A 72,089-nucleotide genomic window follows, 5' to 3' on the forward strand; every position below is an offset into this window, starting at 1 on the left:
AACCCTGCTGGAGATCGCCGATGAGGGATATGGTGAGCCTGACCCCGACGCTCCCGTGACCCACGTCGCGCAGCCCTCCATGGCCGATGTCATCACGATAGATGACACCGGGATGGGAAAAGTACCGGCCCCATTACCGATTTCCTCTCGCTCCACTGGGAGCGATGAGGCACTACTCCCTGGTGAGAAGAAGAGATCCCACAGGCATCGGCATCGGGCTGATAAGGAGGTGACGTACACTGGCCGGGATGTCCAAGGTACTGGTGCTCAGAGGCAGAAGAAAGATCACCCGGGACCAGAGTCGTCTCCTTCTCTTGGCCTGTTATCTCCCGCCATTCCGGTAATCCCCAAGAAGCCCATCAAGCAGCTGCTGAGTGAGTACGGGGTTGCCGATGAAAAGTTCGTGCGGTCCATGCTTGGGGATCTGAAGGATATTGACCTCGACCGGGTTCGGGCCAAGGATAACACTCCCCAGGAGAATCGCCGTCTTGCCCGGGAATCAATGATGCGAGTAAGTCTTGTATTTTCTCCGGTGCCTTTTTTTTTGTTATATACGCACTAATCGGTGTATCTGCAGGCACTCTTCAATGTGTACGCCATTGACGCCAACGAGGAAGATACTCATCCGAAGGAGGAGGTTAGCAATCTCTCCGGGCAGGTGAGGTATCTTCATGGCGAGAAGGCCAAGCTGGAGAAGGAGCGGGACTCAATGAGGACTGAGATGGCCGCCGCTAAGCAGCGGATCGCGGAGCTTGAGGGTGAGGTCGCTGAGGCGCGGGAAGAGTTAAAAAACTCCCGGGACTCTGAGAAAAAGGCTGCAGAGTCTACCGTCTCATGGAAGGAGAAGGCAGACCACCTGGAGGATCGTCTTCCCGCGGAGAGGCACGAGGCCGTGGAGGAGTACAAGTCCTCGGAAGAGCTCATCTCTATGCTAGCTGCTGCCCAAGATAAGGCTGTCATTATGAAGTTCAAGGAGTGGGTGGCGGCTGGATACCTAGATGAAGCCAAATTCAAGCGGGGTCTCCTGGAGAGGAAGAAGAAAGATCGGGAGGCGGCTGCCAAGTCTGGTGCCGGTGGGTCCCAGAGTACCGGTGGAGATTGGTTGTAAAAAAAAAATTTATTTTATTTCATTTTGAACAATTATCTTATTGTGTGGTAGTCCAGGCCTTTTGTGAATGGAAACATCTGGACTTTGAATGGGAATTGGAAAGGAATTAAAATTTCTGGGATTTTCGTTACCGTAAGCATTTGTTTGCATCACTTATTACCGGAATAGAGTAACTGACAATAGCTATGTCCGGGAATGTCCGGGGTAGGTAAAAAAAATGCCAGAGATGGTCTGAATAATTCATTTTTCCATTCAAATACCACACGGTGGTTAAATACAGAATGAGTACCCGATGGGTAGCTTGCCATAGCTGTATGTTCAAAAAGCAAAAGCTAGGACAAGATGCTCCCGGAGCTACTTATAGTAATACCGTAGGCGCTGGGTATTCCATGGATGCCTGGAAACTACCCCGTTCATGTCCCGGATGAAAAAGGTTGCGGGACCTACCTCTTCAATGATCTCATAAGGGCCTGTCCAGGATGGATCAAGTCCCCGGGGCTCTGGGTAGACTTGCTTCATGACCCAGTCCCCCAATTTTAATGTCCGGGACTGTACCTTGGCATCGTAGTAACGAGCTATCCTCTGTTTGTTTGCCAAGTTATGTCGTTCCTCGAGTAAATCGGCATCGAGGTGTAGGCCCTGTGAGTTGGTACCCGCATCGAAGTATTCGATCCGGGGACTCTGGATTTGTGTTTCAATAGGGAGTACTGCTTCTGATCCGAAAGCCATGCAGAAAGGGGTCTCCCCGGTAGCCTCCGTTGCCGTGGTCCTGATAGTCCACAACACCTCCGGGAGTTTAGCAGCCCAAAGACCCTTTGCTTCGTCAAGCTTCTTTTTCAGTATTTTCTTGAGTATCTTGTTGACAGCTTCGACCTGACCGTTGGTCTGGGGGTGAGCCGGGGAGGCATAGAGGATCCTTGTGCCTAGATTTTGTGTGTAAGCCCTCAACTCATTATTGTCAAACTGGGTACCATTGTCCGTGACTATGGTATCCGGGACTCCAAACCTGCAGTAAATGTTCTTCCATAGAAAGCTTTTGACCTTTTCCGTGGTGATGGCGACGAGAGGTTCAGCCTCAACCCACTTTGTTTGGTAGTCCACGGCAACAATGGCGTATTTGAACTGTCCTACTGCTGTGGGAAGTTTACCAATCAGGTCCAAACCCCACTGACAGAACGGCCATGGTGCCAGGAGGATGGAAAGGGTGATGGGCGGTGCCCTTGGGATATTTGCATACATTTGGCATTTGTGGCAAGAACTGGATATTGTTTGGGCCAGAGCCGACATGGTTGGCCAGAAATATCCTGCCCTTAGGGTCTTGTGCGCAAGAGATCGGGCTCCGGCATGGTTACCACATACACCAGCGTGAATGTCCTTCATTATTTTGTGACCTTCCTCCGGCGTTACACACTTCAGGTTGGGAAAGCAATGCCCCCTTCTGTACAGTTTGCCATTCATGATCGTGTACCGAGCTGACCTTAGCTGTAGTCTTCTGGCCTCGACCTTATCATCCGGTGCTAGGCCGTCGATCATGTATCTCAAAATTGGGTCCATCCATGAAGCTGTGTGATCCACGGCAAATATTTCTGACACCGTCTTAGAAGTGCTAGGTCCTGCTAGTATTTCGACCTTGGTGGCTCCATAGGTAAAGTTTGGAGAAGTTGATGCGAGCTTTGCAAGGGCGTCTGCCTTGTCGTTTTCTGCCCTCGGTATTTGGGTAAAAATGTAGGAGTTAAACCTCTGAACTAATGCCCGGGCCAAGGACTGGTAGGAGGACATGTGGGGCTCCTTTGCCTCAAAGTTACCGCTGACCTGGTTTACGACTAACTGAGAATCACTGAAGATACCAAGGTGCTGCACCCCTAGTTCCCGAGCGATCTGCAGACCTGCTATAAGTGCCTCGTACTCGGCGGCATTGTTGGATGCTTTGAAGGCAAACTTGAGGGCGTACTCGTAGACTTGCTCGTCCGGGCTAATTAGCAGGATGCCGGCTCTGCTGGTTTTCTTGTTGGATGCTCCATCAACGTATAATCGCCAAGTGCTTGGCGGAGGTGGATCTGCTGAGGCCCCGGTACCCGATGATTCCCGGTTTGGGTTATGGGAGGGGATTGATTCTGAAATAAAATCTGCCGTTGCCTGGCCTTTGATGGCTGTCCGGGGCTGGTACTTGATATCGAACTCCCCCAATTCGATGGCCCATTTAATTAACCTGCCCGATACTTCTGGTTTCTGTAAAACCTGCCTCAATGGGTGATTAGTGAAAACGGTGATCGAGTGTGCCTGGAAGTAATGTCTGAGCTTTCGGGCTGATACCAGGAGAGCCAGTGCCACTCTTTCAATGTCCGGGTACCTGGATTCTGCCCCGGTGTAACCTTTTCCAGCGTAATACACTGGGTATTCACAATCGGAGTCCTTTCTAATCAGGACTGAGCTCACAGCCGTTGACGATGCCGCCAGATATACGTAAAGCATCTCTCCGGGAACAGGTTTGTAGAGTAGAGGTACCTCTGACAAGTATGACTTCAAACCAAGGAAACCAGCCTCGTGCTCCGCTGTCCAGGCTATCATTTCGACGTGCTGGGTTTTTAGCAATTTGAAGAAAGGAGTACACTTGTCCGTCAGCCTGGAGATGAATCTTGACAGGGCGGCCACCTTGCCTACTAGAGATTGGACCTCGTTCCTGTAGGTTGGGGACACCATGTCTAATATAGCCTGCACCTTCTCTGGATTGGCCTCAATTCCCCTGTGGCTAATGATGTACCTGAGAAACTTTCCTACCTCGACCCCGAAGATGCACTTCTGTGGGTTAAGCCGCATCACATTGCGCAATATGATGATGAAGACGATTGACAAGTTGGCTACATGATCCTCCGGAGTTAGACTCTTCACCAGCATGTCGTCCACGTAGACCTCCATGATAGTACTGATAACCTCCGCAAACATGGAGTTGACAAGTCGCTGATAAGTGGCACCTGCATTCTTTAACCCGAAAGGCATGACCTGGTAGCAATAGAGACCTTTGTCTGTGGTAAAGGCAGTGTGCTCCTCATCTGCCAGGTTCATTCGAATTTGGTTGTACCCACTGAACGCATCCATGAAACTGAGTAATCGGTACCCAGCAGTGGAGTCGATTAATTGATTAATTCGCGGGAGCGGGAAGCTATCCTTAGGGCATGCTCGATTGAGGCTTGTGTAGTCCACACACATGCGCCACGATCCCGGGGATTTCTTTGGTACCATTACCACGTTGGCTAACCACCGGGGGTATGTTACTTCCCTGATAAAGTTGATGGCGATCAGCTTCTTTACCTCAACCTGGATAGCCCGGTACTTCTCGTGTGTGAAGGCCCTTCGTTTTTGTCTTACCGGTGTTGAGTAAGGAACAATACTAAGATTGTGCGTGGCTATCTCTAGCGGTATACCGGGCATGTCCTCATAGGACCAGGCGAATGCAGTTGTGTTAGATCGAAGAAACGAGATCAATCCTTCCCTAACAACCGGAGACAACCTTGTACCAATCCTAACAGTCCTGTCCGGGAACTGCTCTGATAGGACCACCTCTTCAATGTCTTCCACGGCACCAGGCCGTTCTTCGTCGGAGTCGGTATCTGCCCTGGGATCCTCGTACCTGTCCAACAGAGGGTTAGTAGCTACGTGCAACATTTCAGACTTTCCCTTACCGCGTGATACAGTTAGAGAATAGCACTTCCTCGCGGCTGCCTGATCACCCCTGATCGTAGCAGTGCCGGCCGAGGTTGGTACTTTCATCATCAACATGTGACCTGCTATAAAGGTTTTCAGACGCCAGAGTGCCGGCCGGCCCAAGATAGCATTGTAGGATGAGACGCAGTCCACGACAATGAACTCTGTTTTGATGGTTGAACAATTCGGGCTTTCGCCTATCGTGATTGATAGGTAATCTGATCCTAGTGGTTGGACGATATCTCCTGAAAAACTAATTAGGGGCTCGTTATCCTGTGACAGCTTGGACCTTCCCCTGTTCAAAGCGTTGTAAGCATAGCGAAATAATACGCTAACTGAGGCCCCAGTGTCCACGAGCACCCGGGACATTATATAATGGTCCATTTGGAGCGTGATTAGGAAGGGATCATCATGGGGCATCCTTAGGTCGGCCTCCTCCTCCTGCAGGAATGTCACCGATGTCCATTCGGTGCCACCGTCTTGCTGCGGAGCCTTGTGGAAGTTGAAAACTTCCGGACGACCGAAACTAGAATTTCGTTTCCTCCCCTGGGGGGGGTAACTCTTTCGGGCCCCCACCGTGGATCGTGAAGATCTGGCCGTACACGTCTACAGCTCCTATCTCCTTAGCAGGTAGGTATCGTTGAAGCTTGCCCCTCTGGATGAGGGACTCGATTGTATTTTTTAAAGCAACGCAGAGATTGGTATTATGTCCGGCATCTTCATGATAAGTGTAGAACCTTCTGGTATCCTGCTGGGTAAGTTTACTCTTCGGGAATTTCCTTGGGGGTGGTCCCGGTATCTCATCCTTGTTTTCGTTCCAAATAGTCTCGTATGAAGCGTTGAGGATTGTGAACACCTCATACCGGGGTGGTGGTGGTGTCCGTGGGGCCTGCTGTGCCCTCGGCTCCCGGTGAGGGTGGGTGGTCCCATAACTGTTTGACCTGGACGAGGACTCTTTGCCTCTTTTGTTCGAGGTATGGGGTGACCTATCATGGCTATGGACCCACTCCATCTTTCGTGTTTCATCCCTGACAGTCGAGGTCTGTGAGGAGAATCTTAGCTCCGGTCTGGGGTTGTCCCCGTAAGTCTCGAATTCGGCCTGGGCGTGTCTGATGGCAGTGGCCATCAGCTCGTCGTAGCTAGCTGGAGCATTATGGTTGATCCCGTAGAGAAATTCTCCGCGCCTTAAGCCCCTCCTGAAAGCCAGCTCAGCCAGTTCCTTATTAAGGTCCCGGCACTTAGCGGTAGCCGCCTGCCATCGATTTACAAAAGACTTCAAAGTTTCATCTTCCCCCTGCTGGACTTTTAACAGGCCCTTTGGTGTGTGTATCCCATCGGTGCGTAAGATGAATCGAGCGACAAATTTGTCAGCTAGCTCCTTAAAATTCCCTACAGAACCGACCGGCAGTTCGTAGAACCAACTCAAAGCCTCCCCTGACAAGGTCTCCTGGAACATATTACAACACACTTCATCCGTATATCCCTTGGCGCTTGTTTGTGATCGGAAAGCCTGGAGATGCTGATAGGGGTCTCCAACTCCCGTATAATCAATCTTCAATGGTTTTGATGTATTCGCTCGAATGGCTCCTCTAACCTGTTGGGTGAAAGGCCCCGGGCGGTCCTCGTAACTGTTCATAGCTCTCCAAGTGTCTCTATTTTCTGTGGCCTGTACCCTTGCCTGCAGGGCATGTAAGGAGTTGCTCATTTGTACGAGTAAAGCCGTGTTTGCGTCGGTTACCGGTGGGATATTGTGAACTGGCTGCGGTAACGGTGGTGGTGGTAGATGCCTCAAGCTTTCCGGGAATAAGTCTACCGGTACCTGGATTATCCGATGGCCGCCCTCCGCAGAAGGTGCTGGAGCGGTGCTAGGGCCTCCTGTTGTCGGTGTAGTATTCACACCTGTTGCTAGCGAGGATGCTCTAGCCAGGGCCTGGGTGAGTGCCTCGTTGTGCTGGTGCCTCCTGTCCAGTGCTCGGGCCAGCGCTGTGTTTTCATCTTCCAAATCCTGCATTCTCTGTTGTGCAAGGCGGTTCGTTTCCCTATCGGTACTCCTTTGTTCCCGATCGATCCGGGATTGTTCCCTGAAGGCTGCGATCTCAGCTCGCATAGAATCCATCTCCGATATCAGAGTCACTTCTTCCGGGACTATGGGGTCTAAGGATCCGAGACCATTCATTTCTCCTGGAACACTGGGCGCTTCTGCTGAAGAAGTTCCCGGTGTGAATATCAGTGCCCGAGCGACACTTCTAACTTCTCCTGCCGCTTCTGGCTCATCCATTCTAAATGATCCACGATCGAGCCCCTACCTGGCGCGCCAATGTTTCTGGTGGCTTTCTCCGGGTACCTCACACAGAATGCTATACCTTCTGGGGCACCGATCAACTCCTGAATCCTGTATCAAGAACACAACGTCAGAGGGATAAACCGTACCGGACGGTTTATACCTCTCCGATGTCTGAGTGAGAAACTAATAGATGTAGAGATCAAACTGTGTATATAGGAGTTCTTACCCGTGAAAGGTGGTTGTGCTAATGTCTTTATACTCAAGCGTGGGAAGGGAGTCTCCCCTATCCTCGATGTGGGACACAGGTTGCTCCTCTGATGTCATATCAGCTCTCTTGTTGCGTAAATAGATGGGCTGTGCTGGCCTTGCCCCGGGCCCTGGGTGCCCAGGGTGGCATCCCATGTGAGGCCCGCCATGGTGGGTCGTGAACCCGGCCCATGGCGTAGTACCTGGGAGTACCGAGGGGGCTCAGAGGCTAGTGCCAAACCTAGTTGACTCCCCAGTATGTACATATATATATATAGGAAAAGGAAGATGTATATATATATATATATGATTATACATGTGCGATAACAATTTAGTTTAGTGCAGTGCATTCATATAATGGGTTGGCAAAACCTCTGTGCATATATTTGTGCAGATTGGTGCTTCTTTAACAAGATGATAGTAATTACAATCATAAATTGCATCAGGAAAAGGAAACGGCATGCTTGATCCCTGTTAAGCTTTTCACCAAAGACTCAAGAAATCAACACTTCCAGTAATCATACCATTTACTGGAATCCATATCTCTCACTGTGAGACCAAAACATTGCAATGGCTTCATATATATATATATATATATATATATATATATTATATATATATCAGGAAGCTATTCAGTAAACCAAGTTTAGCAATAGAAAAACAAACACCAGTTAAGGTAAAGATCACTTACAGGTAATGTAGGCCAAGCATCCCCCTTGAATCCCTACCAACCTTCTCAGCCTAAGACAATTATATGAATTCCAGGTATACTTAGTGTCATCTCCCATAATTCATCACTAAAATATCCAAATTTGGATTTCGTTGAAAGACCTTAAAATGATGGGAATTCCATAAATCCAAACCTAGAATTAATCAAACGCATCTAAAAATACATAATGAAGCCTTACTAAGGGAATTAGAGCACGAATATACCTTGGGCATCCAAACTTGAAGTTCCTCTTCTTTCCCCCAATTCTCTAACTTCGTCCTCCATATCTATCAAAACGCAACGGTGAAATATGAAAAGCACGACAACAACAAACCCTCCTACCTAGTGGCCAAATACCAAAAAGCCCTTAAACAAAACCCTTTTTAATCTTTTTTTTTTTCCTTTTTTTCTCGGTTGCTACATTATGAATGCAGCTACATCAGCAACTGCCTGAAGGCTAGATCAACATTGCATGTTGACGCTTCTGATGGGAACTATATCTAGATAAAACAGATGGACTATAAACTTCTGACTATAGATAAAACTGAATATAAGGTGCCCCTTTAAATACCATGTACAATTAAAGACTTACCAGGAAAACCAACATAAAATGCTGCCATCCTGCACTCAATTGCTCTAAGTGAGCCAGTAGCGAGAACTGTGCCAACCACTATATCCCCTACTTCACTCGGGTTCAAATTTTTTCTCTCTATAACTGCCTTCATAACAAGTACATCACAGATAAATTGGCCCTATAGACCTAAGATGAAACATACAAATCCCGAGACTCGACATTCTTTCCCACGAAAATTCAACTGTACATTTATCTTACCTTCAAAATCGGTGCCAGCAAATCATCAGCTAAAGTATCCTTAAAACCGACTCGCTTTGCTTTGTAAATGGCAGTTCGGTAGGCCTTGTTTAACATGATTTTCAAGGCAATATTAAGCACAGGGAAGGTATAAACATTATCAAAAGACATAGATTGCAAAAGAGTAAACAAATTTCTCATTTCAGTCAATTACTCACGCCACAATCACTATATCCTTCCCAACAAATCCTTTTGTAGCACCAAGTTTCCCTATCAAGGCCAACAAAATAGAAGAAACATGTTACAAAACAGAAGACCTATTATCCAAACTCAAAACCCCAAAACCCAAATGAGTTTTAATTGAAAGAAGAAAGAGTTCTTGTCAAACAACATGGAAAATAAAACCCCAACACATAAATCCATTTCAATCGAAGGAAAACCACAGCACTAAATCGAAGAGAAACCCCCAAGACAAAACCCCAATATAGCTATATCCATTTCAATCACCCCATCCCCAAATAGAAGAAAAACCTAATCGAAATCAACTAAAATCGAAATTTTGGATAATAAGCAAACCTAAAATTTGCAGATAAAACCCTAAATCGATCTAGGATTAAACCCAGTCAAAACCCTAAACTAAAAAACGATTGAAACCCTAAATTGCTTACCAATATCAGAATTAAAAAAAGCTCTACTTGTTGCTGGGGAGGTCCACTAATCCGGTTGCGAAAGATGAAGTAGAGGCTAAGAAGAAGAAGGAGAGACCAAGAAGAATTGAGAGAGTAAGAAGATGAAGGAGAGAGGAGAGAGTGAGAATCGAGATCTGAGAGAGCTGATTGAGAAGGAGAGAGGCTGGTGTTCGAGTTTTCCAGTTTCGCTGGTTCTAGGTCGAGTTGAGTGAGCAAGAGAGAGCACGCGGGCTGGTGTTGGAGTGAGAAGGACAAAAAATGATTTAATTGCGAGGGATCTATGTAAAAAAGCACAAGTCAAAATAACTTCGAAAATTTTAAAACAAGCTCTACACTCAGACGACATTTAAATGTTGTCTAAATGTCCCAACATTTTCTAGTCAACTAGAGTTCGGCTATTTGAGAGAGAAAAGTACCTGATCAAATTTTGGATATCTCTCCACATTTGAGATAGGAAATCATCATCTTTTACAACAACAGAAATGTGTTATCTGAATGCTGACCATTTTTTCAAATTGAACGAGTATGGTTTTAGTCTATATTCAGACAACACAAAAAAAAATTATGTCGTCTGAAAAACTCAGACGACAGAAAACAATTCTTATGTCGTCTGAAGTGTGTCGTCTGAAGCACATTTTGGCGTAGTGTAGTGGTAATAGGGTTTTAATTAGAGAGAATCTCGGAGAATATCTTAGAGATATGCATTCATTATATGATTACCTTTCCTTGTACAATTCAGATTCTATGCATTGTAATCCTATATATAAAGAGGCCCCTATTATCAATGAGAACACACAACAATTCTCTCTCAAATATCGTTTCTCTAAAACATTATCCTTTTTTTTTTGGGTTGAAAATTAGTTTTAATTATCCTTGATATCTAATAAAGTGGTTCTAATTGGACCTCCAAATTTGATATTATTAATAGACTATGTCAAGTCATATGAAAAGACATATAAGGATAATGAGTGAAAAATGGAAGAAAAAATATAGGGCTAAATACAAATTACTACCCTGTGGTTTAGGTCCAAAATCAATTCAGTCCCTGAACTTCTAATTTCATCAAAAACACCCCTGCACTTTCAATTTTGATCTAATAGGTCCAATTTGTTAGTTTTCCAACAATTGAGTTATTTAACTTGTTAATGTGGCTCATATATGGCCTATATTTTATGATGTGGTGTCGAGGTGGTCTGCATAGTCAATTTAGGAGTGAGTCCTACTATTAAAAATAAATAGTTTTTCAACAAATAATCCAACTATAACTTGAACCCATAATAGAATATTAACGAATTGGACATATTAGATCAAAATTGAAAGTGCAGGGGTGTTTTTGATGAAATTAGAAGTTCAAGGACTGAATTGATTTTGGACCTAAACCACAGGGTACTAACTAGTATTTAGCCCAAAAATATATATACTCTTCATACCTCCCACAAATGTAACATTCAATTAATTTTTTTATATATTACCTATATTGTTTTATAATTTACCTAAAACAATTAGGTAAAAATAATAATTTCTATACATGACCCATCATTTAATACAAAAGTAAATTAAAAACAATCTGATTTTGAATTTCCTTAACTAAATTCATTGAATATTATAATTGTTCAAGTAAATCCCTATTTGTGTGTCTGGCCCAAACCCTAGGTTACTTGACCTAGTGGTAATAAGGTTAAATTAGAAGGATTTAGATTCCTATTCAATGTATGATTACATTTCCTTGTTAATTTGATTCGAATTCTATGCATTGTAATCCTCTATATAAAGAGACCCCTATTATCAATGAGAACACACAACAATTCTTTCTCAAATATCGTTTCCCTAAAATACGTTATCAGCACGAAGCCCTAACCTTGAAACAAATAACCAAACCTTGATTCAAGAAGCTAAAGACCTTGAATCCGAATACAAAACCTTGAAGCCTTTTCTGCCTCCACCTCACACCTTGAAGCACTCGATCCCAGGAGCCCAGAACCGGTGGTGCCACCTCGAGAACCTGCCAGAAACCTACCAAACCGGCCACCGGAAGCTCCATACAACCCACAACAAAATTTCCACCGGTTCACCATCTTCCGGACATCCAATTTCCACCAAATTTTGTCAGCAGACACCTCTCAATCTGAAGATTCAGGAACCAGATGAAAACATACAAAAACAGGTCTATAAGTTACTGAACCGGCAGCCAAAATTTGCGGCAGAAAACCGGCAAAAAAGATAAGAAAAGGAAAAAGAAAAAAAAAAGGGAGAGGCAGCCCAAGCCCAACTCAAGAAGCCCAGAAGCCCACAGTCAACTCGGCCCACTGACCAACAGCCTCTAACATGTCACCCCTGCCACATCAGCAGCTACGTAAGCACTAGGGGCCCACTTCCACGTCAGCAGCAGGGGGCCCACTGCAAGTCAACACCTGGGACCCACTGCCATGTTAGCAACAGGGACCCACTGCCACGTCAGCTCGGTCAACGACCGCAGGCTAGTTTTCCTGCTACTTTTTCGGGCACTTTTCAGACCATTTTCAGGCGATTTTTTCGGTCAAATTTCCGGCGACCTATTTTGAGGTATTTTTTTCTAAAAGTTCCCGTTTTTAGAGTTTTTAAATTCAATTTCTCTTCTTTTTCAGGGACTTGCAAACTTCCTTCTTCTACCCCCCTTTCTTTATCATAGGGGAGACCTAATTAAGACGAACTGTGGGGGTTCGTGCTCACTTCAAGCTTGGAGCTTGTTGAGATCTCCAAACTCAGAGTTTGTAGAGAATTTATGATCGACCACCTACGTCATTGTTTCGATCTAATCCAATACCTCTTGGAATTGAATTTCTTGGAAGCGATTACGCTCAAAAATTCCTAATTTCTTGGGAGCAACCACGCTCAGAAATATTATATGTTTTCGTAGTAGCCTTTTACGCTCCGAAACTAACCCTAAATTCTTGTTCTCTTTTAGGATGAGTAACCTGAACAAATTGGACTTTGCTCCATTGGGAACAACTGGCTCTGAATATCACAGGTGGGTTCGTGATGTCCGCCAGCATCTCAAGGCCGATGGAATCCTGGATACGATTCTCGAGCCTAGTCAGGAAGTGCTAACTGTTGAGCAAGCTCAAGCTTTGGAAGCAAATAGAGCAGCCTTAGAGGCAAATAAGGCGAAAACTATCATCCTAATGACTCGTCATATGGATGATTCGCTCTAGTACGAGTGTATGAATGAAGAAGACCCCAGAAGGCTGTGGGTCTTACTCGAAGAAAGATTTGGCAATGTCCGTGACTCCCTGCTTCCTGACCAAGAAGTGAGATGGCATAGCCTCCGCTTCTGTGATTTCAAGTCAGTTCTTGACTACAACTCAGAAGCACTTCGCATTAAATCCTTAATGGAATTCTGTGGTAAAGAGATCACAAATGCGATGTTGATTGAGAAGACTCTCTCTCCCTTCCCCGTCTCTGCATTGATGGTTGCTAAGAACTATCGAATCAATGTTACTGCAAGATGGACTACAAGGTTTCATGAGCTCATTGGAGCTATGAATGTCACTGAAAAGCAAGACAACATCCTTGTGAAGAACTATAATTCGAGATCCGTAGGAACAGAGCATATTCTGGAATCCAATTATAGTCGCGCCCCAAAGAGAGGGTGCCAAGAGCGAAATCATAATCTTAGGGATACATTTGGACGTTCTGGTCCATATAATCGCTCTACTTGGGAAGGTAACCGCCAAAATAGGCGAACACAGAACCGAAAAGGTCACTGTGGAAAGAGAGAGGGAGGCAACGCCTCTGGCCATGTTGGTGGCGCCACCAACACTAAGAGTCATCTAAATGATGCTTTCAAAGCACCTCAATCAATGGAGTCTGAGCAAAGAGATATATGTTCTCGATGTGGAGTATCCGGTCATTAGGCACACATTTGTAGAGCTTGTGAAGAAATTGTCACCGCCTACAAAGCATATTGTGAAGCAAGAGAAGCTCACTATGTGGAACAAGAAGATCAAGAAGATGATCTAGAGTGAAGGGTTGAAGACTACAAATTTGGCTTGGATCAATAAATCGCCAATTCTGTTTAAGTCTTTATATTTCCAAGAGATGTAATAGGCAATTGCCATATACTTTGTAGTAAATGTCATTGGTTTAGTTTTTCTTCACATAGGCTCATCCAAAATAAGTATGATGTCTAGGAAGGTTTTGAGATAAGTGGTACTTAAGCGAGCTTTGCTCCACCGACATCTCTCTACTCACCTGGTCATATTTATTTTGGAGTTACTGAAAGAAGTCAAACGACTACCTTTGTTTTGCATTAGCTTGCATTTGGATTAGATTCTCCTAATGGTTAAGAGACAATGATGTACTCCGTTGGCTGATGAATAAAATTTTGAGTTCTTTTCATTATGACTCTATTTTGATTATGAGCATAGGACTTTGTGACTACAATGGCTGGGCCATCAGTATTAATTCAAGGACATGGAATAGCCCAAGTTTCCCTTGCCAAATGGCATCTTGATTACTATCACAGAAACTCTCTACGCTCGTAGGGCAAATCGCACCTATGAATAGCCAACAGATTCCATGCGAAAACGCGTGTAGAGAACTGAAATGAGTCATTTGCAATACCTCTAACGATTGTGAACAAATGCGCATCTTAGAGAAGTTTATGTGTCTCTCTAGGGAACTCTATGTCACTATTCGAGATATTAAATCCAATGAAGTTATGAGAGAAGATCTCTTGGATTTAGACACATATTGGCTTTGTCACGACAGGATAGGTCATCCTGGTCATGATATGATGATCCGCCTACTAAAGACTTCACGTGGACATCCTTTCTCTCGAGCGAAATGAAGCATGAATCAAAAGTTGATTCCTGGACTAAGTGTGACCGACACTACTGCCTAGGGCACCGCCTCCATCCACCACTAGCCTAGGGCTGGCGTAATCCCTATCCATGACGCCATGGATGGCATCCATCATGGTGATGACGCCCCAGGTAATGTTGCAATCGCCAACTTTGCTTCAAATAGCGTTTCAGACGCTTAGGCCCAACCAAAATCCTCATTGGTTGCTTCTAAAGCCTTTCGCTCGTTTTACAAAGCTCTTTTCTTAGGGAAATTAGGACTGAGACCGTCCTATGCAAATGATATAAAAATACTCATTCTGTTCTTACATAGAATCCATAGGGATTCTGTTGACTAGTTCAACCAACTTGCGGACGTTTAAATATCTCATGATGTTGGTTGACACGCAAACACGCTAGTCACGTGTTGTGCCATTGTCCACCTGTAAATGCTGCTCATACTATACTCCTAGCACATATCATATAACAACGGGCTCACTCCCCGGATCATCCTATTCAGTCAATTGGATTTGATATTGCTAGAGAGTTTACATCGAAAACTTTCGATGGTTATTGCATTGGGACTAATGTTGGACATTATATTCCCATGAACACACCTAACTGGTCTCGCGAAAACGACTACGATGGTAGTTCGGACATTGGTAATGCGCACCAATCTCCTTATATCCGCTTGGGGTGATGCAATATCGCATGCAGCAATGCTAATTCGTCTACGACCCACCGCTACTCAATGTACCTCTGCGTTACAGCTAGTGACTGGGTACCAGTATCGTACTTAAGCATATTTGAGTGAGTCATTTATGTGCCAATTGCGCCACCACAGCGCTCTATGATGGGTCCTTACAAACGAATGGGCAACTATGTTGGATTTGAGACTCCAACAATCGTCCACCACTTAATGCCCTTACATGGCGATCTCCTTACCGCTAGATTTGAGAGTTGTCACTTTGATGAGACAGTCTTCCCGTCGTTAGGGGGAGAGAAGAACACGGATGTTCAGCGGAAACGACAGAAATTTTCGTGGCCTGTCCCCACTATGTCGCATCTCGATCCCCGTTAAAGTGATGAGATCACACAAATATGCTGCAAACAAGCCTGCAAGGAAGGACGTCCCTATGAGAGGACGTAGCGCCACCCTACACGGAGGTAGGCATGGCGCCAATGCCAAAGAGAGTAGCACTCTGGCATTATGGGTATGGCCCCAGCTAGGATGTGTGGGAGGCCCGTGAGTTCGAAGGATACTTTGGCACATTCCAATCTTTTGATCATCGACACTCAAAATCCATCTAATGAGAATCTTCCGGGTTATGGTTATCGTTAGGGAACGCCTCAACGTCAAAACTTATTCCTGAGAATATAGAGCTCTTTGAAAATTATACTAGTGTACATGAGACGTGGGATAGAAACTCCATCATAATTGATGATGTATTTGCGCATTTCATTGTGCATGAGTTTGTTTGAGTCCGATGATATCGAACCACGCTCTGTTGATGAATGAATGCCAACGTAGAGAGATTTGGCCTAAATGGAAAGATGCGATCTAGGTTAAGTTGGATTCTCTAACGAAGAGGAAAGTTTTTGAGCCAGTGATGCCAACACCTCCTAACATAAAACCTGTTGACTAATGGGTCTTCGTTAGAAAGCGTGATGTGGTGGTGGTCAATTAATTTGACCATGCAATCAAGGCAATTAAAGAAAAGTAATGGCAGCAGTAAGTGTGACAGTTAAGGTAGCCGTAAATGCGACAGTTAATGCGCCATTTAGTGTGGCCATCATGGCCGCCAATAAGTGACGGTTATTACTGGAGTAAGTGCGGACTTAATGGCAACTTGACATCCAAGTTATCGGTAGCTTGTCATTTTAGTTTACTTGCAGCCCAAGTTGTAAGTCGCCTATAAAAGGAAAGCAGAACCTCCAGGTACGGAGGGAACTCTAATTGAGACTTCTATACTTGACTCAGAAAAATAACTGACTTAGGCATCGGAGGGTCTTTTGCAGGTACCCCCTCCTCCTCTCTCACACCGACGACAAAGAGGAGACTCCGCTTCTTCGTTAAAACCAAGAAGCGGAGAGAGATTATGGAGAGGAGCTACGGAGGGAGCTCGCGTAGGGAAGCTACAGAGGGAGCTCGCGTAGGGAGGTTACGGAGGGAGCTCACATAGGGAGGTTACGGAGGGAGCTCACATAGGGAGGTTACGGAGGGAGCTCGCATAAGGAGGCTACGGTGAGAGGTTACGGAGTGGAGAAGAATCGTGGAGCAGAGATAAGTTACAAAGCCAAAAGGAGTCTTTGCTTCGTCAACATAAAGTCAACAATGAATATAAACCTCTCGATTATCCCCGGTTCAGCTTCCGCTCCAGTCCGCATTAATTGTTGGGTCAAGTTCCTAATCGGAATTTTTCACCTCCAACATGTGATGAGAAAAAGATATGACAATCTCGCCTTATGGCGCAAGGCTTCTCACAAAACGCCCTAGAATCGACTACGATGAGACATGTTCTCTCATAATGGATTTCATTGCACTCCACTACCCTGTCAGTTTGGTAGTTTCCGAATAACTAAACATGCAGCTTACAAATGTGGTCACTACGTATCTCTATAGGGATCTAGATACGGAATATGCATGAAGGTTCATGGTGGACTTCATTTACCCAGGTCAGGTGGCTCTAGACCACGGAGTGCGTTTCCATAACAAGTTTCGGATTCTATCGCTCGGTCCATGTTGGACATGATCTTCGTAGGAAGCCTTTAAAGAGTTAAGGGAAACCACTGAACACTTTAAATCCAAATTTGAGATAAAGAATTTTGGGAGAACACGACTATGTCTCGATTTAGAACTTGAGTATCGTGTTGATAGATGCTTAGGCATTTTGACAAGGTCAAGCCTTCAAGCAGCCCCATATCGTTCGTAGTCTTGATCTTGAAAAGGATCCTCTTCGTCTAAAGGATGATGACGAAGATGTGCTAGAGGCAGAAGTGCCTTACTTGAGTACAATAGGCACATTATTGTACTTAGCTCAATGCACAAGACCGTACATCTCATTTGCAGTGAACTTGTTAGCTAAGGTATAGCTCTGCGCCAATGCGACGCCATTTGATTGGTGTAAAAGATATCTTTCGGTACTTGAGATGTACGATTGATATGGGCTCGTTCTATCCCTATAGAGAGATGATGGATTCAGACCCATCACACACCAGGAACGCCGCCAACACTGGTCTGCGTCCACTATCCCCATCCCAAAACGACATAAGTGTTTTAGAAGGTTTTGCTGATGTTGGGTATCTCTCTGACCTATACAAAGGTCATTCCCAAACTGGTTAAGTGTTCACCATGGGAAAAGACTGTGATATCTTGGAGGTCTACAGAACAGACCTTAGTCTCTATATCTTAGAATAATGCAGAGATTCTTGCTCTTCATGAAGTTATTTGTGAATGTATATGGATTGGATCCATAATTACGCATGTTCGAACAATTGTGGTTTGAAGTCTACCACATATGAGCCTACGAGCATTTAGGATAATGCTGCTTGCTTTAAACAAATGAAGCAAAGGCTACATCAAAAGCGACAACAACAAGGATAATCAGCAACAACAGACTCTCCTCAAGATCAATTTGAACTAGATTCAATCTGAGGATAGTGTGACAGACTTGCTCACTAAGTCATTGCCTAAATTCCACTTTCGAGAAACATGTTGGTAGCATCGTTTGCGGAAGTTATCCGAACTCCCATGACCGTTGTCATCAGGGGGAGATGCAGACATCAGGGGGAGATGTCTTTATGTATGGTCTCGAAACGTGAATGGTGTGTTGTGCTCTTTTTCCCCTTCAACCGAGGTTATTTTTGTCCCACATGGTTTTTGTTACTCGGCAAGGTTTTTAATGAGGCAACGAGAGGAGCACCACGTTTGGGCGACATAAGGGGGAGTGTTCAAGTAAATCCCTATTTGTGTGTCTGGCCCAAACCCTAGGTTACTTGACCTAGTGGTAATAAGGTTAAATTAGAAGGATCTAGATTCCTATTCAATGTATGATTTACCTTTCCTTGTTTGATTCAGATTCTATGCATTGTAATCCTCTATATAAAGAGGTCTCTATTATTAATGAGAACACACAACAATTCTCTCTCAAATATCATTTCCCTAAAACAATAATATAGTTATTACTCAATCTTCCAACCCAAAACCCTTGAAATCCTTCTTTTAGCAAATTCAAAGGAATTCCAGGAACATGTCAAGATTGAGAAATAACCTTTGATTAATTTTGGTGGATGAGAGACCTACTCATAAGAGAGCAATATCATGTCATTTTGATTCATTCTTCTTCTCGTGGTTGAAGATAGAAATAAAAAGTAGAGTAACATATTGTTGTATCTCATGTTTAAGGGTGTTTTGGTAAAAATAAGGAGGTCTACTTAACTTTTTAATTATTCTAAAAAGTAAATTAGAGGTGTGCTAAGTATAGGAGGTCCAAATAGCAAATTTGGAGGTCTAACTAGAACCACCCTATCTAATAATATCAATTCCTATTAAAAAAAATTCTTCTCCCTTTCTTTTTTCAGTTATTACATTTTCTGTTAATATTTCTTTAAAATTTAGACTCAAAATTCTTGGAAGCATTATTGACAAAAAAAAAAAATCTTATAAAGCAAGCTTTAGTACCCACCCCAAATTGCATCCTGGATCCGCCACTAGCTACAAGCAAATGAAGAATATCTTTTATTTGGGGACTCTCGTCTTATGATTTTTTCTTTTTAAAGAAATTGGATTAATGCAACAAAACAAAAAATTAAATCCACTTTTGAATGGGAAAAATATAATAAAGGGCTTTTGTCCGTTTACCCCATTTCTAGAGATTTTTTTTTCCCACTCACTCTATTAAGTTTTTTTAATTTCTCCTTACGCAAAATACTCTAAGAGAGTCTTCCGTAATACCCCATAAAGTTTTTCCTTTTTTAATACCATTTTACCCTCACCCATATGTTACTTAGAGAGAAAATGGAAGAGAGAGCAACCATAGGAGACTTCGCCGGAGCCCCGTGACCAGTCGCCGGATTCTGGCCAACTTTCCTCAGAATCCGGTCACCGGTTGCTAGCCGCCGCATACTGAACTTTTCTGAAAACCTCGTCGGAGATCCCTAAAGAGGTCGTCGGAGATTTCATAGGTCACCGGAAAGGTTTATTGCCCCAATAGACGTCTATCACCCCCTAATAGATATCTATTGCCCCTCTAGGGGCAATAAACCTCTTTTGCCCCCCAATAGACGTCTATTGCCCCCAAATAGAACTTTTGGTAGCTGGAATGAGAACTAATCATCTTAGAATTAGACAAATAAAACTTTGATTAAAGAAAAAAAATGAAGAGATTATATCAATTCAAAACGTCTATTGCCTTCCAATAAAAGTCTATTGCCCCCTAATAAACATTCAATTTTTTTTTTCTTTCCTTCTGTCCCATTACTTAAAAAATAATAATAATAATAATAATAATAATGATTAGGACACCCAAGTCAACAGCCGACCAAAAATCACTGGATTGAATCGCCGCCGACATCTCTCAGCTCTCTGAGCCTCCAGTCCTTGTTGGAATCGCCACTAGCAGCGGAATTTCAGATTTGATCGAGTGGCAGCGGGATTCGTCAGAGCTTCCATTGCCGACGATCTCCTCCGTCACTAGCCACGCCTCCGCCGCCGGTTGGCTGAGCTTGACCGTCTGTGAAAGTTGTGGATTGGCCAGTCGATCTGGTACGATTAGATTAGAGCTCCAGTTCCGGAGCTGCCATGGCACAGAGAGAGGGAGAGAGAGAGAGAGATGTCGTCGGTCTGCAGAGAGAGAAGGAGAGGAGAGAGAGAGAGAGAGAGAGAGAGAGAGAGGAAAATGATGAGTAGCACATGGTAGTTTTTTAATTAGGTAGAGGGTAGTATCGTCATTTTATTTTAAATCGGGTTAGTGGGAATAAAAATCTCTTGCTGGAGTAAGTGAGATGATTTTTGCTTATTTTGGTGCTTTGGGTCAAGGACCCTATAAACCCTAACAAAAGGAGTCCAACGGAGGTGTCCTCCTTGGCTAGCCTTGGATTATGTTTTGTTAAGTCAAGGCGAGCTTATCTTTCCTTTGAGGATCTCGCACATTAGCTTCAAGATAGTTTTGCTTGGATCTAAGATCTTGAGAGGTCGTTGGGAGTTGGGAAGCCTTTGATTTTCGATCTGCTGCTTTTGGTTACCTTAATCTCGCTCTCATGAGACATAGCTTTGGAAAACTCATTGTTCACTCAGGTTGTGTTGCATTTTCAATTTGCATGAGTGGTTTAGCTTTGCTTCACAATGTTGTAGCGTTGCATTGTTCTGGCAGTTAATCAGCTTCGTTCACCAACAATGGTGAGTTTTGTGGTGTAGGCACGATCCTTTTTAACAGGTGGGGTGCTAGGTTAACAGAATGGTCCAAGTAATTCGGCTTAGGGTTGGCCCTACTTTGGAGTTTTTGATTTGTCAACAAATGTGATAGTTTGGAGTTTGGACAAATCATAGTCAACAACAACAAAGATTGTGCCCTTTATTGCTAGGCATTTAAAAAGTATCAAATCACATGTAAGGACTACTCAGCACATCAATAATAAGAACATACTAATAATAATACAATTAGGCTATGTTTGTTACATGGGACTGGACTGGATTGGAGTAACTTATATAAGAAAATAAGACTCATCCCACGTTTGGCACACATGAGGACTCAATTAAATGAGATTAGAGAGTCCCCGCATCAGCTCCCGACCTTCTTACATAGAACCCCCAAAACTCATCGGACTGTGGAAGCACGGGCTTCAACAACGCATTAGTCTCTCCTTCCCTTTTGCGCGCTTCAACCTCGTCTCTCCTTCTCTTTTGTGCTTCAGCCTCGTCTCTCCACTCTCGATCGCGCATCATCCTCCTTGAACTTCTATGTTCAATTTCTTTTCTATGTCATGCTCCTTTTGCTTTGATTCTGATTCCCTCTTCCCTTCAACCCTGTCTAGCTTCTTCTTCTCATGTATCTACTGTGATTTGTTAAATTAAAGACTATGGATTGATTTTCTATTAACAATTGTTTATGGGTTGTAACAATTGGTGTCTGGGTAGCTTGATTTGCTAAGAATTGATCAATTTCAAGATTGGGTTTTTTTTTTCTTTTAACAATGTCTGTGTTTTTATCTTCTTCTTTGGTTGGTTGTTTTCATTGATTTTGAATGTTGATCAATTCTGGGTTTTTCTTTCTTTTAACAACGTCTGTGTTTTTATCTTCTTATTTGGCTGTTTGTTTTCATTGATTTTGGATGTTGATCAATTTTGGGTCAAGTAACTGTAACTAGTCATGTAACTGGTCACGTAACTGAACATGTCACTGACCAAGTAACTGACCATGTCACTGGTCAAGTAACTGACCATGTCACTGACCAAGTAACTGACCATGTCACTGACCAAGTAACTGACCATGTCACTGACCAAGTATCTGTAACTGGTCAAGTAACTGACCATGTCACTGACCAAGTAACTGACCATGTCACTGACCAAGTAACTGACTGACCATGTCACTGACCAAGTAACTGACCATGTCACTGACCAAGTAACTGACCATGTCACTGACCAAGTATCTGTAACTGGTCAAGTAACTGACCATGTCACTGACCAAGTAACTGACCATGTCACTGACCAAGTAACTGACCATGTCACTGACCAAGTAACTGTAACTGGTCACGTAAGGGATACAATTTCTGGATTTGTCTTCAGCTTTCTCATTCCAATTTTCCTTTCTTCTCACAAACTCATAAAATTGTTCATGTCTCTACAAATTACCAACTTTTAGTCCAATACACAAACAAACATGAGATAGGACTATTTTGACTATTCTGCTCTTTAGTCCTAAGCAGTACCAAACATGGGTCATGTATTAACATAGCATATCCCAGGTTAGAAGAGTCCTAGACTATTATAGGAAATAAGGTGGGGGATAATAGTCCCACGTAACAAACACCACCTTAGTTCTAAAGAGTAACACCATGACCATGCCTTTGCAATAAAACAAACCTTGACTTGGTTAAGCAAAACCAAACCAAAACCCTAGGAAAAATTTAAAAAAACAACAAGCCGCCATAATACGCTTTCCGAAAAGCTTATTGTGGTGACTTGTTTTCATAGCACACATGTTCTAGCTTGTCAAAAATAGTCAAAATAAATATCGTGCAGCGATTAACCGATCGCCTTATACTAATCACAAAACTACCGTCAATGAGAGAAGCTAGTCCCAACCCTTGAAAACCAAAAAAGATCCCCAAAAAAAAAAAAAAAAAATTCTTCTTTTAAATTTTATTTAAGAAACAAATTTCGGAAAATAAATGACAGAGTAGAATTTGAAAAAGAAGAATGGAGGCTAGAAGACGAAACCCATGAGGTGGAATTCGATGGCGGCAGGTACCAAGAACTAGACGCCAGCACTCAAGCTTTGACTACCTCCCCAAATACCCTTTGCTTTTACCTAATCAAATTGCACAGTACCATTATTCAAATGCTTCCAATAAATGGATGACATTGACCCGTCTCCATAGACTAGTAAGAACCCAAATCGTCTTGTTTGTTTCAGCTCCCCATGGAAAACTGAAGAACAAGAAGAAGAAGACACTGAGAGATAGACGGAGAGAAAAAGAGAGATGAGTACTCGGAAAGCTGCGGCTGAGGCGGAGGCTGCGATAAAATCGATTGGGTTGGGATACGATCTCACCGTTGACTTGAAGCTCAAGTACTGCAAGCGCCAGTCTTCCGGTGTTGACTCGCGCTTGATCGCCGTCGACGACGATCAAGTCCGGGATATCGCTATTCCCGGCGGGATTTGCATACCCACTGTCCCCAAGTCCATCAAATGCGATAAGGGCGAGCGCATGAGGTTCGGCTCCGAGGTTCTTTCATTTCAACAGGTACCCACTTTCCCCCTCTGATCTCATTTCTGGTTTTGATCATTACTGATTTCATTTTCGGTACAAAAATTAATAATTTCGACTTGCAGATGTCAGAGCAGTTTAACCAGGAACTGGCTCTGTCCGGAAAAATTCCCACCGGACATTTCAACACTGCGTTTGAGTTTACTGGAGGATGGCAGAAGGATGCTGCCAACACAAAGACTCTTGCTTTCGACGGGGTTTCGATCACCCTCTACAGCGTTGCTCTTGACAAATCTCAGGTAGCCTTGCGTGATGATGTCAAACAAGCTGTTCCTTCTTCCTGGGATCCTGCAGCATTGGCAAGGTCTTATTTTCCATCCTCTATTTGCATGAATTTTAGTCTGTTTATATAGTCGTACATTTTTATATCAAATGGTCTGGTTTGTTTAAAGTTAGAAGCTGATTGCAGTTATAACTTCTTGTTTGATTACAGGTTTATTGAGAAGTACGGAACTCATGTTATAGTTGGGGTGAAGATGGGGGGAAAGGATACGATATACGCCAAGCAGATGCACTCTTCACCTGTCCAACCTGCTGATGTGCAGAAAAAATTGAAGGACATGGCAGACAAAATGTATATAGATGGAACTGGAACTGGTCACGAAAGAGACAAGGTTTGAAGCATTACATCCTTCTTAATACTTCAAAACATTGATGTTTGTTTTGCTAGATGAACTTTTCTGAGTCTTAACTATGTTATGGAAATTTATTTTACAAGTGAGTGCAGATGTTGACTATGGTAATATCAATCTCAGTGGTACAAAGTTTAGTAGCACTTTTTAGGATTTAGGAGCACATGGAAAATTTCATCACAAACCAAGTGCGTCTTACCATAAACTAGGAAGAATTCCTTAACCCCAAATAACACTTTTAGCTTTTATATGCCATGAAAAGATTACTATTTCCAAAGCACTCCCAAATACACCCTTAATCTTCTAAGATTTAAGCCCTCAATGGATGTTAGACATCAAGGCATCTAGAGATTTTAGTGTAGCTGCTAAGGCTAAAAGATACTAAATTTAAAGCACATTTTATATGGTACAGACGAAAGATTGGATAATATTATCAACTTCTATAATTGATTTGGAATTTTGAACTGCCCATGTGTTAGGTTGTGGTTGAGCACAGTGTCCATGATAGACACTATTTCTTCAATGATTGGGATGGGCTATGCTATGGGCATATTGTAGAGCCACCGTAACCTCTGTTATGATTTTGTTTCAGTTCGCCAAGGAGCATGGGCAGGGTATTATGAACACGATTCCATCCAGTTCTTACGCATCTGTTGAGGTACATGTGAAACCCGAAATCTCTATTTCATTTATAACTTTGTTATATGAAAGTTGAAACAAATAGACTCGATCGCTACCACAATCATAATTGGTTTTTTTACTTGAGTTCCATGTCACCCACATGTTTTTCTTTTTTCTTCTCTTTTTCATGTAGACTTTTCTTCTTATCTTGCTTGTACTTCAAGTTGATAAAATTTTAAGTACAACAAAGCCATTTAATTTAACTATAGATAATAGGATATGAGACTGGAATTTAAGTCTTTGGACTTTTATGAAGTTGAACCTACTTTGAACATCTTATGGTATTTTACTTTGCCTGGTATCGTAATATTTTGGTAGATGGTCTTCTAACCTCTTGGGTCTCCTGTGTTCAAATTTCTTCAGTCATGAAACTGTAATATTGGAAGCTGATATCTATTTTGTAATGCAGTCACAGGATATTAAATTTGTGTGCAAGAGAAAGGGTGGAAGCTTACAAAAAAATCTACGCCACAGTGAGTGGTCTCAAACAGTTCAGCTTGAACCTGATGTGATCTCAATGTCATTGGTACCTATCACATCGTTACTGAGTGGAGTTCATGGGAGTGGATTTTTGAGCCATGCCATTAACCTCTATCTTCGTTGTAAGATGAATTTTTCTCCTCCTTATCAAATCAATTTACTCAAATTACATGAATAGGGCAGTATCATCCTTTGAAGTATCCAATAGTTTTCCTGATATGTTGGGTTTTTTCTTTCTTTTCTTTTCCTTTTTCTTTATTTTTTTATTTTTCTCATTGTCTGTTCAAATAGTTAATAACATTCAATATGACAACATGCTTAGTGTCTATCAGGTGTGAGTTTATACTCACAATAAGGTGAAGTGTTAGTATGTCTTGCTGTGTTGTAAACTTGATAAACACCATTGGGTTTGCCTCCTCACAGCTTTGGGAGCAGCGATAAAGGAACAGCTGTTCTTATGTGTAGATACCATGATCTGCACAAGCCTATCTAATATAAATACACTTTTCCACAGTTTACTCTACACAGAAGTCATCTGAACTTTTGCAGTATGTGTTTGTGTGGGTTCATATACCGTATCGGATTTATTAGTCATCTTTTCTTCCAGTTGTCATCAAATCAAAACCTCTCTATTTTGATTATGGAACTTTAGCCTTAACATATGGTGTTAAGTTCATGTGTAAAACATATTTACAACTTGATTTTTTTCAAGAATGAGTCAACCTACCATGAAAACCTCAAATTGGATGTAGAACTTCGGTAATTAGTTTTTGGTTAAGATGAACTTCAATTGATACCATTTGGCTACGCCACCCTCATCAAATTCAGCTGACTACATTGTAGCAATAGTTTTATACATTCATAACTCTGTAGAAACACTAATGAAAGTGTGATTTAATGAGGGTTTGTTGGCTTGTGAGTTCTTATTTACAGTTCATATGCTCTTTTTCTGTGTCATCAGATGCATGATATATATGGATTCTCTCATACAATACATCCGTATTGTCTTGCTTTGCTTTTAAATTCCGAGTCTATGCAGATGCAGTAATGTGTTAGGGAACTAGTTGTATAAATCATGTTGGTCATGAGCTTGATTCTTCTCCCACTGTATATGTGTGTGTGTGTGTGCACGCGCGCGCGCGCGCTCTTTTTCTTTTTGGTTCTTGGCGGCTGAAATGCTTCTCCCACTCTTGATATAACATTTCTTATTTCTTTTCGGGTCCCACGGGGTGTCACTGTGTTCTTATGTAATGTATTTGTATAACATATTCATTATTCTACCACTGAAATTTGTAGAGATATTTATTCCAAACTGCATGGCTTTTAGATGGTCTCCTTTAGGTATATAACATTATAACTATAAACAATTCCAATAACAAAAGTTTTGTTCATCAAATATGATTTCTTCCTGCACATTTGCTGCCATAATTAGGGATAGTCAGGGTATTAAGTAATGGATCTTCAGCTTCATAGAGGAGTGATTTCCCTAAGTCTTTTCTGTGTAAAATATAAATAAATGATACTGACGTCTTCTAAGATTAATAAACATCCAACTCTGTCAAGGTAGATTCTTATATGTAATATTTTCCCTATGCAGACAAACCCCCAATTGAAGAACTACATCAATTTTTGGAATTTCAGCTTCCAAGGCAATGGGCACCGGTGTTTGGTGAGCTTGCTCTTGGTCCTCAGAAGAAGCAACAAAGTGGTGCATCTTTACAGTTTAGCTTCATGGGCCCTAAGCTTTACGTTAACACAAATCCGGTAATGCTATTATTATTGTGTTCTCTTTAGATATGTCATTCATGGCTGATGGAGAGGGTTGCACTATTGGCCATTAGTTAAACTTGAACTCAAATGAAGCTTGAAAACAGAAGTGTGGCTTATTTTATTCTAAGTAGTAAATTGCCATGTGCTACTCATCTGAGGGTTAAATCAATAGATTAAGCTGAACTGTTGCAAAACAATCTAGAATGTCCGTTCAGTTTTATTGCTTTGATTAAGATAGTAATCAGTGATTATTCCCAAGTTGTTTACTGGTATAGTGGTATTTAATAGGCATATCAATGCTTGCATAGTTTGAGTATCAACCTCTCCTCCTTTATTATCTATTGAGTTTGCTGCGAATCTGGGGAGTATTTGTATGAGCAAGGTGTTCAGGTGAGATTAGGGTTTGAATGAGATTAGGAGGGAGGTTTTCAGGTGAGATTTAAAAATAAAAACATTAAACAAAAAAAATAAGTATCACCTTCTGGAGGAAACCACATCTGCTCTCATGTACCCATAATTGTATCTATAAATATCCAGATTCATTTATTATTATCTATGATCTTGGAAGCCCTGCCGTGGCTGTCCTCTTTGGTACTCAAGTAAAACAACTTGGAGACCTATAATCATGGTCTCTTGGGAGCTTCAGCTAGAAGCCAAGAGTAAGGGGAAAGTTCCCCTCTCTATTCCCTTTATTTCTTATCCCAAAGACTTCTTGGGTATGATATATGATACTTTGATTAATTAATTTTTACAGAAATGACACTTATTATTATTTTTTTTGGGCATCTTTATGGGTGTTTTGTTCAACATGTATTTTTGTTTGCTTTTTCACTTTTTATTTCATCTTAGGAGGTTACTTATGGTTGCAGTAAAAATATGCCTATATTAGCATGTGATAATTTTATGATGAACTACATGATAGGTTGATGTGGGGAAGAAACCAGTGACGGGTCTCCGACTGTATTTGGAGGGAAAAAAGAGCAATTGCTTAGCAATCCACCTGCAGCATCTTTCAACGCTGCCAAAGACTTTCCAACTCCAGGATCATTTGCATATCTCTCATCCCTCATCTGACCGCAGATATTATGAGAAGGTTCAGTGGAAGAGCTTCTCTCATGTCTGCACAGCTCCTATTGAGGCTAATGATGATTTCTCTGTTGTCACTGGGGCTCACTTCGAAATTGGAGAGTCGGGGATGAAAAAAGTATTATTTTTACGACTTCATTTCTCTAAAGTCAGTGGTGCAACCAATGTTAGACAATCTGAGTGGGACGGTTCCCCAGCCTTGACACAGAAATCGGGTATTATTTCAACCATTATTAGCACTCGTTTCTCGTCTGCTGCCCAAAACCAGCCCCCTAATCCTGCTGATGTGAACATAAATTCGGCTTTGTATCCTGGAGGCCCCCCGGTACCCACACAGACACCTAAACTAATGAGGTTTGTCGACACAACAGAATTGACTAGAGGACCGCAGGATTCACCTGGATATTGGGTTGTGTCTGGTGCAAGGCTGCTTGTTGAGAAGGCTAAAATATCTTTACGAGTCAAGTATTCTCTCCTGACCATGATTTTACCTGACGAAGAAGAGATGCCAGATGGCTATTGAAATGCGATGGATAAGAACATGAGATGAGAGACATTGATAGTAGAAAGGAGTTGCAATGGATTTGTGGGGCATCCTCAGTGTTCCATCTTCATCACAGATAAGACTTTCTGCTGGAATATGCGGTGGGTTGGTTGTATATAACTTTTGCATACGTTTCTATGTAAATTTTTCTTTATTTATTGTAGATTATCCTTCCTGGCGCTGATTTTTAATATTTGAATTGGACAACTCTTTTTATTCATCATTTTTTTTTTCTCTGGAATTGAATATGACTTGAGTTCTTTGACGGAGTTCATTGTTCTAGAAAATCGCTTTGGTTTGTGCTATTCAACAGCCTGCTAGCCATGCAATTTCCAAGTGGCTAGTCAAAGATGATGAAATTTCAGACAATTAGCAATTTTGGGGTACTGTCTCAGAAGAGCTCGTCCCACTTGAGACCTGTTATTCTTTCTATTCATAGCATCTGGTCACCACTGTTGTAAATTTTCAAAGACCTCAAAAGCCTTGAAATGGCTGGTTGGCTGCTCATATACGCTGCACAAGTACAATGGCTTACGATCTCTAGTGCTGCAGTAATGGAGGAATAAGCAGGTTTTTGATTCCAACTTCTTTACGCCTTTGTCCCCTAAGAAAGATATTTTTGAGGCTGCAAATGGATGGAGAGTTGCTCACTTTTAGCCTAGTTTTGTTGATCACTGTCGCTTTTATTTGTTGGCTTGGAATAAACCTTCTCATGGTTTCAATTTCAGCCTACAAAATTTCTGCTCAAAAGAAGTAAAAATAACTTGCAAATTGAATATAAACTCAACTTGTTGCAAGTAAAGGAAGATGAAAGCCTCTATCCAACATTTTTTGTGTGTAAATTCTCTGCATCGTAATTCAGTACCAAGTAGATCAACAGCATGTCAACATTCTATGTGAAACATTTCTTAATCTAGTAAGGTAAGCAATCAGATCTGTGATTAATGGAGGTTTTAGTCACTACAATATTGGGACGGCCACACTTTACTACCAGTCACAATATTTATATTGGAAATATCAATCAAGAGAAAAAAAAATTACAAAATAAGCCTGGCATCATCAAAATTTGTGGCATTATCAAAAGGACTTATAAAAATTACAGAAAAAATCACCTAGTTTCTGACCAGAATAAGAAAAGAAGAAACCACCTAGTTAACTTACTTCCTCCAACCAGACCAACAAAAATCACCCGTCGTAAACTGTAGACAGTAACAAAATCAGGTGAAGAACACCCCCAACATTCACTACTCTGCCAGCCAGACTAGTCTTCCTGACAAGGGGGCATAGCCTACAACCAATCCTTGCTAAAACATAGACCTAAATGTAAATAGGTAAAGCAAAAGGGTGAGTTCCATTATGTCCTGCAATATCTCTATTAAACATCTGCTCACTTGGTCTTCTTCGCTTCTTGCTTAACTTCAGTGTCGTCTGTACCATCAGTGACCTGTTCAATGACCTGATCGGTGACCTGATCGGCGACCTGATCGGCTTCACCACTGAAACCAAATTCATTTACACGTTTTTTGTCCACTGGATAGACCCATCTCTGGTATATGTATATCAGAAATATGATATCTGCCAAGCAAGAGGAATGAAAATCAGAAATCAATCGAGGAAAATGAAATTTGGAGCTCAATAGTCTGAAAAGGGAGAGACATGACAAAAACAAAATAGCCTTCAAATGAACAAAATTCACACCCTTCCAATTATCATAACTAACTAGGAGATTATCTAGTGTTTGAGCCACCAGAGACTGTGCCCAGGTGGTGAATTACTATAGTTATGGGTAAAAGTATTATCATAAAAAAGGAAAGTGAACACGATTTTACATGACCACTGTGATTCATCAACTAATTCAATCGATTTGGACAAGGTCACACTTTAAAACCCAAATCCATTCATATTTATGGTGTAAGGACAGTAAAATAAACAAACTAAATAACTAACTAAACTTTAAATTATATCTCACCATCACGGAACACAGAAAGGCGATGCAACATTGGCATTTTTATGACAAAAGCAAATAGATCATCGATGATGGTGTTGAGGAACTTGTAAGTCATCTGTCTCCAGGGTAGATGAGCTACCGACTTCAGCTTATAGTTAATGAACAATTGAGGGCACATCATAATAAAACCTGCAATGGCAATATTCAAAACAAAGGACAAATATCACCAAACCTTCACTGGAGATAAGATTAACAAAGATTATAACCCAATATATATCATATAGAATGATTCACATTTACAATTGTGAACTTCTTGTCAGACTTTGAGAAAATCTACTACATGAAAGATAAAAGGACAACAAAGCATTGTATAGAAAAATAGCAACAGCATGTCAAATAGGCATAGTTTTTCAATATGTACCCAGAGTACAAGGAGCAGTGAGCAGAACTAAGAGCTTACCGAACATGTAGACACAGCTCGTGAATGAAGAGAGAATCCAAGAATACCAGCTCTTGTGCTGCTCGTACTTGAGTGAATAAATAGAGGAGCATGCGACAAGGAACAAGAGCACATACGTCAAATATTTCATTGCGATATCATCATATTCCTTTGTCTTATTCCCTGCATATGACTCACGATCTCGGAATCTCAACATTGGTATCTTCCCACTTCTATCAATCTGGAGATTGAAAAGGAGACAAATATGACCAGCTTGTAAAACAGAGATCAAAATCAATTTATGAATAACTGTCATCTTTGTGAACTCAAATATGCCGAGTTATAACCATAAGCAGTTAATGGCACTGTGCTGTTGATATGGTATGTGGCAAAACCAATCAAAGGGATGTACAGAGTAACTATGGAAACATACACTGGTCACATTAAACCTTTTTCTAGCAGAGATACTTTGTTTGTCTATTAAATAAGCACTCCTCAAAAAGTGGTTTACACCCAAAAGATTTGTTACTTGTATACATATTAACAGACAGCTTGAAAGACCAGCGAAAAAAGGGAGATTATGAAAGGCCGACTGATTGATAGGTGTGTGCAAAAATATTCAGATCAATCAGCAGCTGTTAATCACATTTGGAGTTTAGAAATTAGCTCCAGGGTTTTAGTGGTAGACTACACCCTAAACCCTCAATTTTAAATGGCGAATATATCCTAAATAACCAACCTTGTGGGAATGGAATTGGAAAGTGAGAAAACAGATAAAGCTCTTATGCTGATTAATATGGGACGTTATAATTTCAAAATACCAATCTATTAGGTGATCTTTCCTATCATTATCACATCCTCAAATGAAACTAAATCGTTCAATTCTCCAATATCCTAGAACCTTAATAGGCAATCTAAAAGTGACAGGAAATATTAGGAAGGCTACCCATGATCTCCATGAAACTATACTCCTCGGATGACATCCTTTCTTCCAGCATCTATGCTGCTACTTATTCTTTCTTTGAACATATAACTCCCAAAGAGATGTTATTAAGTCGAGATAAGAGATTAACAAATTTGTAGAAATTTGTTTAGCATAATCTTTTAATTTGAAAATCAGTTATTTGACGCCTTATGAGACAGTATGCAAGCTTGATCTGATACCTCTATGTGCATGGCCTTCCCAATTTTCCAAAATTCAATGCAGCAGCCAACTCCAGAGCTTGCAAGTATCATCCATGAAGTGTCATTGTCAAGTAGATAGAGGAAGATAATGAACTGGCTTATGAAGCTCACGACAACAGACTTTGCAGACAGCCCTTCCATAGACTTATTTTTGTTCCAAAACTGAATATCTGTAGGGGACAAATTAGACTAATAAGACATCAATATCCAAATATGTTCTACAAATAATAGATCAAGCTACAATGATCGCTCACCGTTTTTGAATGCCAAGAAGTCAAACACTGAATGAAGTACAGAAACAGCCATAGTGATTGCCAGGAGGTAAGGATTTCCTTCCAAGAATACTCTCTGAAAAACATTATAGAGCAATTAGCATTAGATAGAATAAAGGGAACATATCAAAACAATGATTATTAATTAGCACATATAGGGCTCTCCAAGCAGCAAGAAGCATGTTAAACACAAAACTCTATTAACTACATTAAGATAGCACCCTAAAGACTTTACAAATCATCTAAACAGAATTTTAAAATCACTTGAAGAAGACATAAATGCACTGGTCTTCAAATCCTCAACTTCGATCAAGATTCTCAAAAATGCAACTTCGCAGAAAATGCATTATCAGTCTATGCAGATTCACTTTCAATGAACATAGGAACTTATGAGCAGGGAATAACTGCATAAAATTAACAAATGATTAAGTCCACCTATTATCTATTTTATTTTATTTTCGAAAAGAAACAGAATTTATCAATGAAAGAGACAGGTTACGACCTTTAACAGAATGAATTTCTGCCATGTAACTTTGCATTTGATGATTGGTCATTCAGCCATTGTAGAATGCTTTAAATATAATTACCCGAACTCTAAGCACACGGCAAGCATGTGGTGATAGAAGGTACTGCAAAGAATAAAGTGGGCGGTAACCATGAAAATGGGATTGTGAGAGTATCTGTTTTCATTAATTAGTTTGACATAATCGCCCTGATGATGGAATTGTTTTTTAAAGTATACAATGTGTAAGGGTCATTTATGGCATGTTTAACTTAATTGTAGAATAGATCACATCTTATTTTTATTTTAGACTCCCCAAAATGGTAAAAGTAGTTCTTAATCACACTCACTGAAATTAGATTGAATATCAGCACTGTAGGAAGTATAGCAAAACAGGAAAAAAAAAAAAAATTATCATATGCAAATTGAAGAAAATATCCCAAGTAAAAGAAATAAGCAATACCTTCAGTTCATCAGCCTCACCCTCGAGCATGCTTCCATAACTACGGTGAATTTGGAAAGACTGATCAATCTGTAGGAATAGTTGCCACTTAGTCATGCTTATGGGACCTACTTCCAGATTCAGCTGCAATTCTTTCACTGTTTCATTAATTGGTATCAACTTATCTCGAAGTAACCAAAATTCATTGAAGAAAATGGTTGGAAAGTAATTGCCAGAATTAGGCTCCACATTCAAGTCTGCAGAGCTAAAGTTAAGAAACCCAAAGCTACAGATAAGCATGTAATACCACAGATATATCCATACTTTTGTACATTTGCTTATATATGAGGGAAAGAAGACAAGATCTAAGATAGGTAATAAACGGTTGTATGTGTTCTGTGTGCATGTGCAATGCACAAATTGTGAACATTAAATAATTATAACTACAGTAACCGCCGGGGGGGGTTGGGTGTGTGTGTTATATGCATGTAGACATTTCTGTACAAATTATGTAATATCTAATCATTGCACAGATGTTCCAATTGTATATGCTCCTTTCTCTGTTTTAGGGAGAAGTCGAAGCAAATAACAAGTGCAAGTATCCAAACTAGTTCTTTGTGTATCAGACTAGTCACAGTTGGAAATTTCACAAAAACAAAAATCCATCCAAGCTGATTCAGTATGCTCTGGATATAAATAAAATTATGTCAGATATATTTTGCATGAAGAGATACCAATGTATTTCAGGAAACAATAGTACTTTCCAAGAAAACATGTATAATCAATATTGCAACCACCCAGCAGACTGCTTAGAAGACCAGACAAGAATGGCAGATCCCATTACAACCAGATCAGGGATGGTAAAATTAGAAGGATACAAGGAGCAACATTGGGTGGAACAGCATTATGAGGATATCTGCGGGGAAAAACAAAAAGCAAAAATTAGAAATTTCTTCGGAAAATGGGATATGAAAATGCTGGTAAATAAGCTTTTCTTTTTTTGGTCTTTGCAATCCACTTAAACGAGTTTCCTGAACAAAGAATTTGCATGAACTTTATCTATTGCACCAATAAAAAGAAAAAACAATTTTTTGTCAACTTTCCATGGTGCCATTTACCATTGACAATTAAATGCTTTGCATAGGGCCTATCAGCAAGACAATATAAGCTTCCAAAGTCCAAACTCAACAAACATAATCTTATACTTTTCTTATCATATTGGTCCAATTCAGACATGCCAATACTTGTTAATGAAACACTTCTCTAAAAAAAACTTGCTCCCTATCCTTAAAGTTTAGTGCTGATACTGCTGTTATCCCTATAATTTGACTGTAGTTATAGTTGAATGACTCGTGTTCTATTAAAGTGTCCATCTTTTTAACAAAACTGACAGACTCCTTAATTTGGGCCAATATAACGTAGTTTTTTTTTTTTTGGGAAACAATATGACATGGTTTGAAAGCTGTAAAGGTAATTTGTTGAGTTTTGACCCTAAAAAAGAGCACTAAAGGGGAACTGGCATTACAAGGATAAATCGTGTATTTTGACCTTTTGAAAAAAATTTCACATAAAAAATAAATAATAAAATAGAACACCTGAACTTGCAATACTAAGGGATCCAAAACTCTCATATTAAAGAAAAAATTGAGAACTTATCTTAAATCCTGAAATTTGATGGAAGCAAAAATATTGATGTAAAAAGCCACACACTCAATGACACAAGTTATACACATTTATACATAAAAGATACAAGTATGGCTATCACTCCTACAAATATAAAACAAATTGCGTAGTCCATAAGCACACTCAGTCAAATTCTATAAGGGTAAATTCTATTTACAATGAAGATCAAAATTATCACTGATATAGGAGCTTTGGCAAAATACAACATATAGAAAACACATTAAACTAGGTTATTTTAACTCTTTAATTTCAGAAGCAAGTTCCTAACCACTAAACAAAATATTATGCCAAGTACTTGCAAAACCCAATACTTCACTTCCAGAAAACATACCGGGTAAAATCATCAACCAAATTGACAGTAACATTTGGTTTAAAGTATGATACCCACTCCTCAGGACCATTATCCTCAGAATCACCTTGAGTATCATCAACCACCTGAGGCAACAAACATGACTTCATTAGGACCTGAGAACATTGCACTGTGGAAAAGAATACGGAGGACATTGATCGGAAGATAAATAATGTTCCATTATAGACCTACTGAAAGGAGCAGGATGGTAATCCATGTGCTATCAATAAGGATGAAATTTGGCATCCCAGTAAATGTCGTTTAAAGCAAGAAACTTAAGGTAATATTACCAATCATTGATATCTAAATTTTGAACTAATAAACGTCATAAATAATCTATGGTAAATACATGTATGGGGAATACCAAACGAACCGTCGGTTGGTATTATTCAAACTTTTTGACCATATATACACATTGATTGTATCTACTTTCAACAAACATTTTAAACCAAATATAGTGAGATTCCTCATTTAATGCACTAGCTATATTGAATCCCATCAAAGCACCGCATAGACTTCTCTCTCTGTCTCTACTTGACCAACTGAGCCATATTCCCAAGTATTTTCCCCCAAACTGTCATCTTTAATTATCCCCTTCAGAAGATCCAACACAAACACCACCAAGTATAGCTGCTACCCAAAGAATTCCACGGTTGCCGTTTTACTTTCACCAGTGTAATTCAGCTTACAAATGAACTTCTCGAAAGTTTAATTCCACAACTAAGCATAAGCCAATGCCCAAACATGTCCCACACTAGCTATGAGTCACTTCTAATTATATTAATAGTTCAGTGTATATATAAATGAGGGATTGTTGTATACTTCTTTTCCTTCTTTTTAAACGAGTACTTGCACTTATTGTCTAGTAAATGACTCATGTCCTACATACCAGCACTCCAGCAATCCTAAAGCAATGAAAAAAAAAAAAACTACTTTGTTCCCCAGAGGATTTCGCACTGTCCAAGTTGGGAATGAAACCGACAGTCATGGTATCCAACCAAGGGTACAGAGATGAGATTCTAGAAAACAACATAAAAAGAACACTGAAAGAATAATCATAACCCAATTTACGAAAATAGAAAGTAAAGAGAAACATGCCTCAGCAATTTTTACATCCTCTTCAGTGTCTTTTGAGGCCCCCAGCAAACTCCTCTTTTTACCAGCTTTCGACTTGGGCAAGTGTGTCACAATGACTGGGATAAACATACGATTAGATCTCTATAAATGTTCGTATTTATTACCAAACGAAGAATTCGGTAATTTGATTTTTTCTTAAAAGAACTAAAAAGTTGTCAATGAACTTAAAAAAGGAAAATCCGTAAATGTACTCGGGTGGGCTACCATCTTACCATGCGTCTTTCCAAACGCAGCTAGAGGCAGATACTCTGGATCATTTGGGTCCGCAGGGTAACCAGAGCGGGCAAAGAAAACATGAGCATAGAGACTCCCATTGTGCTTTAATGCCTGAAAGAAAAAATATATGCATATCTTCATAATGTTTGAACTTATTAACCTACTGCAAATTAACCAACGGATTATATTTGACTATAAGTGATACCTCAGATGGATAGTACTTCATAGACAGAGTCCTGGTACTCTCCGGCCCATAGGTAGCGTAGGGGATATTAGTTTCATGCCATACAAGCGCACTTTCACTCCCGAATTCATTGAACTTCTCATGTTCAGTAACATAGAACCACATATCCTGAGACGAACAATCACAAATTAGATCAATTCGCTCTAACAAAAGCAAAGCCTTATATATATTATGTGAAAACGGAAACCAAAATCGGGAAACTTCAATTAGGTCTAGGGCAAAAGTAAGAGTTAAAAAGCAGAGAAACTCGGGAGTTACCAGTGGTTCACCCTTGGGGAAGATATTGGAGCTTAGCTGAGAAGGATCAGAAGGCTTTTTGGAGGAGGAAAAGAATTTGGAAGCGAAGTACCAAATCACAGCCATCCGTATGATTCCACCGATGCTCTGACCAATCCCTCCTTGCTGCCGTCCGCCTTGGACTTGCCCATCTGCTGCGGCGACGGGCGCTGGCGGCGCCATCTTCTTCTTCTGCTGGTTCTAATTCTCAGCGGTGGCTCTGTGCCCTCTCTCAGAGTTGCTGAGATTTGGTGTTGGGGAGAGAGAGAGGTAGCGATGAGATCGAAGTGTGAGAAAGGAGATATTTGTATTGTTTATTGGTTTTGCTTTTGTGAAGATCACACCCTAAAACTCAACTCAACTCCAAGTGGGAGACTTGGTGTTTACAAGAATCTCTCCTCTACTGTTCTGCTGACGCCAGAGGCCTAATATTTAGGAGCAAATTATCTTTTCCTTTTCTTTTCTTTTTTTGTTATTATTATTATTATTTTAGAGAAAAACGATTGTGCTTATGTCAATATTAGAGTAAAAGACTAAACCAACCTCGATGTTCTCGTAATTTTTCATTTTTTTTACAAGCATTGATATTAATTTTCACAACTTTTATCCAAAATATCCATTGATATCTGATATTTTTTGAAATTTCATGGATTGTTAGATTGCTTTTCTTATTGTCTCACATGCTAGTAGATTTTTTTTTTCCTCTCTTTTGGTTTTCTGCTTCATGGTTCTTCTTCATAATAAGTATTCTCTATATCCATTGATATCTATTCCTAAATGATTTTTGTATTTGTTTTGACCTCATTTTCATGTTTGTATGATTCTGCTAGTTTTTTTTTTTTTCCTCCTTTAATTGTTATTCTTGCTTGGTTTCATCCCTCCATTTTTTTTTTATAGGCAGTTCAGTTTTTTTCTTTCTCAATATTTCATTTGTAAAAGAATAACAGCACACTTTTGAGAAGTAAGGTTGATTTGCGTGTACTTCTGCTGGTTTTTCATGGGGCCATAGTGTCATTTTCAATGTTTGTTCTTTGGTAACCAAAGGATGGTTTTAAAGTTATAGTACTTGTTTTGCAGAGTTAGATCGCAATGTTCTTAATGTCTAAATTGTGAGATTCTTATGAATATGTGCTACTATTGACCACTTGATTGTGGGACTCACAAGCTTGTGGAATTCATTTTGATCTAAATTAGTTGCAATCTGTCATCCATGAATAAGGAATTTGATATTAATGTTTATCTTTTATCTAATTACTTGCAATATTGTATAATTTGTTATAAATGTTGCGTTATTGGCTGGTATCTCAATGCTAAACAAATTTATTTATTTATTTTGTCTGAAGAGACTATTGAAGAGATGGAGATAAATGAAGGAGATAGTTCGGGAATACGAGAAATAGAGGCGTTAGAAAATACAATTACTCAAAGTTGAATGAATGTGTCTATATAACGTTACAAATTAGAATTGACTTTAACATATTTTGATGTTTGGATGGAACTACATCAAAACTCTTACCTAGTGTACAAGGGCAAGAGTGGTTAAGTCTTGTCCTAGTGGATGAGTTAAGTCCTTAAGTTGTGTAATCGAGTGTGGAACTCTTCCCTATGTCGTGTAGGGTTTAATGAGGCAACTATATACTCCTTGATGTAGTTCTTCATATATGAATGAATTTCTCATAATAAAAAATAAAAATAAAAAAGTCTACAAGGGCAATACATGAGAAATTTTTTCAATTTTTTTTTTTTTTTGATAAAAAGAACTTTCATTGAGTTAGCGATGAGTATCGCTTAAGATGGCATCCCTTATAAATTCGGGTGCATACAAGAACCAAGAATGAGATAGCTCTGAATGAAGAGCCGTATGAGCAAGACTATGAGCCACATTGTTGGCTCGACGATCGATTAACATGATCTAAAGACTACATAGAATAATTTCTAAACATCACTCTAACTTCATCCACAATATGACCACAAATTGAAGCATCTTCATCATCACCATTGATAATTTGGACGAGCTGTAGACAGTCAATTTCAAACTGTACCTGTTCATGGTGCAACGATATAGCAAACTGGACTGCAGCTTTATAAGCTAGGAGCTCAACTTGAAAAGCAGAAGCTGCATTATGCACCACCTTCGTCAAAGCCTGAAAGGCTCCATGATGGTCTCGGAGAACACATTCAACTTCACCCTAACTCTGATGATAACTATGACTTCCATCAATGTTACATTTCAAAACATGTTCAGTTGGTCTGGTCCACTGTTGAATCACCTTCATTCCTGGAATTGAAGAAGCATGAACTAGCTTATATTCATTGAACCAACTCATAGTAGCAATTGCTATATCTGCTGGCAATCTTGGTTTCTCCTCCCACAGCATTTCTATTATTCCACAAAGCCCACAAGAACATCATGAACTTTTCAAATTGCTCCAAAGCCACTCGGTTAACACATTCCAACATCCACTCCTTAAAAAAAGACTGGTGTCACCAGACAAGTGATCTGCAAATAGACCTCACCCAACAATTCCCAAGCAGTCTGACAATCTGCTAGAACATGTCTTACTGACTCCAGAGAGCAATCACACAACAAGCAATTTGTTTCACCCTCGATCATAACCTTTTGTTAATAACCTTTCTTGGGTAGGGAGGATATTTTGGCATGCTCTCCAAACTCCAATTGCTACTTTTTTGGGGACTTTGGCCTTCCATATTGTCTTCCATAACGCTTGAAACTCATCCACTGGTACTGGGGGATAATTGACCCGATTATGAGCAATATCTCGAGCTTCATTATAAGCTGAGTTTGTAGTAAAAATTTATCTCTTATCTAGATGCCATGCCACGTTATCTCTAGGTAGATGGATGCTTAGAGGAATGGATTTAATAAGTAGAGCTTCTGGAGGAGAAAATAGCTCATCAATTAGTCTATCATTCCATGTACCTATCTCTCGATCAATAAGCTCCGAAACAAATACTGGTCCATGCAGGGGAGGCTGTGACCAAGGTCTAATTGCATATCTATCTACTGGCAACCATCTATGCTCCCATATTTGAATGTCTTCCCAATTACTAACCATCCACCTTGTACCAACTTGTAACACTGAACGAGCTTCAACAATGCTTCGCCATGGAAAAGAAGGCTGCTCGCCTAGCTCTGCATCCCAAAACATACCTTCTGGAAAGTACAATGCCTTATAAAGTTGAGCAATAAGTGAAGTGGGATTTTTGAGTATTCTCCACCCTTGTTTGGCAAGCATTGCCAAATTAAACAGATGTAAATCCTTAAACCCCATGCCACCTTCATTCTTTGGGGTACACAATCTCTCCCAAGACTGCCAATGTATCTTCTTTTATGAATCAGTATCGCCCCACCAAAATTGAGCACGCAACTAATGTAGAACATAGCACATAATTTATGGAAGCAAATAACAATTCATAACGTACATGGGAACTGCCTGTGCCACTGCTTTTATCAGAATCTCTTTGCCAACTCCACTCAACAGCTTGATATGCCAACTCATTACTTTCTTGGAAAACTTCTCTTTCAAACACTCGAAGGCTTCATTCTTTGATCTTCCCACATGAGTTGGGAGACCTAGATATCTTTCATGCTTGTCCACTCGTGCCACTCCGAACACACTAGCTAATTGTTCTTGCTCTTGCATTTTGACATTCTTTGAGAAAGCCACACTACTCTTATTCAAATTTTCCTTTTGGCCCGAAGCTACTTCATAGGTGTGCAATACATTTCAGACTTATTGACACTCCTCCATGGTAGCCATACCAAATAGGAAGGAGTCATATGCAAACAGCAAATGATGTAGCCTAAGTGCCATGGGGGCTAGTAGCACACCTTGCAACCAATTCTGTTGCACAAAATGTGAAATCAAAGAAGAAAGCCCTTCTGCGCATAGGATAAACAAATATCGGGAGAGAGAATCTCCTTGTCTGATGCCCCGAGAGGGCACCCCATATCCCTGAGGTTCCCCATTAAAATTAAATGAGTACCTGACTGTAGTAAGACATGACATGATCAAATCCACCCACCTACTATCAAAACCCAATTTGAGCGGCATTAACCTGAGAAAATCTCATTCCAAACAATCATATGCTTTGCTAATATCTAGTTTCAAAGCAAAAGTACCATCACCTGCCCTTTGATTGACATGCATTTGATGTGCCACTTCATTTGCGACCAAAGTGTTGCTAGATATTAACCTCTCGGTACAAAAGCATTATGCAAAGGTGAAACAACTGTTAAAGATACTCAATCTTCCTCAATCACTAGCCATTGATATAGCTATAATGTTGTGCATTAATCTAGGATCAGTTTTGATATTGTTATAAATATAGATAGATGTAGCATATATTGTTGTGCATCAATCTAGGATCAGTTTTGATATTGTTATGAATTTAGTTATTACAGCATTGCAAAACTGATGCTCCTTCTCCTATATATTGTAAACATTGTAAATGCACAAATCAATGAAATACAATTTCAACATGGTATCAGAGCTGTTTGCCAATACTTTCTTCAACCTGTTTGCCAATACTTTGGAACAAATTCGATAAATGACATTACATAAAGCAATGGGCCTCAACTGTGTCATATCCATTGGATTTTCAACCTTTTGCATAAGTGTAACATCTGTATAGTTAATCTCGCACAGCACTGACCCAGACTTTAGAGCCTTCTTGATTGCAAGGCACACATCTGGGCCTACTGTTTGCCAATAGTGCTGATAAAAGAAATGTGACATCCCATCTAGGGCAGGTGCCTTGGATGGATGCATCTGAAAAACTGCTTTATGAATTTCTTCATCTGTATACTGTGCTAACAATATCCGATTCATTGAGTCTATTACCTTGGAGGAGACGTATCCAAAATGATACCCATAACAGCTTCATTCACCCCTTGTGAAGTAAATAGAATATTATAACAACTTGTAATAACTTCCTCAACTTCATGTGGACTAGTCACCCATTGCCCGGACTCAGTATGTCCCTGGATAGTGTTATGATGCTTCTTGTTGGAAGCTTGTTGATAGAAATAAGCGGTGTTCCTATCCTTGAGCCAATCAACTGTCTCCAGTAAGTAACTTCCATAGTTTGCAGCTCTTGAAACCTTGCATTAAGAGCTTTCTTCTCTTCCACTTGTGCCACTGAGAATGGGGCACTAATTAACGATTGCAACCTCTGCTGGATGGCATGTAACTCTTCTCTACAGTGGCGAAACACTCCATGTGACGTCCCGAACCCGAATTCACCGGTTTACTAGTCATTTGGACGGTAAACAACTTTTACTTTCACTTTTACTGTCATTTCAATGCTTTTAGGGGGCCCTAAAAGTTGACTTTTTGTTCGGGTCAAAATTTGAGAAAATTTCCTTCATGAAAGTTGTAGAGGACGTTAAACCGAGCGCGTGCATATGTGGTACGTAAAAATCGGAGTTCGTATGCAAAAGTTATAAGCGAAATGGTAAAGTTACTGTTCATGGTAAGTTTCTATAAATAGGACGAGTTACTGTGGTAAGTTTCCATTTTCGGAAACTTACCGAGCCGTCTCCTTTCTCTCTCCCCGACTCTCTCTTCCTCTCCGACCTCGTCACCTTCTTCCGGCCATAACTCCTCCATCCGGCGACGGATTTTGACGTGTAAGATGTCGTTGGAAAGCTCTCTTCCTTCTCTTGATTTCTGGGTTCGTTTCGTAGCTTAATATGAACTGTGGAAGGTGCAGCAACGAGAAGAAGATGACGGTCACTGTAGCATTTTTGAGGCAGCGTCGATATTTTCCGATTCCGGCAGTCTCCGGCCACCAAATTGGCGTCGAAGGTTCGGTTTTTGACATAGATCATTTCCCCTAAAGTCTTTGATTTCAATTTGCAGTGTAGAGGTCGAATTAACAATTTCAATTTCTAGGGTTCTTGGAGTTTTCGGGAAAAATTTCACCGGTCTAATTGGAGCTCTTCCAGGTAAAATTGGAACTTGTTGTAGTTGAGAAAGAGGTTGGGTTTGTTGAGTAGATGGTGCTGCCAAATTTTGGTGGCCATCTGAGGTGGTTGCCGCCAGCGCGTGGGGCCCACGCGCTGCCACTGTTGGTGGCGCGTGGAGGCGTGTTGGGCTGTGTTTTAATTCCAGTTTTTAGCCCATTAAATCCTATAAATATTGTAGAGCTTGTATATGAAATTTGGTGAATTTTGGAGAAGCTTGGATTTAATTATGAATTTTTGAAGTTTAGGGTTTCGATTATCGAATTACGAGAATCCGGCCGTCGGATATCTCTCGGTTCTGCCTTGGAACCTTTAAATTAACGAAATGGTATTAGTGGTATAATTTGGGTTGCATCCGAGGAGAAGTGGAGATGTAATTATGAGGATTTGATTTTGAGAATCGTATTTAATTGTTGAATAGTTATTCACGGAAAATAATTGTATACAGGGCGACGTACCGAGCTATTGCTCGACGAAGGAACTCGTATGCATGGTCGCCTAAACAGTATTGTGAGTGGACATTTGTTTTTAAATTAATTCCGCATGCAGTATTATTATTATTTTCTTCCAATTGAGATTTAATTATGTTTTGAATATTTGAGATTTAGTTTATCGAGATTTATTTATGGATTACGAGATTAGTATTGAAATTCCTTCCCGAGGGCTTTTAGTAGATTTTTGAGATAGTCATTCATGAGTTATTGAGTTGGGAAATGATTTTCGGGAAGTGACTGATTCGGAAAAATATTATGAGAATTATTGTTTTCGAATATCAGTTTTTATGAAGATATACGAGTGCGAGGGATTTAGCAAATATTTGAGCATGATTGATTTATCGAGATTTATTGGGTTTTGAATTCCGCACTTATCAGACTTGGGTTAGATGGAACTTTCTTTCCGAAAGCAATTATTGAATTATAGAGTATGTGATTATGCTTTCGAGGATTTATTGAGATATCGAGGATTGAGTTAGTGAGTTATTACTGAGTTATGCTTTCGGTGAATTATTATTGATTTATTGAGGTAATATCAAGTTTCTTTCCGAAAGCAAGTGATTGAAAGAGGTTATGTTCAGTTCTTGAGGAGGCTATTCAGTTTATTAAGGAGGCCAGTTTTGGCGCATGCGTATCTTACCTAGTTGGCAGTCCCTTCTAGGTAATAGTCCGGTTGGCAGTCCCTTCCAGACTACAGCTCGGTTGGCAGTCCCATCCGATGCGTCACCTGGTTGGCAGTCCCTTCCAGATGACATGAGGTAGCTAGTCGGCAGTCCCGTCTACTACCTGTGGTTAGTCGGCAGTCCCGTCTACTACATGTGGCTAGTTGGCAGTCCCATCTATCCACCGCCTCCTATCCCGGTTGGCAGTCCCTTCCGATGCGTCATCTGGGTGGCAGTCCCTCCTAGATGGCATGAGATGACTAGACAGCAGTCCTTTCTAGTCATCAAACGAGCCTCATGAAAAGGATGTTTTTATAAGGATTGAGGATGAGATTTTAAAAGGTTTCAAGATGTTCTTGTTATGTGATTGAGATTTCAGTAAAGAGGATGATTAAGAGTGTTTTCAAGATTGTTACTGCATGCGAGGTTTTAGAGAATAACTTGGGAAAGCATTAAGTTTTACTTATTCATTTGAAATTACTTATTTTTCGTCCACTCACTCTAACGGATTTTAAATGTTTTCCCCTGGGCCCTTCGGTTTTAAATGCCCAGTTTGCAGGCCAGTTTAGCTTGAGGTCGAGCGTACTTGGGGTTGAGGCATAGCTGTCATAGCTTCCGCATTATAAAAGCATCGGTCATTTATCTTGCTTTCTATTCTCTTGTTCGCCTGTATATTAGATTGCTCTGATAACCTATGAGATTAATATTCTTAAGTTTCAGAATTGTTTGGTGATATGAGAGATGTTGTGAGATAGGGAGCAGGGTGGCTCCAGGAGAATAAGGATGGATGATTTAGAAGTGTAATTGTTTTTCTACAGGTTTTGGGTTGTCCATTTTTAGGGGAAGTTCTGTCAAATTTTTGGTAGAATTTCTTCTAAGGTGGGCCCCGCAGGGCCTCTTCGGATTTCAGGGTGAAATCCGGGGCGGGTCCTGTCACTCCATGCTGCCAAGTATGTAAAAACTTACTAGTGGAGCTAATCTTGAGGCACACTTGCTTTATGGGATCATCAGTAACAGGATTCACCTAGCCCTTTGTAACAATAGCTTCACAATCCCCATGTCTGGCCCAGAACTCCTCAAACTTAAAACCTCTCTTCATCTGCTGTCTAGGTACAAATGGAGTGCGACCTAACTCAACCAGCAGGGGGAATATGATCAGAGTCCCGGTGGAATATGAACGGTTCAAGAGTAGGGAAACATAGCTTGTAGAGAGGCTGACCACAGACTTCTATCAAGTCACTCCTTAGTTTGGTGATCCCACCATGTAAAAGGACCACCCCGAAAACCCATGTCCATATAAGAAATTTTTTCAATTGATATGGGTACACAGAGAAAATAAATTTATTTAGTGGTATTTTCATTTGTCTTTTTTGGTAATTATAAACAGCCCCAACACATTTTAGTTGCAATCTACCAAACACTCTAAATTGCTTAATTTTCATTCTCACAACACTTAAAAAAACAGTTTACTAAACACTCATATGCTTCTTGTCACAACACATCAGAAGTGTTTCATCTCACAACAAAATCAGAAGAACTGTTTCCTCTTACAACACTTCTATCACTTCTTCTTATATCCTTAAAGCCTCGTTGGACTATTCATCATCGCTGTCAATTTCACAACATGCAGCTCTAGTTTGAAGACTTATACGCCTAAGGATGAACACATTATAGTAATAACTCACAATACTCCTGTGGCACTTACCCGGGAAATACTTAAAAGCAAGCTTCAAAGAACTTAATACCTTTGATAATTGATTTCTCCTCACAAGAGATTTAAAGGTTGTCTGTTCTTTCAAGGTCCACGACTTGGAGGCAAATTCTCCCATCTCATCAAACTTCCAACTCCAAAAGGCAGACCCAATCTCATCTTGCAACCTAAGTCTTGCTTCACTAATGTGGTGTTTGACACAACCAATAGATCTTGGAGAGATGCAAGAACATGATGTAGGTCTCCCTAGTATAGTGGTCTCAACACCTGATTTTTTTCCTTTGATGGGCCAAATTCGTATGCCCAACCACCTCAAAACTTTTGGGTCACCATTACCATAAAGGTGGACCGAACCTGTCCATTCAGGAATTTCAGCTTGAAAACTAGGTCCAATAGGAACAGATCCGTGGAAATACTTGCCACGTGAAAATGGCGATCTCAATGTCTCTCGAGCCTTCAAGTTTCTCTTCTCTGACCTTAATACTCTTTCAAGTTTTGAGTAATCAGCTGAATCATTAACATTCATTGTGGTTGCACTACAGTGCTTTGACTTGCCTAGTCTTAATATCACCGAACCATGAGTTGATTTATCCTCGATGACCAACAAATTTCCTGAAAAGTTATTTGCACAAACAAGTTTTGGCTTGAAATATTCATTGTTCTTGTTTGTAATGGTTAAGGATGAGCAAAACGTATCTGTACAAACTCTTTTGGCAGTATGATCATCAAAATTATTTGTAGTTACTGCATGAGTGCCAATGTATCTACTCCCTATTAAGAACTGATCAAGTTTACGCTTACTCCAAGGATACACGTCATTACAACGAAGCAAAAGTTTACGTACTGTTCGAACATTCAGTAATTTGTTACTTGAACCTATGGGTGCATTTTGGTTACAAGGGTCTAATGCAAGTGCCTTCAACCACACCAACAAGTCAGAATCAGTACAGAAGCCAGATGACGATTTTCTTTCTCGCTGATCTCCATTGGGCAAAGAACCTTTGATCACATTACTCCCTAGATTATCGAGAGATGTCATTCTAAATTGTTGACACATCAATTTTCTCACGACCCAAGGTTCTTTGATTCTCACTATGAAGAAGCAGAATACAAGACCACAAAAATACCTGAGTTTTCTCGCAAGCTCACAAAGCTCTCTCTTGCGCCGAAGACCTCTCACTGACTCTCCCTTATCAGTTGTCTGTTGTGTTTCACTATGTACACAAGAATGTAACCAAAGGTCCTATTTATTGAACTCTTAAATCTCCAAATTATGTTAGGAATCTAAATTGAAATAAAAAGAAAACCAAATCCTAGTTGAACAAGAGAAACAAGTCAATTCCTTGACAATTATGGAAAGCAGGTCTTTTTCCTAGGTGGTATCCGAGTCAACCTCCAAACCAGGAAACTCTCTACGATCAACGTTATGCTACCAAAATACTGTTTGAGCATCTCTAACAATAACAAATATTTTAAGTCTACTTATTTGTAACTAAAATTAAAAATTAAAACATCAGAGCATTTTGTATTAGTACTAAGAGCATTTTTAGCAATACTAGTTATTTTTTAGTCAAATTTTAGCCAAAATAAAGATGCTTAAAACATCATAATAACTTTGAACTTCAATAAAGATGATCTCGATCCCTTTCAAAAAAAAGAAGAAAAAAGATGATCTCGATCAATCATTTGCCAACTTATGAAAGACCCAATTTAGAAAATCACTTAACATGCAGACATTCTCATAAATGGCTACATGGTAACAATATATGTTTATGTGTTTAGACTAGTAATTTGACTAAGAAATATTTAATTAACAATTGTGCTTTATTAAGAGAATCATGCAACATAAAAGCACGAAAGTGAAAATAAATAAGAGAAATAGAATACTTTATGAAACTGATAAGATAGAGAATGTCGATCAATACATACTTCAAGACTTTTTGGCGGTGATTTTCATCATTTTCTCCCGAAGCTTGTGAGAGACATCATTTTTCTCCATCAACAATATATCATATCAAAGGACGATTTATAAACAATAGAAATCTGCATTGTTTTGTTGAATTTGTACGTACGTGTTGTATGGTTTGGGCATTAGGAATATACATTGGTGGGTATTGGCAAGATTATATATGCAGACTGTTTATATATAGAGCAGGACTGTTATCTTTTAATCTTGGGTGAAGCTTGTGAGTTAACACTGATCGTCGAGCGGTAAGTTAACTAATTATTATCAAACAAGGAGAAGTAGTGAAGCAAATTACCCTATATATTGATAATTTCAGACATTCGGGACTTTGAGTTCTTAACTGAATGTTCTATTCTCTTGAAGGTGACAATATATATATATATATATATATATATATATATATATATATATATATATATAGTTGGAGAGGAAAGATCCCACATTGGAAAAGTGACAAATAAAATATAACTTATAAGTGGGTGGATCTCACCCAATTGTACTAAGACCTTTTGTGATTAAAACCCAACACCTATTGGGTGGTTAAGTTGGGACAATATCGGTACAATGGTGGGCCACGGGCCACGCTTGTCGCTGTTTAACATGGTATCAGAGCGGGTCTCTCTCCAATTGTGTCTTCAATTGTCATGGGCCCGAATTTGGGTTCCTTATATTGCCATCGGAAAATTCCTATTGGATTGTTACCAAGTGTCCGATGTGGGCCTTGGATTGTTATATGGCCAATGTCTCCAATATGAGACTTGTGTCCCAATTTCTAATGTGAGAATTGGATTGTTAATTAATTTCACGTGCAGACCTAGAGTTAGGTTGCACGCGAGGGGGTGTGTTGGAGAGGAAAGATCTCACATTGGAAAAGTGACAAATAAAATATAACTTATATGTGGGTGGATCTCACCTAATTGTATCGAGGCCTTTTGTGGTTAAAACCCCAACACCTATTGGGTGGTTAAGTTGGGACAGTATCAGTACAATGGTGGGCCACGCTTGTCGCTGTTTAACATATATATATATATATATATATATATAAGTGCGGACGTCCGGGATTTCTCTTCGATCAGGCGCCGACGGCGGCGCTTCTCTTGCCTGCCTGAGGCCAGCGCCATCATAGACCAGTTTGCAGTGAAGACGAAGGCCAAGGAGATTGAGGTCGAAGGTCTGGACAGCGTGGTCGACTGCAAATGGTAGCCCGATCAAGGTATATTGCAAAATGGTAGTCAGCGAGTCCACCAGACTGGAAATTGGTCCGAGATACCCCTGCCCTCCTGCCTGCAAGAGGCGTGCCACCATCGGCGCCTTATCGAGGAGAAATCCCGGACGTCCGCACTTTTGGAGCAGTGCGAATGTCCTCTTCTAAACGGCTTTGATATACAAAGAGAATCAAGAGAGAATGTCCTTAAACTCTTAAAGTAAGGATGTTTTTATTTTTAGGATGTATTTTAATAATCACAACCACTCATTCTTTAGTTACCTATATACATATGAATCCTACAAAAAATTAGCCAAATCAAAAAACGTTAAATTATTTGATTAGCACAATGTTCATTTTAATTTTATCTAACGAAATATATTTGTTTACACAATTTTGAATGACCAAATGAATATAAATTTGTTTGATTTTTTGTAGACATTATTCTTGCATAAGAATCTAAAGAATCAACAGTTGAGATTATTTAAATAGGTCAAATACTTGTGTAAAATAACCAAAATCCTCAAATTCTTAAAGGAGGTCCTATCTTGAACGGGCCAATATATATATATATATATGTATATATATATATATATGTATGTATATATATATAGCCCTTATTGGCTGCGGACGTCCGTTCCTAAGCTAAGGAACAGATTTGCAGTTTTGACCAACTTTTCGATCATATTTTCACATCTTAACCGTTCAATTTTAAGGTATATTTTAGTAGATCACTTTTACAAATTTTCAGCCAAATTGATGATAGTTAAGGCATCCAAAACTGCAATTTACCATTATAAACACAAACGGTTCCGGTTCGACAGATTCGGTTCGTTTGTGTAAATTGCAGCTTTGGATGCCTTAACTATCATCAATTTGGCTGAAAATTTATAGAGATGATCTATACATTAGGACCTAAAAACTGAACAGTTAAGATGTAAAAATATGATTGAAAAGTGGGTCAAATATGGAAATCCGTACCTTTTGCTTAGGTACGGATATCCGTACTTGAGCAAAGTTGTATATATATAAGTCCTTGACCAAAAGCACCAAAATAAGCCAAAATTATTTCACTTACCCCAACAACAGATTTTTATTCCCATTAACCTAATTTAAAGTAAAATGACAACTTTGCCCTCAGCCTAATTAATAAACTACAGCATTGCCACACTCTCTCATCTCTCTCTAGCACGACACCGGTCCACTCTCTCTCTCTCTCTCTCTCTCTCTCTCAAGACGCCCACGCCGCCGGCTCTCTCTGTGTTTCTCCCCACCGCCACTTTGGCTCTGCAACCATTACCACCTGGCTTTGCTGCCATAGCCATGGAGCAAGAAGGAGTGGGTCTTCCCGAAGATCGACAACGACCACATAGCCAGCACCTTCGAGGGAAATTGCAATTGCTCCTAGCTCAATTTTTATGCAATTGAAGTTTCTGATTTCAATTTCTCATCATTGATTTTGTGTTAATAATGGTTGTATGCTTCTGGCGAAGCCTTATGTAAAGAAGGAGGCTCTGTTGGACCTAGTTCTAGCCCGCTCCACGACGCCCTTGATTTTGGCCTGCTCCACGATTGAGGCTTCGGTGAGTACTCGCTCGTCGACACAGAGTCGATTCTCACCCCTATCAGCAACGTCTCAAATGGTTTACCTTCTCAGACACTTCTTTGATGGCTTTCTCTTATGCTTCTCTGATGGTTTTGATCACTAATACCATGGCTTCAAGCACCTGCACCAAATTGAGAATAAGTTCTTTAATTTGTTTGAGTCGATTCTCAGGCCTACCACCGGTGACGTCGATTTTGCCTGGATGGTTTCGGTGTCAGAACAACATCATCTCTCTCCACCCTAGGCCATGGTCTAAAGGATGGAACTTATTTTGTAACGTCCCGTACCTCAATTTACTAGTTTACTAGTCATTTGGACGGTAAACGACAATTACTTTCACTTTTTATTTTGTTTCGATACTTTTAGTGGCCTTAAAAGTTGACTTTTTGTTCGAGTCAAAATTTGAGAAAATATTCTTCATGAAAGTTGTAGAGGATGTTAAACCAAGCGCGTGCATATGTGGTACGTAAAAATCGGAGTTTGTATGTGAAAGTTATAGCCTAAATACTAAAATTACTATTCACAGTAACTTTTTATATATAGAGAAAGTTACCAGGGTAAGTTTCCATTTCGGGAAACCTACCCCCCGAAATTTCTCTCTGCTTCCCTCTTCCCCCGCGTCGCCCTCCCTTCTTCTTTTTCCGATTTCTTCACCGTCCGACGTCCGATTGACGTGATTCCAGTTGTCCTTGGACCGTCTCTTCCTCCTCTACACGATGGTACCAGTGGGTATCGGCGATTTGGCCGGAAAACCCCGAATTTATGCAAGCATTGTTACTGTAGAATTTGGCTTCTCCGACGAAATTCTCCAGTTCCCGGCTATCTTTGGCGGTGAAATTGGCTCTATTAGGAGCGTCTCGAGTCACTGATCATCTTCCCTCAAGACTTCTAGCTGAAATTTCCACGTTTGGAAGGTGAATTTGAAGGATTTCCAAATTGGTGGGTTTGGAGATTTCCGGGTTTGTGTTCATCTGCAAAATTGGAGCACATCAAGGTATTTTCTCACTTGGTCACAGTTATGAAAAATGCTTAGAATGTTGAGATGATTCTGTGGTTGAAATTTGGTGGCCGGAGGAGGAGTTGGCCGCCGCATGAACAGTGCCGCTCGTGAACAGTGCGGTGCATGAACAGTGGCGGCGTTTAAACAGTAATTTAAATTATATTTTTTTTAGCTAGTTAAATCCTATAATTTTTGTAGAGGTTGAATATGTGAATTTGGTTGGAATTGGAGAAGTTTTTAATCGATTATAAATTTCTAAAGATTTGGATTTCGGTTAATGTTAATCGTGAATCCGATTGTCGGATTTCCTCATAATTGTTATATAGTCTGAAATCGACGAGTGGGTAGTGTGGTTGAAGTTTGGTTGGATGTGGAAGAGAATTGGAGAAGTTGAGGTTTTGGGTTTTGAGACTTAATTATTGATTATCGTAAGATTATTTTCCGTTCGTTAATTATTTTTGTACGAATAATTGTGTACAGGACGAGGTACCGAGCTTTTGCTCGATGAAGGAACTCGTACACGTGGTCGCCTATATAGTACTGTGAATGGACTTTTGTTTTTAAATAAGGATGCATGCATTTATTTCTTAAAATAATGCTCTAGTTATTAATCATATTACATTTTGAGCAAATGAATTGATTTTCGGAATTTGATTTCGGTTTATCTTGTGGATTTACTTTCAATAATGAGTTTCAAAAGTTGGTTTTGATTTATAATATTATTTGATGAATTCCTTATTTCCGAGGTAAATTTCCGGAATTAAGCATATCCCTAATCACCGAGTTAAGCTCCTGGAAGATTTTTAAGATGAGTTTCAATGGAGTTGGATATTCTCAATTGTTTATTGACTTTCAATTTTGGCATCGGGAATGCCTAATTAAGGATTTTGGATGTGGTTGGCTTCTTGGAGATTTTGAGAGATTTTTGGAAATGAGATTTACCTATACTAATTTCCGGTTTTGGTTACGGATTTGAGAATATTTGGGCGTGTGGGACACGCCGTCGATTTATTCCTATTTCTCACTTATCCATTTTGAGATTGAGAGTAATCTTGGCGTGCGGGGTCACGTCGTTGAATACATGGTTTCTATCTTGTGAGAAATGTGGAAAAGCTACATGGATTTACTGGTTTTCGATGATTTTTCCTCACCATACGCGGGTTATGTGATTAGGTCTCCTCCTCACTGACTTTGTGTTGGTGAGTGGCAGTTGAGGTAGCTTGTTCTCCTCCTCACCTACTTTGTGTTGGTGAGTGGTAGTAGAGGTGATTTATTCTCCTCCTCACGTGGGTGGCAGTCGAGGTTATTTGGTCTCGTCCTCGCACAATCTATGTGTAAGTGGAAGTTGAGGTTATTAGTTCTTCTCCTCGCACAATCTATCTGTGAGTGGCAGTTGAGGGTAGGTAGAGCCTGGGAGGCTCCATTTCCCGTATGGTGATATCTCTTCCTCATATCCTATCATTTCTCGACTAACGGGGCCTAGTCTGATTTCCGTGTAACCAGCGGGGCTGGTCTTATCCTGTTGAGTATCGGAGTTTCGATCTTTCCTCTCAGTTGTTTGTGACTAGCGGGCTAGTCGGTTTTTCTTGAGCGGAGCTTCTCGTGATTTGTTTTCTAAATCGTTGCATGCATCGAGAGTTTTTTAAGGAAATAAATGTGGGAAAATATAAAATCCATTTGGTTTAAAAATTGTTTATTTTTGTCCACTCACGCTAACGTATTTTATGTACTTTCCCCTTGGCCCTTCGGTTTCAAATGCCCAGTTTGCAGGCGAATTGGTTGAGGTCGGGCATACACGGAGTTGAGGCATAGTCAACAGCATGGCTTCCGCATCTGCCTTTGAATTAGGTTTTCCTCTTATACCTTTCTGTTAGAATTTCTCTGATTACCTATGGGATTTATGCTATTCGAGTTGAGATGTGTGTTTTGTGAATTGGAGACTGATGTTGATTTGGGGAGCAGGGTGGCTCCAGGAGCATAAGGATGAATTGATTGAGAAGTGTAAATGTTTTCTACAGGTTTGGGTAGCCCATTTTAGGGGAAGTTCCGCCAAATTTTTGGTAGAATTTCTTCTAAGGTGGGCCCCGCAGGGTCACTTCGGATTTCAGGGTGAAATCCGGGGCAGGTCCTGTCATATTTTGTTTCGGTGACCGGCTGAAGTCGAATTCTGTAACGCCCCAAACTGCACCTCACCAGCTTAAGTACGTCACAATGCCGCAAGCCTCTAAAACATAAACTGAATGCTCGATTCACATCCTAGAACCCGCAAGGCATTTTGTTTAACAAATTTTCAGTAAAACACAGCAGAAACTTGTAAATACTTTTGAAGTGAAATACTTTGAACTGTTAACTTAAACTTGTTCGTCCAGAATTTGATATGACTGATTTCTCGGAAAATAACAAACCTCAAGAAATAAGAGTTTAGCAAAGTTTCGATGCAGGACTAACTTTCAACAAATTTCAGGAAACATATTTTCAAGAAGTAAAAGTCAAGATAAACCTGAAACCTGGTTTCTGTTACGACGGTTAAACGAACTAGTTTCCGCACACCCAGCTCCGTCCGATCCAATCCCGTTATCAGTGCACAGTCCCTGCAACTACAATGTTGTAGGGGTGAGTGGTCGTCATCGTTGCTCAGTAGGGGCTTCACCCCTGTTAGGTTTGAAAAACTGACGCCTAAATAATAATTTTGGGTATCCAGTATGAAAATGTACTTAAACCAAGTTATATTGAAGAACGACAAACTTGATTACTTTTCAAACTCAAACTGATGCATAAGACTCAATTAACAATGCATGAAATACGAATACATACGGCGCTAAGTAATACCTGATGGCCGGTCCCGTAGACCCACTACACGACCTTACCTCAAATTAGTGAATAACTAGGTAAGCGTAGCGAGAACATCCACTACCTAGATATGCACACGTACCGAGTCTGTCATTACGATCGGAATACTCGGACGACCGGCGTAACTAACCCTCCGGAGGTTAAGAGGATCGAACCCAAGGAAGTCAGTGCCACCCTTCGCTCTCAAGCCATCAACATCTCTCACCGTTTGGTTAGTATGAATTACATTTTAATGTAACCAAGCCATTCAACTCATTATGTATCACAATCAAGTTAAATACATAAATAACTAACTGAGTGAGTCTCAAGTCCCCTACTTGGATTCTGATGTTTTATCTTTCTCACAGTCTGAGAGCCATGAACCTTCCATTCCTCGGGTAACTGGAGTCCTAAGTCCGACATAATGATCGTTAATAATTCATCGAACAAGTAATTAAAATCTCGACAACTAACTAATCGTTCGACTAACATTTCCTGGTTTGACTAGGATTGACCATAGTTTGACTAACATTGACAAATCTTTGACCAATCACCACAAATTCGATAATTATCCCAATTATTGAACATGTCACTTCAAATTGAAGTATTGACCAATTTCCATGCTTTTAACATACCCTTTCTCATTCTATTCGTAGCATAGTAATTCGTTTGAACTACTATGGATGCCTAACCTTATTCCATTCTCGATTAAGGTGTGCCCAAAATACTAAGGGCACGCAACTCAATGTATAACCAATAGGGAAAATGATCATTTACCCAATTTCAACAATAAAATTGCCCACTTGCTCCACCAACAGTTTTTCAACCCCATTTACCCAAAACACTCTAAGGGATTATTTCCCTACTACCCTATTAATTCTTTTTTTATTTTTTAAATTTATTTTTGGGACTTTTTTGCCTTCTCATTCTTTCTCACTTAGAGAGAAAAGTCATCCTCCACCTTGCTGTGCTCCGAGGGATCCCTAGTTAGCTTTAGAGAGAGAGAGAGAGAGTGACACGAGATGTATAGTGGTTCGTCTCCCGCCTTAGCGGGAAACTACGTCCACTTGAATGTTACACTAGTGTGTTGAGCCTTGCGGTCCAAAGGGATTACAAAAGATGTAATGGGATGGTCTTTAAGTGGGAGGAGGCATTCCTTTTATAGGTGAAGGAAGCCCTTTCCTTTACATGGTTTTCAATGTGGGACAAGAAACAACTATTTCTAGTCTAGAAAGCCTATTTGTGAGGGCATGTTGGCAAGGCCGGGAAGGTGGCTTCCTGGCGACGTATTTGCCTCTTTCGGATACCGTGGTGTAGCTTGAACATAGGGCTACAAGATGCTAGTAGCGGTAGGGCCTCACCATGGCTTGTGGTTGTCCCAAAGAGGGTGTTACTTATGCTTGGTGAGATAGCAAACTAGTGTCACTAGTAGAGGCCGGTATCTACAAGTTCCCGAAGTCCCCAAGTAAGAGGAGCTTCTTGGTTGGGGAGTTATAATCATGAAGTCACCAAGCATAAGTAACCGGGCGGCACGGAGCCCCTACAAGTCCCCGAACTCCGTAAGCAAGAAGGGACTCGTTAACCTGCAAAACAAAGACAAAAAACAGGTATATGTAGGATGCTCGTTGCATTGGGCAACAAATGTGAGTTGCACTTATATGCGTTGGCATATATGAACGTATGGGGTGCATGATACATGTTGATGTATACATGCGAATGGCGCCGAGTACGATCGATTATGGCGTACAAACTCGGCGCGTATGGTCGTGTGAGCATATGGATTGCATATGATAAATGTAAGTTGTATGAGCGCTGTGAAGGTAAGCGTTTGCAATTCATGAATGATGAATACGTGAACGCTTGTGTTTGTTTGGTTGTCGCTCGTATTAATGGAACGCGAAAAGAATTCAATTTGTCGCAAGCGACAAATGGTAGAAGAATTCAATGTTCCATTAACGGGTGGTGTGTCGAGTAGACATGAGTGTAAAGCTCGATGACTGCCGGGAAGGCATGAGCGGAAAGCTCGTGGGCTGCCGGGAAGGCATGAGCGGAAAGCTCGTGGGCTGCCGGGAAGGCATGAGCGGAAAGCTCGTGGGCTGCCGGGAAGGCATGAGCGAGAAGCTCAAGGGTTGTCGGGAAGGCATGAGTAGAAGCTCGTGGGTTTCCTGGGAAGGCATGAGCGGGAAGCTCGTGGGTTGCCTGGGAAGGCATGAGCGGGAAGCTCGTGGGTTGCCTGGGAAGGCATGAGCGGGAAGCTCGTGGGTTGCCTGGGAGGTCATGAGCGGGAAGCTCGTGGGTTGCCTGGGAAGGCATGAGCGGGAAATTCGTGGGTTGCCTGGGAAGACATGAGCGGGAAGCTCGTGGGTTGCCGGGAAGGCATGAAGGGAAGCTCGTGGGTTGCCTGGGAAGGCATGAGCAGGAAGCTCTGCGAAGGCGTGAGCGGTAAGCTAGTGAGCAGGAAGCTCGGGGGTGCCGCGAAGGCGTGAGCGGAAGCTCGTGAGTGGGAAGCTCGGGGGTGCCGCGAAGGCGTGAGCGGAAGCTCGTGAGCGGGAAGCTCGGGGGTGCCGCAAAGGCGTGAGCGGGAAGCTCGAGGGTGCTGCGAAGGCTTGAGCGGTAAACTCGTGAGCAGGAAGCTCGGGCGTGAGCGGGAAGCTCGAGGGTGCCGCGAAGGAGTGAGCGGAAGCCTGGCTGTGCCGCTGAGGCACAAGCGCGAAAGCCTGGCGGTGCCGCTGGGGAAAGGTCGCTGAAGCCTGGCGGTGCCGCTGAGGTATGATCGTGAGAGCTCGTGGATGCTGCTGAGCCGAGAGCAGGACAGCTCGGCTGTACCGCTGCGGCGAGAGCGTCAGAGCTCGAGGATGCCGTTGAGCCGAGAGCAAGACAACTTGGAGGCACCGCTGCTGCGAGAGCGTGAGAGCTAGTGGATGCCGCTGAGGCTTTAACGGGTAGCTCGAAGGTGATGCCCTGAGGCATGAGCGTGACCATTGCTAATTATGCTGGGCTGTATGTACAAGTCCCCGAAGTCCCCAGTCAAGGAGGGTGTTCTTGCGGGTTGATACGAAAGTGTAGCTTTGTGTCATATATCAAGCATAATTAGTGCGAGTGCGTCGTCCATCTAGAATTGGTCGGAGCGAACGCTTTTGCCCTTTCGGGTGGGCCCCTGATAGACCCTGCGAGGAGTCCCCCACTCCTGGCTATAGACCTCCGGATGGTCGGAAAATTGTTTGATGAGGGGAGCTGCGTTGAAGCAGTGGGTGTTAGGTAGCGAACCTAATCTTTGGTACCCAAGCATCGGGGTTAACTGCTGGATCAATGGCTGCCATGGGCTGTGTTAACTAGTCCCTTTACTATTTCTCGGAGGAGAAACTTGACTGCAATGCCGCGTAGCGGTCATTGTCATTATGAGGCGTTGTCTCACTGCTTGGCCGTGACCATAGACTCGTAAAGTTTGTACTTGTATGAAACATGACAAACAAATAGAGCAAGTAATAAAATTTTGTTTGAGTGTCCCATGTTTACCTAATTGAGTTGCAATTAAATAGGAGCATGGCATATGTGTATAGCATGTACTTGTAATGTGGATGCTAATAACATTATGTATTATTGTAAACTTGCTTAGAGATCGTTTGAGATCGGTATACGAAGCATGGCATATCTAGCATGTGAGGTCTAGAAAGTGTTGCCAAATCTACGAAATGTTGTAGGCATGCTTAAAAGTTATGGAAGCATGTAAAGATATATCAAGTGTGATATTCTATAAGCATGCTTAGAAATAGTAAAAGCATGGTATTGGCATGGCATTAGCTCAAAATTGAAAGAGCGTAAAAGATAAGATGTAGTGACTTATCTTGTGCCTATTTGGAGTGAGTTGGGGTTGGACATGATGTAAGTACCCAAATCATGTTGGAGTTGTCCAAGCATGACCCTCCATTGCTTGTGGCAGATAAAGTATTTCGATAATGTCCGTCAAGTCGTAGTTGCGGTTGAATGCTCGATAGAAATAGTTAATTTTTCTTGAAACAAAGTAGATGATTAATATGTGGATTTGTAAAATCAACATCAACAATTTGCATAGGTACTTTGATAAAGTTTTAAACAGAGTGTATAGGCAAAATGAAACATGGCCGTGATGGTAGCGTTTACATGTAAATGTATATGGTCCGTAAATGTATATGGTCCGTAAATGTATATGGCCCAAGTGACAAGAATCAGCTTGGTATACGCACGCAATAGCCTATATATATATATGTGTGTGTGTACAAGTTCCTACCCACAAAAGCTTTGTTGGCTTTTTAATTACCAAAAACTGAATGTGCAGACGGTACGTTTTGGTTATATAGTTATGTGGTTGTGTGCATTGCACATAGTGGAAATGTTTAATGATTGTGCTTTTGACAATTGCCAAGGTGTGTCTGATATGTGCTTAACGGGATAGCCATGTACAAATGTATGGCAATATTATAAGCAATAGGCTTATAAGCATAGTTGCATACTGTGAATATAATTGGACATGCACTAGTCATGGTCTCATGGAGACATGAATTTACCAGAGTACTAGCATGTCAGCTGGGCTTTATAATATGTGTACATATATAGGGATATGCATGTATACCATAAAGCTGCAGATTTTAAATGCATGGCATGTGCAAGAGACGTTCATATGTGTTGCACATAGTGATCTGTCAACCTTTGCAAGTAAAATATTATATATGCTTGGTCAATGATAATTGAATGTGCAAGCAAATGCATCACGTGTTGGGCCATGAAATAAGGACAACTGGACACGTTGTGTATATGTTAGCCACTTAATTGTGTAGGTGCCTTTAGATGATTATATATGTATATGCATTAGCTTTTTATCACCGAAAGAAGCTTATCTGTTTTCCAGTTTTTGTCAGAAGGCTTTTAGCTACATCGAAGGCGCTGATCAATCCTTGGGTGATGAGCTCCGCCAGGAAAATTGAAGTTCCGGTGCATGTTCATTTGAACATGGCTAGCGGTAGCTTTGCCCAGCGGTAGCGGTTGGCGGTTGACGGAGCCTTGGCTAGCGGGAGTGGAGCTCGGCGGAGCTGCTACACATCGGAGGCGCTGGGTATTGATCCCGCTGATGGTTGGCTATCGGGGCATTGATGGATAGCTAGCGGAGCATCGATGGATGTTAGCGGTGTTGGGGTGCCGCTGATGCTGTCTTGCTGAAGAAACTTGGTGGTGCGACAAGAGGAAGCAAAGTTGCAGTTCTTGTTGGCGGTGTGACAAGGCAAGAAGCGGAGCTGGACAAATCGTGTGGAGTTCGGCGGTGATGGGAGAAGCTCGGTGAACCTCAGTCAGCGGTGAAGGGTGAAACCCAGTGTGAAAGTCCAGCGGAGGATCGCAGTGATGGGTCCCAGCGGTGATGGAGGCTGGTGTTACCGCTGATGGATATGGGCGGAAGAATGTGCCGCCGACGGAGCTCCGCTGCTGCCGCCGACCGGAGCTCAGACCTCAGTCAGCGGTGAAGGGTGAAACCCAGTGTGAAAGTCCAGCGGAGGATCGCAGTGATGGGTCCCAGCGGTGATGGAGGCTGGTGTTACCGCTGATGGATATGGGCGGAAGAATGTACCGCCGACGGAGCTCCGCTGCTGCCGCCGACCGGAGCTCAGAAGCTTCTTTTCCGCTGACGGCGATGAGCGGAAAAAGTCCCGCTGGCCATAGTTTGACGGTGCACAGTTAGGCGGATACAGCCATGACTTTGGGCTCGGCAGGCATTGCTGTCTAGCGATTTGTCCGGCGGAGCGGAGCTTGGTGCTCGGCGGAGATTTGAAGTTCGGCGAAGACTCAAGAGTTCGGTGGAGATTTTGAGTGTGGCGGAGCTTCGCAGCAGGCTTGGAGCTCGGCGGAGCTTCGGGTTTCAGCGGTGCTTGAGCTCAGCGGAGGTTTTGCTTGCAGTGGGCGCTGGTATGCCAGCGCTGGGCTGGGCTGGCGATCCGGCGGTGACCTAGTCTGGCTGCTCAATGGTGCAGCGAAGCTTGCTAGCGGAGGTGCCTGGGTGCCATGGCAGCGAGCTGTAAATTGGAGCTGGCGAAGGATGATGCTTGGAGGTGGCTGGTGTCCAGAGCAAATCTCTGGGTGTCCAGAGAAGATTTGCCGCCAATTTTTTTTTTTTTTTTTTTTTAAATTACCGCCGAAGATGGGTAACATTTGCCGCTGGGGCAGTGTGCCGCTGATCTTGGCATAGGGGCTTGACATCCAAGTTTTTTTTTTTTTTTGAGTTCAGCGTTGACTTTTCTTGTCCAGCGTTGACCATGTGTTGGGCGGCCCTTTGAGATGCACATTTCTGCTCTGGTTGTATCGCTGGGGTAATGTTGATCAGCCTAGGCAAAAAGTTGCCGCCAAGAAGCATCAATTTAAATATAAACTCACTGGGAGCTTATGATGACTTCAAAAATTAGTGAGGTTGGAATAACTCAATGAATGAAGAAATTTCTTTGAGCTCCGCTAAGCAGACTTAGCTCATGGTAGGTGACGAAGCCAATATGTTAGCTTCCCACAGACGGCGCCAATATTAACGTTAGTGATCCGAGGGATCCCTAGTTAGCTTTAGAGAGAGAGAGAGAGAGTGACACGAGATGTATAGTGGTTCGTCTCCCGCCTTAGAGGGAAACTACATCCACTTGAATGTTACACTAGTGTGTTGAGCCTTACGGCCCAAATGGATTACAAAAGATGTAATGGGATGGTGTTAAAGTGGGAGGAGGCATTCCTTTTATAGGTGAAGGAAGCCCTTTCCTTTACATGGTTTTCGATGTGGGACAAGCAACAACTATTTCTAGTCTAGAAAACCTATTTGTGAGGGCATGTTGGCAAGGCCGGGAAGGTGGCTTCCCGGCGACGTATTTGCCTCTTCCGGATACCGTGGCGTAGCTTGAACATAGGGCTACAAGATGCAAGTAGCGGTAGGGCCTCACCATGGCTTGTGGTTGTCCCAAAGAGGGTGTTACTTATGCTTGGTGAGATAGCAAACTAGTGTCACTAGTAGAGGTATCTACAGGTGACTAGTGGCCGGCAGCGGACTCCGGCAACCGGTGATCAAAATCCGGCGATCGATTACTGGAATCCGGGGACCGGTTACCAGAATCCGGCGATTGGTGACCGGAATCCCGAATCCGGCTACCGGACCGGTGACCGGATTCCGGCGTCTGATTTTATTACCCCCTAATAATACCCAGTAATCATATTATTGCCCCCCAATAACAAGTTTATTAGGGATCAATAATTAATGAAAAATGAAGATTTTTACAATTTTGAAAGTCTTTATAGGTTTATCCAAATAAATAATCTTATTATTGCCCCGTAATAATCTTATTATTGCCCAATAATCTTATTATTGGCCCTTAATAATCATATTATTGACCCGCAATAAACATATATAACTCCTCAATAAAACCTTTTTTTTTCATTCTTCTTTCTTCTTTCTTTCCTTATAAGCCTTCTGCTCACATTATACCCAAAAAAAAAAAAAAAGTGTTTTGGCCACCCACCAAAGTGTGAGACTGGCTCTTTTTTCGCTTGTGCTTCCCCAGCAGCGATTTGGAGGCTGGGGTATCTGGGACGAGGGGATCAGTGGGATGGTAGAGCAGAAAGTGAATCACACCCAAGCCCTCGCCGGAATCCGAATCAAGTTCACCGGCCACCGAGTCCGCTCGCTCCTCAAGTCCTTCGATCTGTTGCGGAGTTCGACTCCACCATCAACAGTTTGCCACCGGCGTCAATGATCTGGTTCACGTCGAGTTCAGGGCTGTCGGCTGCGTAGAGTGGCGTCGCGGGTTCGGGGGTGGACTGGATTTGATGGGATCGTCGTGACGTTGCTTGGCTCAGAACAATATAACCCGATTTGGGTTGGATCCAATAGGAATTTTTCGATCTGCGTCTGGGCTTTTGATTCCGGCATGGGGAAGGGAATGATTGGAGAGGGTGACGTTTTTCCTCTGCGCGGCGGGGATGGAACGAGGTGGACGACGATCCGACGAGGAGAGAAGGAAAGTCTTCGGTGAGGGGGGAGGAGAGAGAGAGAGAGAAAGATGTAATCTATTAATTAAAATAGGGGCAAAACTGTCAATGGATGTTAGATTGGGTAAATGAGGTTTAAAAACTCTTAGTGGAGTAGGTGGGCAATTTTTAAGCTGAAAATGGGTAAGTGGTCACGGCCCCTACCCAATATATCAAACTTTTCCTTCCCTTTCATCTTTCCACCTAACAATCACGACCAAACCAAACTACAAGTTCTTACAACACAAATAACTTGCACGCACTAAAACTAACAACACTTCGATTCACAATGAGCATTATCACAACCACCAGAATTAATAACATTGAAACTATGCTCAAAACATTCAAGGAGATTTCGATTTCAACCACAGCACCGCAGTTCACCCAATCTGTCAAGAGTACCAAAAGAGGAGAACTTCAATTTTACCTTCAATATGTTTGGTTTGTAGAGTTAACCTCCAGCTTGGATTCCAACTCACAATAGCCTTACAAAATTCCTTTCGTAACTCTACTAACGATGAATTGAGAGGTTCCGAAACTTTACTTACGTTCGGGCGCAAGCCAGAGGCGGCCAGAAGGTGGAGCGTCAATCGGATCACGCGTCGGGTCGCGGTCTCCCTTTCGCTGGTCGAGGCTGCAGGTCGCTTCTGGAGTGATCTGAAGCCTTAATCAGATCAAAGGGTATTTATTTATACCCTGAGTTCCATCTTATCTCAATGGCTAGGATGAAGCGGTCGCTAGATAGACGGCCATGATTGCACCGTGGAAATTCCCTTTTTCTTTAAATCTTTTTTTAAAATCTCAGAACTTCGGAAAATTACGATAAATAGTTTGTGTATCCGGAACATTTCCTGAAATTACCCACGGACTCATGACATTGCGTACTTAAATATCAGACCCTTAAATTGACGATGTAACCTTGTGAAAAATTTCGAGAAATAATCCCAGGCATCTTTCAATCTCAAATAATTCCACTCTAGTACCTCAAATATTTATGGGTCTCACAAATTTGATCAGGCCTCGTCTCCTTTTTTTTTTTTGGTAAAATAGGGCCAGAAAGAAAGAAAAAAGAAAAGAATTTTTTTTTTGTTGAGGGGCAATAAAGGTCTATTGGGAGCAATAAATGTTTTGAATTGATGTAATCTCTTCGTTTTTTCTTTAATCAAAATTTTTTGTCACGCTATGAATTTTGAATAAATAAATTCAAATCTGAAACGCAAAAACTTAACAAGCACAAGAAAACACCTAGAAATTTTTTTATTTAAATCAAACAACTAAACAAACCGAGCTCACAATGTCAATACCGACTCATTCTTTAGAGTCACATATTACATTACAGAGAGTTTATAAATTAAACTGAATAATAATTCAATAAGTAAACATACCCACCACACTCACTACACTGCAGAAGACTAAAACCAGAGTACCCTCTACGTCCAAGCTACGACAGCAACCAAACCTCAGTTTCAATCACGTTCATCCTAACCTGCAGGATAAACCCCTACTCCATCGAATAGTGCACCAGGTTTCAAACGACAAACCCGGTAAGCTCATGAAAGCTCGTATGAGTAACTCCAACCAACCAACATAACACATGCTTAAACCATCTGAATCTAACAAAATCGATATGCAATTATCACAACAAAAACATCAAGTTCATATCCTACAATATCATGCTCATGTAAGATAACTCAAAATTAAAACCCACATGCTCTGACTCTCACTCATGCATCTAATTTCACAAGACTTCAACTAAACAATCAAACTCATGTAACGTTTTAAACATTTTAAAAACACAACAATCTACAAAACCATTCTTCATTTGTCTCAACAAAAGTAGTTGTCACCTCAGTGACGTTTCAAATCATTTTCAGTCTCAATGGCATAACCATGAAATCACAATTCTCTCTTCTCAACATAAAACATTTGCCAAAATTATGACCACACAACTCATTACAAATCTCAAACCACAATTGCATTCAAAATATGAATTAAGTAAAATCAGTAATCCCTGCTGTTGATGCTCAAGTCCGGCGGTAGCCAATTCCTTGCTTAACGCGGGTCCGGTGGGCGGACCGCTACTCCTAGGATTAGGTGATTCCTGTTACTGCAACACGATAGACATGGCGTCAGAGGGAGACCGCGTTGGGCGGTCTTCACTTCTCCGATGCCTAAGTTAGTCACTGTATATGCGCAGCATAACAATAAATGAGTATTAATTGCGTAATTAATGAGGAGAGAGTAGAGAACCTTTTATAGGTGAGGAAGAGGTTGATCTTCTTCTTGTTTCCGATGTGGGACTGATGTGCTTCGATTCCCAGCGTCAGGGGCTTCTGATGCTATCTTGACGCGGCGCGTGGCGGCGCGTCAGGGGTGATTTGGGGGCGATCCGGGGCTCGAGCGGTAGCCCGCCTGGCCGTGACTTCGCAGGTCATCCCCTTGGTGAGAGTCGGTACCTCTGGCGGTACAATGAGCGTGGTTCATTATGGCTAATTATGCTCGTTCTAGCACATGTAGGTACAAGTCCCCCAAGTCCCCAGTCAAGGAGGGCAATCTTGGTTGGGGAGTTGATCGGCAATGTGAAGCGTTACTTCCGCTAGACTTGCAACAACATAATTAGCGTCAGTGCATTGTCAACCATGGATTTATTGAGCAAAGGCTTTATACCCTTTCGGGTGGGCCCCTGCCAGGCCCGCCAGGGAGTGCCCCACTCCCTAGCCAAGACGGACCTCCAGATGGTCGGCAAATTGTTTGTTGAGGGGAAGCTGTGCGGAGCAGAAGGTGTTGGGTAGCGAGCCCAATCTTAGTACCCAAGTGGCAGGGGTCAACGTACCTGATCAGGGTCGTCGTAGACTGTTGACAAGTCCCCGTGTCCCGTAGGGACGATCTGACCGTAACGCTGTGTGGCGGTTGTTGTCAGAATGAGGCGTAGCCTAGGGATCCGCCGGTGGCGGATACCCCCGCTGGATGTAGTAGGAAACAGCGTCAGGTAGACATGTTCGGCGGTGGTTACTGATCGGAATTGCGCTCAGCAACGCACGGGGTTTGCAAGATGGAGGCGGTTCTGCTGGCAGTGCCATGTATAGCCTAGGCTGCCCCTTGCAAATTGTCAAGTGGAAGATAAGTGAGAAGTTCCGCTAGCGGGGTTTCGCTCAGCGGACTTCGATACTTGGAAGATGATAAGTGAGAAGTTCCGCTAGCGGGGTTTCACTCAACGGACCTCGATACTTGGAAGATGACAAGTGAGAAGTTCCGCTAACAGGGTTTCGCTCAGCGGACCTCGATACTTGGAGCATTTCGCCCAAAAGTTGTGGCTTCTGTCGAACGCTTCGCCTGATGGTGGTGGACACGTGGCAAACCCCTAAAGGGTTAGCGTGCGGAGGCGTGCCTCCTTCGCCGAGCCGTCTCCTCGCCATTAATGTCGAGTAATGATGGATTTCGTAACCGAGGCGTCGCCTCGGTTAATCCGAAGAGTAACTGCAGCTGTGGGACACGCGTACGGCTGGCAGTCGATGTCATTTTTTAAACGGACGGCGTGGGATTGTTTGACGTTGACATAAAGGGGGGGGGGAAGGTCGCATATTTGGCACTGCTCTAAACTTCGAACTGTGCCCTCGTCGTCTTCAAGTGTTCTGTGTCTGAGATCGGAGAAGAAAGGCGAGGCAATATCGCCGAGTTCTCGTGTGTGGAAGAACAGACGATCTCCGGCTGCGAAGAGTAGTGTGCACACTGCTGTCAGAGGCTCCACTGTCAAGGTTGGTAATCTGGCCTTTTTCCTGTTTGATTGGGTGCTGCGTTGTTGGATTTCTAGGTTTTTCTGTGATATGCTCTTTGTCGACGTACTGTGAGGGTGTGAGTGGGTTTGGGGAAGGGTGGTTGTGATTGACAATTGGGGTTGTTAGGGCTTTTCTAGTTGGTCGAATCTGGGTTTTAGTCGGTTTGTTCTTATTTTGGCATTTTCTGGGTTGAGTGTTGTTGATGTTCTTGGGCATTAACTGTTATAGGGATAGGTTAGATCCTGTGTGAGCTAACTGATTTGGGTTTTAGGGTTTTGGGATGGCCGACGTCATAGAGATCTCGAGCAGTGAGGATTCCGGATCTAAAGTGTCGTTCAGCGCGTGCAGGAACCTCACTGCCAGAACCGCTAGAAGTCGAGCCGCTAGAAGTCATAGAGACTCGTTGCGTCCGTCTGCCCGTGCAGGAACCTCACTGCCAGAACCGCTAGAAGTCGAGCCGCTACAGACCATTCCGTGGGACGTAGATATGGGTCGTGCGTCGCGTCCGGAGAGTTCTAGGGCCGGGGAGGCTGCCGCTGCGCATACTTTGCATGAAGAGCGGCTAGAAAGTAATAGTGCCGCCAGCGGTTCCGCTGGCGGGGGAGGTGACACGGGGGAGGATACCGAGTCTGCGTGGGTGTTCGAGGACGGCACTCCCGTTGATCAGGCGGGAGGTAGGATGACAGCGGTTGCCGTCAACCGGCTGAAGCGGGTGTTCCGGTTGCCCGGGGCAGTGAAGCTACGTCCACCGACGGTAGAGGAGAAAGCTTCGATTTTGCCAGTGGGCCATGCCGCGGTGCACGAGGCTATATTCCGCGAGGGAGTGACCCTCCCGCTGGTGCCCAACCTTCAGATTCTGCTGTGCGAGTTCGGCATCGCCTTTGGGCAAGTGTGCCCCAACATGTGGCGGTTACTGCTGTCGCTGAACTCGTTGAGGCGGTTGTCTGGTTGCGAAGGACTGACCGTGGCGGAGGTGTTGCATTTCTATGAACTGGTGTACGTGAAGCGCCAGGGTTGTAGAGGGCAAGTAAACCTCAGCCGTCGGCAAGGAGCGCCCAAGCTGATCGAAAACTTGCGGGACTCAATGTCGTACTGGAGGGGCTCGTTTTGCGTTGCCACAGCGGGATGGGAGTACCAGGCGGGGGCTAACGAGGGGGAGCCGTCGTTTAGAATTAAGTCAGAATTTCAGCCCATCCGAGGTTGTTTGTTATTTCCGCTAAACACGACTCACGTGGTTCCTGTTTTTTTTTTTTTTGTGTACTCTACTGATGATGACCTGTTTGTGCAGCGGGGTTGCGGTACAACTTAACTCGTGAGGAAGAGTGCCGGGTAGCATGCATCAGAGGTTGCTGGCGGAATCGCAACTTGCTGGACTTCCGTCTCCTTAGTGGGTGGGAGTTGTTGGTAGCTCAACAATTGAAGCGCGCTGTTGGTAAGTAATCTTAGCCGTATCGTACCTTTGGTGAGGTTGTCCCATGCTAACTGGCCTGCCACTAATTTTTGTAGAGACTCCGCCGGGAAACAAGGCTAGCCATGACGCGTTTGTGAAGGCCATGGACCGTGCTGAAATCGACAACTTCCTTGAAGCCATGTATGCTTCCGGGATGGCGGCACAAAAGACGGTGGTGGACCCAGAGACACTGGCGCTGAGCCAGTCAGAGGTTCCTGTGGTGCTGCCAATGCCGCACCACTCCCATCTCGGTGGTGATGGGCTGCCTGCCGTCCAGGCGGGGACTGGCGGGGCGAGTGAAGCGGCGCCGAGGAAAGAGAGGGCGCCGGCCCTGCGACGCGGCGCGGCGAAGAAAACGGTGCGCCCCACCGAGGGTGTTACCATAGCGGGGTTGGCGCTGCTGGCGGGGGTTCGAGGCCTGCCTTTCCTGGGAGCATGCGGGTGCTCCAGCGAAAACCCCGCCAGCGGGACTCCGGTGGGGAAGAGGAGGAAGTGGAGGTAACGGGGGCCCGAGAGCAGCCTAAGAAGTCGAGGCAGGTTCCGCCCGGGGCTGTTGCGGACGTGGCGAAAGAGGTGGGTGCGAGCGGCTTGGACTCATTTGCTGCCTACGCCGAATTCCTCAACGACGGTGAGCGGGACTTCCTGTATCACCTCTGCGAGCGGCTAGGGTTCGGCCGCCTGGAGGGAATCGTTCGGTCAACCGCCGTCAGCGAGTCGCCCTTCAGCACAGCCTTTGGGCACGTTGCCGTCGGGCTTCACGAGATGTTCCAGGCGGTGTCCAAGCAGCCCCTGGTTGAGCGGGAGCTGAGGGAGGAAGTGGCGGGCCTCCAGAGGGACTTGGGGCAGACCTAGGAGAAGTTGGCTGACATCGAGCGACGTCTGACAAAGGTCGACTGCGATGCGGCAGATGCCAGGGGCAAGCTGAACATTGCCATTGAGCGGCACCTGGATCAGAATGAGCGGTACGCCAAGCTGGAGCAGGATATGTCTCTGGTGTGGGACCGGGTGCGAAGGAGAAGAAAATTGAGATCCTTCAGCGGGAGTCCGCCTCTAAACAAGCGGAAATCAAGCGGCTGGAGGGTGAAGTCGCTCGCTTGGAGTATGAGGGAAGCCGTGCTGCGACTGCTGCTGTTGAATCGTACAAGCAGTCGGCGGAGCACAAGAAGGCGCTCAACGACGCAGCCAAGGCCGGTGCCCTGGCCAATGTGGAGATGTTGCGGCAGAGGCGCGCCATTGACTGGGCTAAAGTAGCAATGCCGATCGTGCAGCCGAGTAAGGAAGCGCCGTCGACAACAAGTACCGCTCCTAATGCCGCACCTGGTCCCGGAGTCTGCTCGGGTAGCGGGGAGAGTGGCGAGCCTCCAGAAGGTTGATCTTCTTCTTGTTTTCGATGTGGGACTGATGTGCTTCGATTCCCAGCGTTAGGGGCTTCTGATGCTATCTTGACGCGGCGCGTGGCGGCGCGTCAGCGGTGATCTGGGGGCGATCCGGGGCTCGAGCGGTAGCCCGCCTGGCCGTGACTTCGCAGGTCATCCCCTTGGTGAGAGTCGGTACCTCTGGCGGTACAATGAGCGTGGCTCATTATAGCTAATTATGCTCGTTCTAGCACATGTAGGTACACCTGCTTAGAAACTTAGTTCAGGAGATCACAATAAAGCAATCAATGGAGATCGATCATAGTAATCTTCCATAGAGTTTAGTTAAGGGAATTACATTAAAATCAATCATTTAAGAAAAACAGTAATCCTTGCATAGAGTTTTGTTCGTGGAATTACATTAAAATTAATCAATTCAGAAAAACAGTAATCTCTGCAGATAATTTAGTTTAAGAGATTACAAAAGAAAACAAACAATTCAATAGTAGAAATAAACCAGAAACAATGCAAAATCATCCGTCAATAACACCAATCACCACAACATCAACCACTCACAAGTCACAACAATCCATATCATTTACACAAAAACATCACGCAGATCATCACACAGATCGCCACACAGTTCACAAAATATTGTTTCCTCAACTCCAACAGCCTCAAAACAATAATGAACTAATTTCCCAATTATTGTTTTCTCACCTCAAAACCATCACCAAAATCAAACCTACTTCTTCCAAAACTCAAAGCCAACAAAACCATCTTTTCTTTCTAAAATCATTTATTTTTCTCAACATCACATTGCACAACAATAGTAAACTACACACTCAATTCCACCAAGATATATATATATTTCAAGTAAAGACAGACACACACACACACAGTCATCCACTCAGAGATGCCACTAATATCAACTATAGTTTTACAAATTATAATTCACGAAAATCATTTTATATCAAAACATTGTTTTAGCTTACTCATGAACCATTGTCGATCAAGTTCATATATTTTAAAACAAATTATTTGTTTTGATAAATACGATTTTAGATGTTAGCAATTTAATTTACTATTTTAAAACATAACTAATTTAATAACAGAAACACCGTGAGATTTACTCACCTAGATAAATTACCAGACACACTATCAATCACCTAAAGAAAGTACAGTCTCGATTCAGTACACGAATCACAAAAAACGATTAAATTTTGAAACTCCTGAAACAATCCAAAAATCTAAAAGTGACGCCAATCGAAGCGAAACCTCATCCGAAACCACCCAAAGTCTCCAGAACACTTCTACGGTCAATATGACAAAGCTACAAGTCAATCGAACGGCCGAATCCTCACGGATCGAAAACTCTATAACCCTAAAAAATCATAAATTTCTCATATGATTTCCAAAAATTACAAACTATATCGAAATGCTCGTATCGACAAGTAGATCGCAATGAGGGACAAAAACAATTCCTGAGGTGGCTGGAAGCCGTTGGAAAACGCCGCCACAGAAAATGAAAGAGCCGCTGCCGACCTCCGAATTAGGTGGTGAGACCTATGCCAAACTCTTCCTCTCAACAAGTACATCAACATTCATAACTATTACAAATTCTGAATCAAAGCCATTTAGCTGGAATTTAACTCGAAAGTTCTGAAATCCAGTGAACCCCTAGAATTTCAATTCCAAAATTCAACCTCCACGCTTTAAATCGATGCAAGCCACTTAGGGGAAAAACATCTACGTCCTCTGCGCTCCAAAAGCCCTCAAGAATGGCCGGCTATGGTGGACGGAATCTCCAGTTTCGACGAACCCCCGTAGCAGCGCCACCACTTATCTTCTCTTCCTTGCTACTCCGTCCACAGCTCGTTTCGTGCTTAGATGCTACCACAGACTTCAAGGTAGGGGAAGGTGAGACGAAGAGATTACAGCTCATGGTGTGGCCAAAGGTGGCCAGACGGCTGAAAAATCGCCAAATGAATTGGAGGAGGCGATTCCAGATCAGGGAGAGAGAAAATCGGGTCTGGGTCACCAAAAAAGGAAATCTGTCATTTTCTGCAATTTTCGCAAAGATTCATCCTTTATACAAAAAAGGAAACTTTTTCCGAAAGCTATAACTTCTTCATACGAACTTCGATTTTTGCGTTCCACATATCCATGAACTTGTGTCGACGTGCTCTACAACTTTCATGCAGGAAGTTTTCACATAATCCTAACATATAAAAATGAATTATTGAATCGAAGCATTTCGAGCAAATAATTATCCGAAATACTTTCACATCATCCTCGGACTACATACTTGTACCAACGATCATCGAATAAATTTCGGGAAATCTTCTGAAAATAATAATGAATTTCCAAGGTATTACAGTTTTATTTGTCTAATTTTAGTAAAATTAGTTTCCATTCCAACAACCTAAAGGTCTATTGGAGGGCAATAAACCTCTCCCGCCCCTTATGAGATCTCCGACAACCTCTTTCGGGATTTCCGGCGAGGTTTCATAAACTTTTATTGCCCCAAATAAAGGTCTATTGGGGGATAATAGAGGTTTATTGGGGGGAATAAAATTCTTTGGTGACTTATGAGGTTTCTGACGACCTCTTTGAGGATCTTCGGAGAGATTTTTAGAGAAGTCTAGCGGTCGGCAATCGGTGACTGGATTTCCAGCGGCAGGTGACGGGACTCCGACAAAGTCTCCAATGGCTTCTCTCTCTTCCATTAATCTCTCTCAATAACAAATGGGTCAGGGCAAAATAGTCTAAAAAAAAAAAA

The 72,089-nt window shown here is 42.0% G+C and overlaps 2 protein-coding genes across 2 annotated transcripts; one reads left to right on the forward strand and one right to left on the reverse strand.

Annotated features, from left to right (window-relative positions):
- The first annotated feature begins 22,811 nt into the window (after positions 1 to 22,811).
- On the forward strand, positions 22,812 to 28,817 carry LOC112193048 (MACPF domain-containing protein At4g24290). Its single transcript, XM_024333062.2, has 7 exons — positions 22,812 to 23,333; positions 23,423 to 23,661; positions 23,791 to 23,971; positions 24,582 to 24,647; positions 25,080 to 25,272; positions 26,748 to 26,914; positions 27,843 to 28,817. The coding sequence occupies exons 1-7, from the start codon at positions 23,070 to 23,072 to the stop codon at positions 28,527 to 28,529; spliced, it is 1,797 nt and encodes a 598-aa protein (XP_024188830.1). The 5' UTR covers positions 22,812 to 23,069; the 3' UTR covers positions 28,530 to 28,817.
- Positions 28,818 to 29,472: 655 nt separating this feature from the next.
- On the reverse strand, positions 29,473 to 37,647 carry LOC112193047 (CLPTM1-like membrane protein cnrB). The gene is made up of 12 exons (XM_024333061.2): positions 37,226 to 37,647; positions 36,929 to 37,075; positions 36,720 to 36,834; positions 36,469 to 36,563; positions 35,353 to 35,456; positions 34,217 to 34,254; positions 33,360 to 33,595; positions 32,377 to 32,470; positions 32,102 to 32,292; positions 30,959 to 31,178; positions 30,520 to 30,687; positions 29,473 to 30,125 (listed from the first exon to the last, which is right to left on the reverse strand). Exons 1-12 carry the CDS (start codon positions 37,424 to 37,426, stop codon positions 29,938 to 29,940), a joined length of 1,797 nt encoding a protein of 598 aa, XP_024188829.1. The 5' UTR covers positions 37,427 to 37,647; the 3' UTR covers positions 29,473 to 29,937.
- Positions 37,648 to 72,089: the final 34,442 nt, after the last annotated feature.

This window comes from Rosa chinensis, chromosome 3 (assembly GCF_002994745.2).
Source record: "Rosa chinensis cultivar Old Blush chromosome 3, RchiOBHm-V2, whole genome shotgun sequence".
NCBI lineage: Eukaryota > Viridiplantae > Streptophyta > Magnoliopsida > Rosales > Rosaceae > Rosa > Rosa chinensis.

Excerpts from the sequence above, each read along its gene's own strand:
- LOC112193048 (XM_024333062.2), top strand. The coding sequence starts at position 23,070 with ATGAGTACTCGGAAAGCTGCGGCTGAGGCGGAGGCTGCGATAAAATCG. Across the intron at positions 24,648-25,079 it reads GTTCTTACGCATCTGTTGAG|TCACAGGATATTAAATTTGT; the intron begins GTACATGTGAAA and ends TTTGTAATGCAG. Across the intron at positions 25,273-26,747 it reads CATTAACCTCTATCTTCGTT|ACAAACCCCCAATTGAAGAA; the intron begins GTAAGATGAATT and ends TTCCCTATGCAG.
- LOC112193047 (XM_024333061.2), bottom strand. The coding sequence starts at position 37,426 with ATGGCGCCGCCAGCGCCCGTCGCCGCAGCAGATGGGCAAGTCCAAGGC. Across the intron at positions 32,471-33,359 it reads GTGAGGCTGATGAACTGAAG|AGAGTATTCTTGGAAGGAAA; the intron begins GTATTGCTTATT and ends AATGTTTTTCAG. Across the intron at positions 31,179-32,101 it reads GGAAGGCCATGCACATAGAG|ATTGATAGAAGTGGGAAGAT; the intron begins GTATCAGATCAA and ends TTCAATCTCCAG.